The sequence below is a fragment of the Budorcas taxicolor genome, chromosome 2 (assembly GCF_023091745.1).
Source record: "Budorcas taxicolor isolate Tak-1 chromosome 2, Takin1.1, whole genome shotgun sequence".
NCBI classification, from domain to species: Eukaryota; Metazoa; Chordata; class Mammalia; order Artiodactyla; family Bovidae; genus Budorcas; species Budorcas taxicolor.
This window is the reverse complement of record NC_068911.1, coordinates 24,866,739-24,922,531: the sequence shown is the minus strand read 5'-3', so window position 1 is coordinate 24,922,531 and position 55,793 is coordinate 24,866,739. Positions and strand designations below refer to the sequence as shown.

The window sequence follows — 55,793 nt, the reverse complement described above, 5'->3', positions numbered from 1 at the left end:
TTTCTCTAACTGGCTATTTTTCCACTCTTTGTTCTTCCCACCCTTCCCCGCCCCCACCAGCCTCACATACTTGATGAGGATATGGCAACTTCATTGGAATCATTAAGCCATGCTTCCCACATCTCCATCTACCTGCCTCTGGCCTCATCTTCCACATCCACTCTCCTTTCATAGAGACAAAATCCTTCTGTTAAAGGTCTTTCTCTCATCACCTGCCTCACCTACCCATACTGTATTCACCAATCTGAGCCCCCACTTCCTAAGGCCCCAGTTGCATCTGGGGGACAGGCAAGTAGCACACCCATTTTCTGGCTCATGGCCAGTCAGGAGCTCTGTTCCATGTGATTTAGTTCCACGTGATTTCCTAGAAGCCCCCGGGGACCCCTCCTTCAACTGGCAGCCACATGGCTTTAAGGCTGAAGCAGGTGAGCTTGGAATCGTGTCTTGAATACTAATACCTGCTCCTGCCAGGGCAACGGGTTCAGGTGAGTTCCAGGGCCTCAGGCTGTTCCCTGCTTAGTCTGGATGTGGACAGGCTTGGGTTTGGGGAAGGAGAGACTGGGGCATAGGCTACTGAGGCCTGATTAAGTACAATCAGCCTTTGCATTACATAATGGGAAGGTTGTGGAGAGGCCCAGGTGCGTTGTATAGACTTTAGTCCCTAAAATATTATGCTTTCCTTTTATCAAGAGGTCTATTACACCTGAATTAAGTGAATGTCACAAACCAGCAACATGAATATGCTGCTGCTACTGCTGCTAAGTCACGTCAGTCGTGTCCGAATCTGTGCGACCCCATAGCCGGCAGCTCACCAGGCTCCCCCGTCCCTGGGAATCTCCAGGCAAGAACACTGGAGTGGGTTGCCATTTCCTTCTCTGTGTGAATGTTATCTTACATGGCAAAAGGGTCTTTGTGGGTATAATTAAGATCAGCATCTTGAGATGAGGTTATCTGGGCAGGCCCAGTGCAAAATTACAGTGGTGCTTATGAGAGAGAGACAGGAAGAATTAGAGTCAGAGGAAGCAGGAAAAGTGAGGATGGAAACAAATGGTCAGAGTTCTTTGAAGAAGAAACCATGAATGGCAGGTAGGCACTAGAAACTAGAAAAACGGGGTAACACTGTAAGCTGTCATGATATGGCTTTTAAAAAGATCACTTTAACAGCTTTAGGGACTATGGACTGTGTGTATGTATGTGGTGGTGGTGGGGGGGGGGGGGGGGGTGGCCTTGGAGGTACAGAGCAGCAGTAGAGGGACCAATTAGAAGACTTCTGTGGCTGAGACTGGTGGCTGGAGATGGGGAATAGTGGATGGAGTCACATGGAAGGAAGTAGGAGGAGTCACGTGTTTTGGTGGAATTACTTTTACTGTAATAAAAGGAAAGAAGGGACTTGAGGGTTAGCCTAGCATATGGTTGCTTATGAGAATGGGTCATTTTGAGATGTGAAAGACTAGGGAGAGATTTTGGGTCAAATCTCTTTCTACTGTGCTAAAATGAAGCATACAAAGATCATTCCACCTCTTTGAAAGCATCAGCCACCCTTTCTGGGGATCCCAATGTGGTAGTGGTGATGGTGATGTATGCACCATCTGTGGAGTGAGATCGCTGAGAATCATATTTCAAGGGCTTTGTAGCCTTGTGATCCTGCCTGGTTGCTCAACCTCTCTTTGCCTCAGTTTTCTCATCTGTAAAATGGGGATGATGAAACCTAGCTCTCAGTGAGGCTGTGAGAACTAAGCGAATGCCCAGTATGTTGTAAACACTCATTTAATGTTACTATTATGGCTTCCCTTGCAGCCCTATCTGAATTCAAGGCCAAACAGCTCTTCTAAGGCAACACCAAGCAGAAAAAAGGTAACAAGTAACACGGGGCCAAAGACATTCAAGGGCTTTTATTATCCAGCCTCCACCCACCTAACACAATGTTATAGAATTTTATTTGGAGTAGATCAACTCAGAAAATGATGCCAGGATCTGGAAAATGGGCACCCTCTCTTCCTGGCTTTAGAGAGCCTTACAGTTCTTCCTTCACTCTTGGTTTCTCCGCCTGTGTTGGAGGTTCCTTTGGCTCAGCTACCTTCTCCTCCTCAGCCTTTTCTTTCAGTTCAGTTGGCCCTTCGAGCTTGGTCACATTCTCCAGCTCAGGCACATTCTGTTCTGGTAGCTCTTTCTTCATAAAAATTTCCTCCTTTTCTTCCGCTAATACCTCCTTTTCTGTCTCTTCACTTTGCTCAACAGAGAGTAGCTATTTAAGAAAAGAAGAGAGGGAGGGAGAAAGCGTTGGAGGAGGAAAAATAAATAGAGGCAAGAATTATGCAGTAATTGTCATTGCAGTGTCAAGCAGCCTTTCACTGCTCTAAGCCCAGAGGTGCCGCTGCCCCAGGCCTGGCTACTGAGATTCGCTCCAGAACATGTGCTAGGACTACCTGGTATTATTAATAATACTTTGTTTGCAAGCTGAGAAGGTATTAGCTGAGAGCTGTGGAGCAGTCACTGCCCCTCCATGGGGAAGTGCCTGCTTGCGAATGAAGCAAACAGAGGAAAACAGAGATGGGGAGACAGAAAATGACTCTGAGCTCCAGAATCCACCCACCTTTGATGAGCTATAGTTTCTGACATTTGCAACGGAAAGCGTCCTAACTAATACAGATGACCCCTTCCAGCAGACGGCCTTACTGAGGCATGGACAGAATTGGGAGGGAATGGAGATTGTAGAACAATGCCAGGGCACAGGAGCCCATCAGGATGTGTGGTTAAGCACTCAAGAATAGTGGACCTAGGGAAGCAGCCTGGGAGCTGTGTGAGACCTTGTCCTTCTGTGTTTCTCAACTCTGCCTTTCTAATAGCATGCGTCCTTGAACTAAAGTCATCCAACCTCCATTCTCTGCCACAAGATTATAGAACTCTTGGCACCCTCTTTCCTAATCTATTGAGCTCTTGATGGTTCTGTGTGGGACAGAATGGTCTAAGGTACTGCTGTTTCACCTTACCTCATCTTCATCCTCAATCCGAATCTTGATTTGACTTTCCAGGAAGTCAGAAAAGCCCTTCAGGGTATGTTCACCATTGTACAGTACAGCCTAGGAAGAAAATGGAGCAGAGTTGAAATGGTAGCCTCTTCCTGAAGGATACTCAGGGATTGCTCCACAGACAAATCCGGAGTCAAATTCCTAACAACCTGAGTGCAGTGAGCAAGTTCCTTAACTTCTCTGAGCTTTCATTGCCATAAGAATAATGAAATATCCTCCATCATAGGGCTGTGATGTAGTCGTTCAGAGCAAGAACTATGGGGCCACACTGTTGAAGCTCAAACCCTGGCTTCACCACTTGGCAGTGTTGTCTGGAAGCTTAACCACTCTATGACTCAGTTTCCTTAACTGTAATATGAAGATAATAACAGTCCCTCTCTCATGATGTTGTTATATGGATTTAACGAGTTACTATGTGAAAAGGAGGCTTCCCTGGTGGCTCAGAGGTAAATCTGCCTGCAAGGCAGGAGACCTGGGTTCTATTCCTGGGCTGGGAAGGGCCCCTGGAGAAAAAGAAATGGCAATCCACTCCAGTACTCTTGCCTGGGAAATCTCATGGACAGAGAAGCCTGGTGGGCTTACAGGCCATGGGGTCGCAAACAACATGCAAAAGGCACTTAAAACAATGCTTGACTCATAGAAGCACTATATGTATCTAGATATAGATATATATGCTATTGTATTACTAAAGAATAAGAATATTTGTTTTGCAAAGTGTCTGGCATATGTTCTTGCTCAGCTGTCACTAGCTTCCTTTCCTTTTTCAGTCTTTAAGAGATTAGGAAACTGCTTACTGCCCTCTGGCTGTCTAAACTCCTTTTCAGATAACTGAAGATCTGAACCAGGTCCATCCACCCTTTCAATCTAGCCTCATTTTCCATGTGCAGCTTCTACACCAGAAGGATGGTATCTCTTTCAAAGTTCTGTGGTTAGCCTTCTGCCTACCCCCTTGTTTATATTATACTCCCTACTTATAAGTCACACACTTCTGATTTAAATCCCTACCATTCTTCAAAGTGTCATATTTTCATGAAGACTTCCAGCCATATCTGCCTTCCAGAATCTTCCATATTTAATGCCAATTGCATTTGGAGATGAGGCCATACCATGACTTTCAGTTCAGTTCAGTTCACTCAGCTGTGTCCAACTCTTTGTGACTCCATGAACCGCAGCATGCCAGGCCTCCTTGTCCATCACCAACTCCTGGAGCTTACCCAAACTCATGTCCATTGAGTCAGTGATGCCATCCAACCATCTCATCCTCTGTTATCCCCTTCTCCTCCCACCTTCAATTTTTCCCAGCATCAGGGTATTCTCAAATGAGTCAGCTCTTCACATCAGGTGGCCAAAATACTGGAGTTTCAGCTTCAACATCAGTCCTTCCAATGAACACCCAGGACTGATCTCCTTTAGGATGGACTGGTTAGATCTCCTTGCAGTTCAAGGGACTCTCAAGAGTCTTCTCCAACACCACAGTTCAAAAGCATCAATTCTTTGGCACTCAGCTTTCTTCACAGTCCAACTCTCACAACCATACATGACCAATGGAAAAACCATAGCCTTGACTAGACGGACCTTTGTTGGCAAAGTAAAGTCTCTGCTTTTTAATATGCTGTCTAGGTTGGTCATCACTTTCCTTCCAAGGAGTAAGCGTCTTTTAATTTCATGGCTGCAGTCACCATCTGCAGTGATTTTGGAGCCCAGAAAAATAAAGTCAACCACTGTTTCCACTGTTTCCTCATCTATTTGCTGTGAAGTGATGGGACCAGATGCCATAATCTTAGCGTTCTGAATGTTGAGCTTTAAGCCAACTTTTTCACTCTCCTCTTTCACTTTCATCAAGAGGCTCTTTAGTTCTTCTTCACTTTCTCCCATAAGGGTGGAGTCATCTGCTTATCTGAAGTTATTGCTATTTCTCCCGGCAATCTTGATTCCAGCTTGTGCTTCTTCCAACCCAGCGTTTCTCATGATGTACTCTGCATAGAAGTTAAATAAACAGGGTGACAATATACAGCCTTGACGTACTCCTTTTCCTTTTTGGAACCAGTCTGTTGTTCCATGTCCAGTTCTAACTATTGCTTCCTGACCTGCATATAGGTTTCTAAAAAGGCAGGTCAGGTGGTCTGGTATTCCCAACTCTTTCAGAATTTTCCAGTTTATTGTGATCCACGCAGTCAAAGGCTTTGGCATAGTCAATAAAGCAGAAATCAATGTTTTTTCTGGAACTCTCTTGCTTTTTTGATGATCCAGCAAATGTTGGCAATTTGATCTCTGGTTCCTCTGCCTTTTCTAAAACCAGCTGGAACACCTAGAAGTTCATGGTTCACATATTGCTGAAGCCTGGCTTAAAGAATTTTGAGCATTACTTTACTAGCATGTGAGATGAGTGCAATTGTGTGGTAGCTTGAGCATTCTTTGGGATTGGAATGAAAACTTTTCCAGTCCTGTGGCCACTGCTGAGTTTTCCAAATTTGCTGATATACTGAGTGCAGCACTTTCACAGCATCGTCTTTCAGGATTTGAAATAGCTCAACTGGAATTCTAGCTCAACTGGAATTCCATCACCTCCACTAGCTCTGTTCGCAGTGATACTTCCTAAGGCCCACTTGACTTCACATTCCATGACTTTACCCAACACTTAATCATACTCTTCTTGGGACCAGGGACCTTGGTTGTGATTCTTTGACGTTCTTCCCCACATACCAAAGTAGCATGAAGTATGTATTCCATGAACACTGGTGATGTTCAATGGCTCTAAAACCAAAGTGGAAAGTACTTAATTGTCTCCATCATGAAATCTTCCTTCTTCTGGTACCACCCCACCCCCAATACTCACATGGTGACTGAGTCCATGTAGTCTGAGTGAAGCTCAGCTCTAATACCAGAGGGAACCATTTGACCTAGGCCTGACCATCAAAACACCAGCATCCCCTTTACCACAATGATTGGGTTAGGGGGACCCAATCAGACTGAGTTGGGAATTTTCTGAAAGCTAGTGCAAATTTTTCTCTAACTTGAATATGAAAAGATAATAAGAGTTGGAGCTGAGAATGAAGTTGATTTGGTAAAAGGTAGAAGGAGACTGAGAGAAACTGAGTCCTTGACAATAATATAACATTTCCAGTTATGTGAATCCCAAGAGCCCCTCACTTTTTGAGAGTCAGTGGGGAAGAGTCTGAAGAAGGGGTACCGTTCCCGGTATGTCAGCTCAATGTCATTTGCCGTGATGTCAATCTTGGCAATGGTGACTGTGGAGTGGTTTTGATACTTTCTGCCCAACTCTTCCAACACTGGGAACAACACCATGCACTTCTGGGACCAGGGTGCATCTGGAAAAGAAAGGCCATCACTCAAGCTCACACTCATAAAGACCCTGAAAGCCACACTCCCCCATAGACACATCACCGTGTTCCACTGATGGTGTGCTGCCATACAAATTGCATTCCCTGTCTCTTTTAATAGTGTGTTAGGTTATCTTGGGCTTCCCTGATAGCTCAGTTGGTAAAGAAACCACCTGCAATGCAGGAGACCCCGGTTCGATTCCTGGGTCAGGAAGATCCACTGGAGAAGGGGTAGGCTACCCATTCCAGTATTCTTGGGCTTCCCTCCTGGCTCAGCTGGTAAAGAATCCACCTGCAATGTGGGAGACCAGGGTTCAATCCCTGGGTTGGGAAGATCCCCTGGAGAAGGGAATGGCTACCCACTCCAGTATCCTGGCCTGGAGAATTCCATGGACTGTATAGTCCATGGGGTCACAAAGAGTCAGACACAACTGAGCAACTTTCACTTTCACTTACTTCACTTAGGTTATCTTACATTTCAGCTATAGTATCTGATCATCACTAAATAAACTAGAAAAAAAAAATAACCTAGTCCCCCTTCTACTCAGACATTAACATGTTGAGACATTTTCTTCTATTCTCTGATTTCCCTTTAACATTTCCTTCCATCCAGCTGAAGAGGAAAACCAAACCAAGAAAAAAATATTTATGTTCTTCCAAAAAGTATGTGTATTTGTGTATGTGAGAGAGAGCACAAGAATTTTCCAACAGCAGTTAAGTTTACAGCTCAAGGTCACTTAGTGATTTAAGCAAAGGAAGTGGGATTAGCAGACAGGCTGCTTTGACTTGTGACCATTGTATCATACCCCTTTCAGTCCTGTGGAGGAAAGTCCACCTAGGAAGTGAACATGAGGTTGAGCTAAGTACAACTATCGCTGGGAAAGAGACACTGGACTTCCCTCCAGATAGTTCCTTAAGCTCTGTGGACAGTCCAGACACCTGGAACTATGAGGAGAAATCGGGACCAGCTCCAGCATGGAAGTTAAACAACCTTGCCTTGGTCGTTCCATTAAAGATTCTGGCTTTGTCCGGGGAGTGGCTCAAAGTTCCTGGATATTACATTCGGATGATTATCCCTCAGTTTACAGACTGAGTGCCTCTGTGATCATCTACTCTCCTGGCCGTATCCTGGCAGCTTCCCTGGAGATCAACAGGCCCTGGGTTGGAACCCAAGGGGGCCTAATGGCTATAGTCGTGAGGCTAATCTGACAACACTGATTCCAAAAAACATAAGACCGCTTTGGTTTTTTACCAAAACCAAGTGAGCATTCTCAAGACTCCCAGTGTCAGATGAGGAAAGAAAAGCCTCCCCAGCCTCTCACTTAAAAGCAAAAGATCGTGGTTATTCAGCCATGCAGACTATAAACACCTGGCTCCATGGATGAATGTCCATTTCAATGAGAGTTTTAAAGGCCTGCATAATGTAACCCAGTCCTTGTTTCACCCTCTAGGAAATGATGGCAACAGACCTGGGTTTGAACTTTTTGTCTTGCAGCTTACTTGCTATGTGATCTAGGGTAATTCTAAAGTAATTCTTTTCTCTGAGGCTAGGTTCCCTGATCTGTATCATGGGGAAATCCACTGTACCTTCCTAAGAGGCTTGGTTAGAGGAGGAATGAGAGCAAGTGTATAAACAGCAAACTCATCAGTGCTCAATAAATATCAACTCCTCCTGTTAAACAAAAGAGGTATCTGAAGTCACTGCATTGCCACCCTTCTCTGTGTCTCAGGGTGAAAGAGAAGGTCCCTTGGCTTTTGGCTTTCACATGCAAATCAGAAACAGTGGAGGAAGAGCAACAGTCCCTGGGTGAACACTGGAAATAATCATAACAGGGGAAATAATGGCAATAGTACCTGCCTTTGATCATGTGCTTACAAGATGCCAGACACTGTTCCAGGTCTTTTACATACATGACGTGAGTCTTCATTTTGGTTGCACCAACTCAGGTGTGTTAAATATGGGCTATCTGATGTTACTTAACTTATACTGGTACAGCATAATGGTACACATTACCCGTGTAGCCACTGGGTTCAGGCTGACTAGGTTCCAATCCCTTACTTACTTAAGGTCACCCACTAGCTGCATAACTTTAGTAAAGTTTCACTTCCCTGGGACTCTGTTTACTAGAAGGCAATGGCACCCCACTCCAGTACTCTTGCCTGGCAAATCCCATGGATGGAGGAGCCTGGTAGGCTGCAGTCCATGGGGTCGCGAAGAGTCAGACATGACTGAGCGAATTCCTTTTCACTTTTCACTTTCATGCATTGGAGCAGGAAATGGCAACCCACTCCAGTGTTCTTGCCTTGAGAATCCCAGGGACAGGGGAACCTGGTGGGCTTCTTTCCGTCTATGGGGTCGCACAGAGTCGGACATGACTGAAGCGACTTAGCAGCTTAGCACCAGCAAGGTGAGAACAATAAAGTAGAGACTGACGGCACAGGCCTGGTGGATCTAGCATTCAATCAGCGTTAGCCATCAGTTATTACTGTTGTTACAAATAGCCACAGGCTTCAATTATGTGAAAGGTATTCCACACACTTCAAGGATTTGATCTGGGGGGAGGGTTGCTTTGTAGCTGATCTCATCTTGATCCAAACTATGGATGTCTGAAGACCATTCTTGGCATGATGCTTTGATAGGTTTTGGAGATTTTAGTACCCAAGAATTCAGGAACCTACACTTGAAAAAGTAACTTTGGAGCCACTGCCTCCAGCGGCCTCTGCAGAGATACTCACAGAACATCACAAACACGTCCCTTTCCTTGTCAAACACGACGACGTTGAAGTTCTTCCCAACAAGCTGCTTAACCGGTCCCTGGTCCCAATAATTTGGAATTTCTTCACTGGATAGATGTTTCTAGGAAATAAATTTGAGACATTTCAACAGCCTCCAGAAATTGGTTGGCAGTTGGGGTCCCCACCACAGCTGGAAACAATAGAAAATTTTCTCTTGTTTTCACAGCAGCCTTGGGAAAGCATTTGAAATGCTAAGAAAGGTCATGAGCTAAATGTGCAAACTGGATTGTCCAGGGCACTAGAGTCAGAGGGCTGAGAAAGCAGCAGAGTCCCAAACCAGGGTGGATTCCAGAATTCCGAATACATGATTCTTAGAGTTCTTAGATGAGAGTGGATTTCACATCATTAACATCTGAACTAGTCTATGTCCTTTCTTCCAAAAATATAGCTGTCCTCAATTATCCCAAGAACAAACTGGATCATTTATGTCACCTATAAAATATATATTATACTTTGTTTCCTGCCACCTTTTTCATGCTCATCATTCTTTCCTTACTTTCTTCAGCCACACTGGTCTATTCACTCAAAGGGCTAGCCTTCTGCCCACTTCCTCATTCCCACGCTCCCTTCTCTATCAGAATTATCTCTAACTCAGATTTGTCTTTCAGAATGATCTCAAAGGAAGATTTCCCTGACTCTCCCCCAGACTAGGTCACAGCCCTGCTTTTATAAATTCTCATAATACTTGGTACTTTTCCTATATCACTTATTTATCATTTATATTTATTTTATGGTTATGTGATTAATGTGTCCCTCTCTCAGTGGATGGAATGTCACAAAGGACTTTTCTTCCCTTATCATTGAGTACCACTGAGTACTGGTACATCATAAGACCTCAGTCAATATTGTGAACAAATGAAAAACTGAACTCAGTTCTTGCTTGTCTTTGAAGGAGGCGATGAAAAATCTCAGAACATATATATTTTTTGCAACCATTGTTTTCTGAATATCTCTTGAATTCACACCTTTCTGTCTACACTGCTACTACTCTGGCCAGGTAGCTTTCATCTCTCATCTAGGTCACTGTTATTACAGTGTCCTCTCTTTATCTCCTCCTAATCCTCTTCACACCTTTATTCTCCTAAAAGCAGGCTCTACTTTCACCAGGCAAGTATGGCTTCCCATTGCTCTTAGAATACCAAATCCTTAATATGCTTACAAGTCCTTGCTGTGTGGTCTTTGCCCAACTCACCAGCCTTGGCACCTACAATAGCTTCCCTCATCTCTACCCCCACCTCTGGAAAGGACCTGAAGATTCTTTGTGAGGGAGCATAAAAAGAATGGGGACTGGATGTGAGGGATGGGAAATGGAGAAAATGATGCAGAATTAGCAATGGGCCAGATCAGACTCATGACATCTTATAGGTCAGATGAAAGATACTCCTCTTTGTTCCAAGAACACAAGAGGATGTGCTGGTCCTTGAGAGGAAGACAAACACCTCCTGAGATATAGCCAGCATGAGAAAAAGAGGACAGGCAGACCTCCAAGTAGATCTGCAGATGTGGTGATAGAAAATGAGGGGCCCCTGTCTGAAACCTTCCATTTTCTTAGTGATATATTAGAATACTCACCTCAGACTGAAAGTAGGCATGAGGTTGAGGAGAAATAGAGTCCAAGATTAAGAGAATGAACACATTAAGTGAAATTTCTATAAATGTCAGAACATGTCTAAGAGCCCACAGGAGGTTTGGTTTCTGACTCCATGAAGCCAGCCTGCCTCAGGGTGATGTTCTTTTTCTCCAGGATTGGCCTGGAATCAATGGGAAAGTTAAATGGGTTCAACTGGAGTTGTGATTTTGCCTGAGAAATGCTACGGGATGTAGAGGAGGTGGAAGGTGAAAGGGAGGGAGGAGTTAAGGGAATCATCATCAGAGCGATGGACATGGAGTCCAAGTCAACAAAGGAGGGCACTAAAGGGTTTATGAAATGAGATCAGGAGACTGGAGCCACAAAAAGGGTAAGGGAATGTAGCCATGTGGCTACTAGAGAAGGCAACTGAGGGGACAGGAAGGGAGAAATCAGGCTTTCAGAGAGGCTGCCACTTCTAGAGTATGGAAATAAGAGCAGGTGGCTGAGAGGGCATGGATACACCATTGCTGGAGAAGAGATGAGGGTTTGAGATATTGACATCTTTGTAAATGAGGATGGAATAGGGGTGGAGGACGTGTCTGCAGCCTCAGATAGTGAAAGAGAAGTGATCATGACAGCCATGGGAGGCCGGAGCTGGTGGTCTAAAGTCCAAAGGCATGGAATCTAAAGAATTTGGAGTTTTTAAAAGCAGAAGGAGGAGAAATGGTTTAGAAGTGGCATGGAGGACACCAGCCTTATCAACTGGTGTGTGATAATACTGTACATAAAAGAAAAATCAGCTTTCATTTGAGAAGGCTGCAGAGGAAGCAGTGTTTGTGGGGGGGGGGGGGGGTGGACAGAAGTAGAGGGAGCCCTCCGAAATAAGGTGATCATACATTCCTGTTTGCCTGGAGTGTCCCAGTTTATTCCTGCCATTTAGATTACTTCCAAAGAATGCTCCCATTACCCTCGAAAGTATCCGCATTTGGAAAAATAAATAATGTGATCACCTAACACAGCAGAGAGTAACTCAGAAGGGTGGTTGAGGATATAGAAAGAGCTAAATAAAAAGCAGGTGGTTATATAATGGGGCAACATAGTGTTTGTAGCCCTCTTTTTGAAGCCTCTCCTCCTTAGTCCCTAAAGTCTTTGAGGTTAAGTTCTGGTTGCTCCATATATGCCACCCCGTCTTCTCCCCTAAGCAAGCATCTACCCTGTGCCCAAGTAAATCTTTCACTTTAGAGTCTGAAAGAAGAATAAGAACCTACTTTAAGAGGATGCCAGGCTGGGAGTGCTTATTTCAATTGGAGATTCCTATAGAGAAAATGTCTTAATTTTAAGAGTAACGAATTAATGGTGGAATTATAAAGTCAGGAGATATCAAAAGTTGAATAGATTTGAGATGGAGAGATGCGGGTATTTCATCACAAGAACAGTAAGACTGACCTTTCCATTCGGATGACCAAAGCCAGCAGAAGGACAGAAAAAGAATTATTTTGAGGACCTCCCTGGTGGCACAGTGGATAAGAATCTGCCTGCCAATGCAGGGGACATGGGTTCGATCCCTGGTCAAGGAAGATTCCATATGCTTCAGGGCAACTAAGGTTGTGCACCACAACTACTGAATCCAAGCTTGCCTAGAACCTATGTTGGGAAGTAGGAGGAGCCAACACAATGAGAAGTCCGAGCATCACAAGGAAGAGTAGCCACCGCTCACTGCAACTAGAAAAAGCCTAAGCGAAGCAATGAAGACCCAGCACAGCCAAAAGAGAATTATTTTGAGGTTCTGAATAATCGTTACCCAAGGACTGGCTTACCTTAGCCTTTCTATTCAGGAAGCTCTGGCCGAATTTCTGGAGGTTTTCATAGGTTATTTCCTCGAAAGGCATTTTGTACCTTGCATCGGAGCTTAAGTTTAGGATTTGGATACATGGGACATCGACCTCTGTGATCTGGAAGTATTTGAAGACACGTCTATTTCTGGGCACATCTGTATCCACAAGGATGAAAAGGATCTGCCAAATCAAATGAAACCCATGTCTGTCTGGACTGGAGGTATGGACAGGGCGAGGGAGAGAAACTGCGGGAAGCTATGGGAGGACGCTTGTAGTGGTAGTAGTTTGAGTCGCTCAGTCGTGTCTGACTCTTTGTAACCCCATGGACTATAGCCCATCAGGTTCCTCTGTCCATGGAATTCTCCAGGCAAGAATACTGGAGTGGGTAGCCATTCCCTTCTTCGGGGGATCTTCCTGACCCAGAGATTGAATCCGAGTCCCCTGCACTGCAGGCAAATTCTTGACTGTCTGAGCCACCAAGGAAGCCCGGCAAGGCACTTAATGAAATGTAAATAGCAGCATCTATGGAGCCTCTCTGTAAAGGCTCCTGTTCATCAGGTGCAGTCCTGAACTCCACTGCATAGACAGGCATTAGCTGTCATCCTGGTTTCATCATCCTTGTGCAAGACAGCATTCATACAACTGCAGGAAATCAGGAGATCCTGAGCTTTCATCTCAATTCCTTCGGCAAAACAGTAATGTCCCCTCTATGTGCTACAGTTTCTTATCTGTAAAGTGATAATTATAATAGTATCTACCCTGCAGGGTTGCTGTGAGAATGAAAAGGCTGCATATAAAAGGCTTAGTTCAGTGACTGGGAGGTAGAAAATTGCTCAGTACATGTCAACTCATTATTATTCTAAATTATTCTTTCATCTAGGAAACTCATAAGTCATTCAAGCATGCATTCTACACCTATTTGTAGAGTGGCTACTAGGAATTTTACTAAGTACTGGGGATACAAGGTAGACAAAATTCATGCCTTCATGGATCTCACGTTCTAGTGGAGAAGACAGGCAAGAAATGAGTAAAGAAATTAATCAATTAGATAGCAATGAGTGAGTGCCAACTGGATAATGAGACAGGGCACTGTGAGAGAGGACTGCACAGATAGGATGACATAGGGGCTCAATATTTTGTAAGAAGGTCAGGAAGCATATCTGAGGAGGTGACATTTGAGCTTGGACCTGAGTGATGAGTAACTAGTCAGGGATCACTTATTTAAGCAGTGAAAACTGTTACTGAAAAGGCCTGAGTGGAGGGACGGGGAATGCTTAGAGTGTTCTAGAACAGAGGGTGTGGCTACAGCACCATGAGGGAGAGAGTCATGGGAGATGGTGAGAGATAAGGTCAGATCCACAGTGAGGAGCCGAGGGTTGATATGAAAGAGATGAGAAGTTGCTGAGGATAATAAGCCAGAGTGTGACATGGTGATAATTTTAAAAGGCCACTCTGGTTGTAGATAAGAAGAAAGTGTGGAAGAAGGAGACCATTTAGAGGCTCTTGAAGACCCTGGATTTGGACACTCTCAGGTCATTCATGATTCAAAATATTAAGAGTCCTACTGTGTGTCAGACAGTCTTCCAGGTGCTGGGGAGAGAGTGAAAAACAAAGTAGACATATTAAAACCATGTATATTTTCAATAGACATTTGTTAGAGGAGAACAAGATAAGGGGCATGACCTGTTGGAATAGTATTTATCCAACTGTATAACTTTGCCTCGAAAATGGAGCACAATCAATAAATGACATTCAACAAGCTTGCTAAATGGGATAAAGGCAATCAACAACCTCAATCTTTTGATATACACCAAAATAAATTCCATCTAGATTAAAGAGATAAATTAAAAAATTAATCTAGAAGAATTATGGCTAAGCAATTATGCTTCCCTGGTGGCTCAGTGGTAAAGAATCCGCCTGATGATTCAGGAGATGTGCATTTGATCCCTGGGTGAGGAAGATTCCCCTGGAGAAGAAAATGGCAACCTACTCTAGTATTCTTGCTGGGGAGCTCATGGACAGAAAAGCCTGGAGGGCTACAGTCCACGGGGTCACAAGAGAGTCAGACATGACTTAGCAACTTGTTGTTCAGTAACTCAATCATGTACAACTCTTTGCCACCCCATGGACTGCAGCATGCCAGACTTCTCTGTCCTTACCATCACCTGGAGTTTGCTTAAACTCACATCCGTTTAGTCAGTCACACCATTCAACGATTTCATCCTCTGTCATTGCCTTTTCCTCCTGCCATCAATCATTCCCAGCATCAAGGTCTTTTCAATGAATCTATAAATCAGCCTTTTGCATCATGTGGCCAGAGTATTGGAGCTTCAGTTTCAGCATCAGTCCTTCCAATGAATATTTAGGGTTGAGTTCATTTAGGATTGACTGGTTTGATCTCCTTGCTGTTCAAGGGACTCTCAAGAGTCTTCTCCAACAACACCACAGTTCAAAAGTATCAATTCTTCGGTGCTCAGCCTTTTTTATTGTCCAGCTCTCACATCCATACATGACTACAGGAAAAACCATAGCTTTGGACCTTTGTCAGCAAAGTGATGTCTCTGCTTTTTAATACACTGTCTAGGTTTGTCATTGCTTTTCTTCCAAGGAGCAAGTGTCTGTTAGTTTCATGGCTGTAGTCACTATCCACAGTGATTTTGGAGCCCAGAAAATAAAGTCTGTCACTGTTTCCATTGTTTCCCCATCTATTTGCCATGATGGGACCAGATGCCATGATCTTAGTTTTCTGAATGTTGAGTTGTAAGCTAGCTTTTCCACTCTCCTCTTTCAACCTTCATCAAGAGGCTCTTTAATTCCTCTTCACTTTCTTCCATAAGGGTGGTGTCATCTGTGTATATGAGGTTATTGATATTTCTCCTGGCAATCTTGAATCCAGCTTGTGCTTTATCCAGCCTGGCATTTCTCATGATGTACTCTCTCTGCATGTAAGTTAAATAAGCAGGGTGACAATATACAGCCTTGACATACCCCTTTCCTGATTTTGAACTGGTCAGTTGTTCCATGTACAGTTCTAACTGTTGCTCCTTGACCTACATACAAGTATCTCAAGAGGTAGGTCAGGTGGTCTGGTATTCCCATCTCTTTAAGAATTTTCCAGTTTGTTGAGATCTACATATAGCATAATTAGCATAATTAAGCAGGAATAGATGTTTTTCTGGAACTCTCTTGCTCTTTCTATGATCCAGAGGATGTTGGCAGTTTGATCTCTGGTATGTCTGCCTTTTCTAAATCCAGCTTGAACATCTGGAAGTTCTCGGTTCACATATTGTTGAAATCTACCTTGAAGGATTTTGAGCATTACTTTACTAGTATGTGAAATGAGTGCCATTATGCAACAGTTTGAACATTCTTTGGTATTGCCCTTCTTTGGGATTGGAATGAAAACTGACCTTTTCCAGTCCTGTGGCCACTGCTGAGTTTTCCAAATTTGCTGGCATGTTGAGTGCAGCACTTTCAAAGCATCATCTTTTAGGATTTGAAATAGCTCTACTGGCATTCCATCACTTCCTCTAGCTTTGTTCACAGTGATGCTTCCTAAGGCCCACTTGACTTTGCACTCCAGCTTGTCTGGCTCTAGGTGAGTGATCACACCATCATGGTTATCTGGGTCATTAAGATCTTTTTTGCATAGGTCTTGTGTATTCTTGCCACCTCTTCTGTCGTCTGCTTCTGTTAGGTCCATACCATTTCTGTCCTTTATTGTGTCTATCTTTGCATGAAATGTTCCTTTGGTATCTATATTCTTGAAGAGATCGCTAGTCTTTCCCATTCTATTGTTTTCCTCTTTTTTTTTTTTTTTTTTTTTGCATTGTTCACTTAAGAAAGCTTTCTTCTCTTTCCCTGCTATTCTCTGAAACTCTGCATTCAGATGGGTATATTTTCTTTTTCTGCTTTGTCTTTCACTTCTCATAGTGACTGCTGCTGCTGCTAAGTCACTTCAGTTGTGTCCAACTCTGTGCAAACCCATAGACGGCAGCCCACCAGGCTCTGCCGTCCCTGGGATTCTCCAGGCAAGAGCACTGGAGTGGGTTGCCATTGTCTTCTCCAATGCATAGCAACAACAAATTGACCATTATAACAAAAATAGAAGGAAAGCAATCAGATTGTAATCAATTTAATTACATCAACAATCTAGGTTAAAATTGAATAAACCAGGAACGTATTGCTTCCCAGGTTGTGCAAGGGATAAAGAACCCACCTGCCAATGCAGGAGACATAAGACAGGCAGGTTGGACCCGTGGGTTGGAAAGATTCCCTGGAGAAGTAACTGGCAAACCACTCCAGTATTCTTGCCTGGGAAATTCCATGGACAGGGGAGCCTGGAGGGCGCTGCAGTCCATGGGGTCACAATGAGTAGGACACAATGAGCACACACACACACACACACACACACACACACACACACACACACATACAGAGGAATGCATTTACAACAGATGTTTTTGTAATTAGAACAACTTTCCTGGAGAATAATAAGGTGGGATGTAGCATGGTCTTTAAATATGTTGGTGCATAGTGGCTTTATTATGTGTTCATTTGCATCTTCAAAGTTTTTAATTGTTTTGTTTAAATTTCAGAATAATTTTCTTACCTTACTTATTATAAAAATAAAGAGAAAAAGGAAGTAAATAGCCTCCATAATCCAGACAGTGGTAACTACATAAATATGGATATAATACTTAGGAAACACTGATGTGTTTCTAATGATAATAATAAAAGTAAGCACTGTTTAGTGTACATTTGCTCATTGCTTTACATGAAGCACTTCTAATTCTAATTCCCCATTTTTCACTGACAGTGACTGAGACTGAGAGATTATACTCATCTAAGATAAAATCACTTGTTAACAGGAAGAGAATTTGCACCGAAGCCTGTTGATGCTGAATCCTAGAACCCCAGCAACTACAGTCTGTACTGCTTCACATCTTCAGGCTTTTCACAGTCCCTGACCTAGGTCTTGCCTTCCCCTCTCCTCCAGGCCAAATTCTAGCCACAGTGCAGTCACCCACTCTTAGCAGAGCCTGGTCCATCAAAAAAGCAGCCAAAACAATCATGTTACCATAGTAGACTTCTCAAAAAGATGAGGGAAGAAAAAGCAAAGCTTTGGTGAGAAAGAAAGAGACACTGGGCAGGAAGAAGACTGCAAATCAGGAGAGTGGTATGCAAACGAATATGCCAATTCTTCTTAGATTCATTTACAATCAGCAAAGCAGATGGATGGCATCAGGGTCTACAGGACTTTGATTTCTATCCAAAGAACCCTAAAAAGCAGTGGCAACTTCCACAAACCTTGTTTTGGAATATCTTCGATGCCAACTTGTAATGCTGCATTATTACACGAAATGACTCAGAGCTTTTGGAGACAAAGAGCAACATGTGATTCAGGATGTTCAATTCGTAAATCAGATCCCTATTCTGAAATTAAAAAGAAAACAAGTCATTCTGTGCACACAGCTACCGCAGCTACCCTCCTCCTGAGACCCTTTGCTCACTGACCTCAGTGTTGTATTCAATAACAAGATCTGTGAGTTGTTCTTTTATAAGTTTATTGAGGATTTGTTTGTTGACATTGTCATTAATAAGCTCCTGGCGGTTCACAATTCTTCCCTTGGATGAAAGAAGAAAAACATTAGAGGGCAGTAGCATCCATGACATAACCACTTAATAAATGTAAATAGCACGATTTTCCCCTTGGATAAAAGGGAAACACCATGTTAACAGGTGTGACATATAATCTAGATACTTAATAAATATAGACATCTGAGCAGACTAACCTGAGGGTGGAATATGGATATGGGGAAGCCATGAAAATCTCCAGTCTACAGAGCAGGGAGTATAGCTGACTGACAGCCCCATCTGCCTTGCTCTGAAATCTCATCAATGTATTTGTGCTGATGCTGAGCAGTTTTTCACACACTGCTCCTAACCAATGAATTTTTCAAGGGTACTAAGGCAAGCCCATTTCTGGGAGATGCAGGACTTTTCTTATGGAGGACTTTGTTGAACTTTCTTAGGACTGCACTGCAACCAAAGACTTCCATTTCACCTTCCTTCCTTCCAAGGGTCAGATCTGCATGATGGTCTGATAAGTTTCCCCAGCCCCCTCTCTGTTTTCCTTCACAGGCATTTCCCCTAATTTTTGCATGACTAATCCTGCGTGATGACTGCTTCTCAGAAGGACCTGGATTAACACAGGAAATTACATAAATTCTCTGTAGCACAGGATCAAAGTCCGTGGGAGAGGAGAAAAAAGTAGCTATCTCCTTATTTCTCTCTACTCCATCTCCTTCTCTATATCTATACCAATTCCAGCCTCTAGTCCAAATATATTCCCTGGGCTCCTACAATAGTTTCCTAATAGTCTTTCAACTTATCCCTCTGCTTCCCTTCAATCTGTCCCCTAAACTTCAGCCAGAGTGATGTTGTTAAACTACGACTCTTTCTTAAACATAAGCCTTATTGTCCTCTTGATAAGGCCTACACTCTTGTCTGGTCATAGTAATAGTTAACTAATACTAATTAAACTCATGGAGAGCTCAAGTTGTACCAGCCACAGTTCTAAACATGTTGTATATATTAACTCATTTAATCCTCATAACATCTCATTGAGCCATATATTATTATTTTGCCCATTTTACAATTGAGAAAATTGAGGCACAGAGGAGTGAAATGTCTTGCCCACGGTTGCTAAACTAAGCTAAGCTAAGCTAAGACATGGAGCCAAAATTCCAGCTCAGGCAATCTGACTCTAGTGCCCATGTTCTTAACCGTTAACATAGACCAAATCTCTCCTAAATGCAATGCCAAGTTTGCTGTTTTTTTTTTTTTTTTTTTGAATTCTGGAGCTCAAGTTTAATGGTATCAAATGCCTGCCTTTATTTGATTTTGTGACCTGCTTTGTTCTGCAGAGGGTTTCCCTGGTAGCTCAGCTTGTAAAGAATCTGCCTGCAATGCAGGAGACCTGGGTTTGATCCCTGGGTTGGGAAGATCCCCTGGAGAAGGGTGTGGCCTCCCACTCCAGTGTTCTGGCTTGGAGAATTCCATGGACTGTATAGTCCATGGGGTTCAAAGAGTTGGACATGACTGAGTAACCTTCACTTGTTCCTCAGAATTTAACATTTTTTTGAATGGTCCGAATTTATCAGTGGTTTCTTTTCATATTTTCTATGGTTTCTGTCATGCTTCATAAAGGGACTCTTCCCCTCCCTCCAAGGTTAGAAAGCAAATTCTCCTATGGCATCTTCTAGTCTTTCCACAGTTTTATTATATTTTTAAATCAGGGATCAGTGTGAAATTTAATTTGGTGGTAGAAATGACTTATGGATTTAGCTTTCGGTTTTTTCAAATGGCTACCCAATTCTCTCAGTGCTAGTCACTGAATGACATAGTCTGCCTACTAGTCTAAAACATCATCTTTATTAAATACTAAATTTCAGTATGCATTTGGATCTACTTCTGGATTCTATGTTGTCCATTCAAAAACACAAATCAGGTTATTTTATTCTCTAGTTTGGAATTTTTCAGACTTCCATGGGCCTAAGTAAAACACAATGGCTCACAGTCTTCCCTATGAGAAGTCAACCAGCATCTGGATCATTTCATCTACTTCCTGTGTGGCTTTGAGCAAGTAACCTAACCTCTCTGAGCCATGTCTTCAAGTAACATGTTATTCAAGTTATTATAAGGATTTAGCAACATCCCCTGGATCATGGAAAAAGCAAGAGAGTTCCAGAAAAACATCTATTTCTGCTTTATTGACTATGCCAAAGCCTTTGACTGTGTGGATCACAATCAACTGTGGAAAATTCTGAAAGAGATGGGCATACCAGACCACCTGACCTGCCTCTTGAGAAAACTATATGCAGGTCAGGAAGCAACAGTTAGAACTGGACATGGAACAACAGACTGGTTCCAAAAAGGAAAAGGAGTACATCAAGGCTGTATATTGTCATTCTGCTTATTTAACTTCTATGCAGAGTACATCATGAGAAATGCTGGACTGGAAGAAACACAAGCTGGAATCAAGATTGCCGGGAGAAATATCAATAACCTCAGATATGCAGATGACACCACCCTTATGGCAGAAAGTGAAGAGGAACTAAAAAGACTCTTCATGAAAGTGAAAGAGGAGAGTGAAAAAGTTGGCTTAAAGCTCAACATTCAGAAAACGAAGATCATGGGCTCTGGTCCCATCACTTCATGGGAAATAGATGGGGAAACAGTGGAAACAGTGTCAGACTTTATTTTTCTGGGCTCCAAAATCACTACAGATGGTGATTGCAGCCATGAAATTAAAAGACACTTACTCCTTGGGAGAAAAGTTATGACCAACCTAGACAGCATATTCAAAAGCAGAGACATTACTTTGCTGACTAAGGTCCGTCTAGTCAAGGCTATGGTTTTTCCAGTAGTCATGTATGGATGTGAGAGTTGGACTGTGAAGAAGGCTGAGTGCCAAAGAATTGATGCTTTTGAACTGTGGTGTTGGAGAAGATTCTTGAGAGTCCCTTGGACTGCAAGGAGATCCAACCAGTCCATTCTGAAGGAGATCAACCCTGGGATTTCTTTGGAAGGAATGATGCTAAAGCTGAAACTCCAGTACTTTGGCCACCTCATGCGAAGAGTTGACTCATTGGAAAAGACTTTGATGCTGGGAGGGATTGGGGGAGGGGTTGGGGGCAGGAGGAGAAGGGGACGACAGAGGATGAGATGGCTGGATGGCATCACTGACTCGATGGACGTGAGTCTGAGTGAACTCCGGGAGTTGGTGATGGAGAGGGAGGCCTGGTGTGCTGCGATTCGTGGGATCGCAAAGAGTCGAACACGACTGAGCAACTGAACTGAACTGAACTGAACTGAAGGAGGGAATAATGCGTATTCCAGGAACCAAACTACAGAGTCTAAAGTAACACTTCAGTAGAATTCTCTGAGATGATGGATTTGCTCTGTAAATCAATGATATTAAATATAGTTGCCACTATCTACTAATAGCTAGTTTGATTGAAGAACTAAAATTTTATTGTTAAAGTAAATAGTCACATGTGACTGGTGGTTGCTGTATTGAACAGCTCAGATCTAGATCCCAGAGAGGGAGAGGAGGGAAGTTTGTAATAGAGGTTAGACTGTGGAAAGCCTTGTGGCCCTCATCAAGGACTCATATTTATCCTAAAAATTATAGGAAGCTATTAAAGGGCTTTCAATTAGAAGGAGGAAAATAACCATCAGATTTTAATTTTGAAGGTATCTCTTGAGAGGACAAGATAAAATGTGGTAGACCCATTGATGTATATTGCACTAAGCTGTGGGATATGAATGGTCACTTGATCTATGATGGTAGCAGTAGAAAGAAGTAGATAGATTCATGGAATATTTTAAATTTAAAAATCAGTGGGATTGGACTGATGGATTGGTTAGCAGGGATGGAAAAGAGGAAGGTGTTAGGATGATGCCGAGGTGTTCTGATTTTGTTTACAGAGGAGTTGGGAGTGATGGTGACATCTCACGATGAGAGGATCGCATTTCCCTATGATTCATGATGCTGAACGTTTGTATTGTGTTCATGTGCCCTGTGTGTGTCTTCTTTGACAAAAATGCCTAACTGAGAAGATAATAAGAGAAAGGTTTTCGAACTTCACTTTTCTTCAGTGACTGCTGGGTGGAATAAATGTTTCTGCTATTCACAAAAAGAGAGAGAAAATACTAGAAGAGGATTTGGAACGGAGATCATGACTTAGGCTTGACCATGTTGAGACATCTGGTGATGGATTTAAAGGTCTGGAGATTAGAGAAGTCTGGCTGGAGATGGAGATTTGTAAATCATGGGTATATGGATTGATGGGGAAGCTTGGATGAACCAGAAGCAAATGCAGGGCAGAAGACTGAGCCTTAATTAATGGCATTTACTGGTTAAGGAAAGGAGGAGCTCCCAGTGGGAAATGGCTGGAAAGGTCAGAGAGACGTCTAGAGACTGGTTTCCCAGAAACCAGCTAGTCAATGCCACTTAGTTCACAAGTGCAGAACCAGAATTTATACCCAAAGCGCATGCATGGTTCATTGTTTTGAACCAGAGACCCATCACTAGCAATAAAACCCAAGTCTTACCTTTTTGAACACTATAACACTGTCAAGGGTGACATGGTAACGCCCAATGGAATGTCTAATCGATATCGCTCCAAATGTTAGCTCTGGAAAGTCTTTGATCATTTCGTAGAACAACTCTGCTACTTCTTCCTCTAAGTCCTATTTGGGGAGAGATGTTTGATGAGGCTTCGACAGAAAGCAAAATGCCTGGCAATTTTAAGGACAGGGTGAAAATGGTGACTAACTCATCTCTTCATCTTTCCAAGTTCTGTGGTTTTGGTAGGCTACCTAAATCCACCTTCATGGATGTTTCATACCCAGAATACTTCCATGGCTATGCTGCTGCTGCTGCTGCTACTAAGTCACGTCAGTCATGTCCAACTCTGTGTGACCCCATAGACAGTAGCCCACCAGGCTCCTCTGTCCCTGGGATTCTCCAGGCAAGAATACTGGAGTGAGTTTCCATTTCCTTCTCCAATGCATGAAAGTGAAAAGTGAAACTGAAGCCGCTCAGTCGTGTCCAACACTTCGTGACCCCATAGACTGCAGCCTACCAGGCTCCTCCATCCATGGGATTCTCCAGGCAAGAGTACTGGAGTGGGTTGTCATTGCCTTCTCCTCTATGGCTATGACTAAGGTCAAAATAGGCAAATACACAGAGATAAATAGAATTGATAAACTTGACCTTTTCCAAGTATGAGAGTGAAGGATCTACTAACATAGTTGTTGAGACTTTTTATTAATAATTTAGTTCTTAAATGGACTTGCCTATTGGCTCAGATGGTAAAGAATCTGCCTGCAAGGTGGGAGACCTGGTTTCAATCCCTGGGTTGGGAAGATCCCCTGGAGGAGGGTATGGCAACCTACTCCAATATTCTTGCCTGGAGAAACCCCATGGAGGAGCCTGGCAGGCTACAGTCACTGGGGCTGCAAAGAGTTGGACACAACTGAGCAGCTAAGCACACATGCACACGCAGTCCTTAATTGCTTTCAGAAGAGGCCATTGATTTGATCACGTGTAGTAGCAGATATGAACTTCATATTAAGATATGGTTGTAGTTTCAGCCTTCATTCTTTAGCTTGAAAGAAAACTGTGGCCAGAAACCATGTCAAAATGTAATACGGGAGAGAAAAAAGTACAAATTCTCCCCATGTGTAAGTATAACCCCAAAGTTCTGATTTCTGCTCAGAAAAAGGGAGGAGTCATCAAAGTTACAGGAAAAGAGCAAAGATGTATAAGAAACTCATTCTCCAAAAGCAAGGGCAATTTGAAAATCATTTATTAGTCATTGATGTTCTAAGTGGACCTCAAAAAGATCAGTTATACTATCAAAATTAGTTCAAAATATATTAATCTCTTCTCCTTTCTCCCCATTACTGTCTGCCTTTGTAGTTAGCTCCTCCTGCCATTTCAGCTTCCACTTTTTCTTTATTTTTTATCCTTCCAGTTTTCTCAGAAAACCAGTCATTGAAAAGGAAGAATGGGCATGGAATTAACCTAAATGGAAGACCTCTCTTCACCCCACGCACCCTCCCAGACATAGGAAACCTTAGCAACTGAGAAGCCACCTCCCACCTCTTGAATGCAGTACCTGGAAGAAACCGACGATGACCAAGGGCCTGGAATTCACAAACTCTGCTATCTCATTGCTGTCAGAGAACAGAAATGCTTTCTGGCTAATTTGTCTTCTCAACCAAACAACCAAGGCAGTAGATTCAACCACTCCTGGAGAGAGAGGTACAATTAAATGGATCCCACAGAACTTTCCTCTTGAACTGGAGCAAGGCCTATCTTCCCCAAGTTAAATGAGTAGAAACCTCTTGCCTTAGATTCCCACCCCTTGAAAGCCAAGGTCAATTCTTCCTCTCTTCCTCAATCTGAGCCCCAAGGATGTAAATTTTAATAACAACTAAACTTTACCAAACTCTTACCAAGGACCAGGCACTGTGCTGAGCATTTTGCATATATTACGTCTCCATAGTAGCCCTATGGGATACATATTGAGGTTTCAACTTGCTATTGGCCACTCCACTGGTGAACCTGGGAATCAAACCCAGGAGAAAGCATGCCCAGCCGTGTTTTCTTATTCACTGTTCAAAGTGAAAGGAAGATGGATTTATTTTTTAAAACATACTGCTGCTGCTGCTAAGTCACTTCAAAAAATTTAAAAGGTAAATAAAAAGACCAGCTAATTCTGCACCCTTAGGAAAATTCCACTATCTCCCTGTGTCTCCCATTCATTAGCTGAGACATGGATGTCCTCTAAGGTCATCTATCCTGACTTCCATTTCTCAGCTATCATATGGGAAATGCCAAGCATACAGAAAGCTTCTAAAATTGAGACACATCTACCATATCTGGGATATATAATAGTGTGCCAAAATGTACACAAGGCTGCAAATGGACTGTGCTTGCTAGGATCATCGATGTTATATGATGGCAAGTAATTAAAATATTTTCTGTCAAAGACTATTATCAAATAGAATGGATCATTTAAAATGAATTTATGAGCTAGAGCAATGTTAGTTGTGAGTAGCTTTGTATGACATAAAAAAGCCTTTATTCCTTCTCTCACGACTGATTCCTTCACTCATTCATTCATTTGATAAGTATGCATTGGAGTGCCATGTTAGAATGCTGTGTTTGGTCCTGGGGATAAAATGGTGAACAGAAATAAGACCTTGCCTCTGCTATGCAGCTTTCATTCTGTTGAGGAAGATAATTGTCAAATAACTGCACAAACAAGTATGTAATGACACCCAAAGTTAGCATTAAAAAGCAAAATTCTGTGGACCAGTAGAAAAGATACATGACCTACACTGTGAAGTTGAGGAGGAAATCCTGGAGGAAATCACTTATGAGCTGAAAATTGAAGGATACATAGGAGTTAACAGGAAGTAGCTAGAGAAGGAAAGGCAGAGAAAAGGCCTTTGTGCAAAGACCCTGTGGCAGGACAAATTGCAGCCTGGGGCTTGAGGAATGCACAATGAGTCGCTAAACTGTCTGAAAAGGACATTATTGTTAAATTGATTGGAAAGGGCACTGTCTTTACTTACCTTTACTAAGAATATTAGGCCTTTAAAAAATTTCTAATTAAGTATGTTTACGTGGAGAAAGGTACACAAATTAATATACAGTTTGATGAATTTTCATAAAATGAACAAACATGTGTAAATACCACCCAGATAAAGAAATAGAAAATTATCAGCCCCTTAGAAGTCCCCATGTGCCCCCTCCCAGCCTCTACCCTGCTCTCACCTAGAGGTAACTAGAAGTAACAGTTACCCTAGCTTCTAACAGCTTGTTCTTGAACTGCATATAAACAGAGTCATACAGCATGTGTTTGAGGATCTGGCTTCATTACACTTGTGAGATTCCTCCATGTTGTACTTTCAGATTCATTCCCACTCCTGTGTAGCACTCTGTTGTGTGGATATTCTATGACTTATTTATTCATTCCTTATTAATGGGCATTTGGTTTGTTTACAGTTTGGGGCTACTAAGAATTAATTCTTGGGCATGTCTCTAGGGGCACATTATATGCACTTCTGTTGGGAACATGCCCAAGAGAAGAATTTCTGGTCATGGGGACACAATGTCCAGCTTCAGTAGATACAAATTAGGCCATTAAAAAAGTCACGGTGAGTCAGGCCTCTGAAGGTTCATAGGAGGACGATGCGGTGGTCTCAAGGGACAGAGTGGGTGGGGAGGCATCATGCCATCCTCAGACCATGGTTTGACTCACAGCAGTCATCCCCCACCCCCAAACCCAGATACCAGCCCAACGTCGAGATTCTATTTTCACAGTGGTCCAAGCCATCTTTAAGGAAGAAAGAGGCACACATTATGAAAACAAACCCTTTCTCCTAAAGGCTTTGCCTGAAAAAATTATTTTTTTTTTTAATGACCTGAAAGAAATTAGCTTACACATTCTGAAAATGCCAAAAAAAGGTGAATAAAATCCCTCCAAATGAGGTTGCATTTCAGGTCATCAGAACCATTGCTCTGATTTCCCTCTGTGCTACCCTCTCCCTGTGCCCACACTCCAGTCATGCCCTTGTCTTCCAGTACACCAGGCATGGCATCCACCAGTTCCTCTGCCTGGGCTATCCTTTCCTCTCAGCCCTCAAGTGCATCTCATCTTGCTTATTTAATCCTGTTTGGTCTTTTTCTGCTCTCCTTTCAATCATTCTCTATAGTATGACCAGACTCTATTTCTGAAGTTATGAGTTTTTCCTAACTTTCTCAGTAGCTCCTGAGGGATAACAGAATATGCCACCTCAAATTCTACTACTTTGGCGTATTATTTTGAATTAAAGGTACTTGAGAAACACCTGTGCAAAAAAGATGTTCTGACTCTTCTTTATCCCTCTGAAAGCAGGAAATAAATCTCCCATGTGGCAGTACCCTCCCAACACCAGCAGGGTAGATGACATCCTTATTACAACTCATAGGGATTTAAGGTCAAGAAGGCTATACAAACAAACCTGGTTACTTCCTCACTAATTTTCTACCCCAAGTCCCGACCCCTTTTTTCTTGTCAATTCTTCACAACTTTGTTTCTTTGTCTAAAAGGTATAAAATCTGCCTGCTTTGATCACTTCTTTTTAGCCTCATATCTTTGGGACTCCTGTACATATGAAATTAATTTTTCTTTCATTAATCTCTCTTATGTCAATTTAATTATTAGACCCCCCAAAGAACCTAGAAGGGAAGAAAGGAAAAGTTTTCCTCCATACATCTTGTAATGTTTGGTTCACATTAGGTGTTCAGGAAATCATGGCATGAATGAACAAGGTGAATGAATCATTAGATAACTCTGTTTGAGGGAACTTGATCTTGAACCCTCCGCTCTGGGACGGATGGACTCCACCTGGCCCCCTGGGCCCCATGGGACTGAGATAGTGCTGAGCCTGGCAAACAGTTTGTTTCTGAGTGTCGGGCACTGTCCCTGCTATGCAGGTGCCTGTCCTGTTGCTCGGCTCTGAGCCAGAGGACACAGTGACAACTGAGGTGTGAATGCCGTGCCAATAATTAACTGGGGCCACCGCCCTGCTGCATATTTCCAGGCACAAGCTGTGAATGCATCATTAATTGAGGGCCTGGAGGCAGTCTGAGTCTCCCTCCCTCAAAGGAGATGGTCAAAGCCAAGTCTCCCACCATCAGTCCTTGGAGACCAGAGGAGAACCTGAACTTGACTCAACAAGGCTTAAAACCAACCTGCATCTGAGGGAAATTTTCATAGACGTCACAGTGTAGGAGGCCCGTAAAATACCATCACCTGCTTGGCTCAGGGAAGTCCTATCAAGTGGCAGAATTGGCACAAGTCATTCTTTTTAGGAAGTGATAGATCAAGGCTGCCTCAAGTTTTCACAGCTAGTGCTCATCCTAAAATCTGGGCCCTGACTCCATCCCAGTATTCCATTGTCTCTTTCCATGGTTGAGGGTCATACTGAGGAAGAAGGAGATGGTTAAGCCTAGTACAAATAAAAGCTGGCTTCTTTACTCCAAGTGTGCTGCAGTGGGGACCTTCTAATACCACCCCATTCAAACACAAAATATGCATTAAAAACCTAAGCATTCCAGGCCCTGGACTAGGGTCAGAAAAGTAATAGTTTGAGGATAATAATAACCACATTGATGCTTTAAACTGTGGTTTTGGAGAAGACTCTTGAGAGTCCGTTGGACTGCAAGATCAAACCAGTCAATCCTAAAGGAAATCAACCCCGAATATTCATTGGAAGGACTGATGCTCAAGTTGAAGCTCCATCACTTTGGCCACCTGGTGCGAAGAGCCAAGTTATTAGAAAAGACCCTGATGAGGGTAAAGATTGAAAGCAGGAGGAGAAGGAGATGACCAAGGAGGAGATGTTTAGATGGCATCGCTGACTCAATGGACATGAGTTTGAGCAAGCTCTGGGAGTTGGTGATGGACAGGGGAGCCTGGTGTAGTGTAGTCCATGGGGTCACAGAATCAGACATGACTGAGTGATTGAACAACAACAATAATAACCACATCTGCCATTTACTTAGAGGACAGAACAATGTGCAGGAAGGAGCAATCAACTACAGCCCATGGGCCAAATCTGACCAGCCATCTAATTTCAGAAGTTATTTTTATTGGGACAGAGCCACATCTGTTTGTTTGTGTATGGCTCCTTTTTCAGAGCATCAGCAGAGTTAAATTGTTTCAACAGAGATTGGCTTGTAAAGTTTGAAGTATTTACTTTCTGATCCTTTAGAGAAAATATTTGTGAATCTCACTGCTTATTAGCTGCGGAGCCTTGAGAGTTATTCCACTCTCTGCACCTCAGTTTCCCCACCTGTAAAAGCACCTCCTAAACTGTGTCATAATATCTGAGAAGGGCCTAGAACAGTATCTGTAACACAGTAAATGCTTCAGACATGTGCACTTATCTTTCTTCCCAGGAACCCTCAGAGGTAGATTTCTTTGCCATTCACACTTTACAGATGAAGAAATCAGAATTCAATGGGAGGAAGTGGCTGCTCCTCAGGTACATAGTGAGGATTTGAAGTCATAGTGTCCACCAGTTCTGGTAGCCTTTTCAGAGACCCCAGGAGAGGAGGTGAGATTGGATTCTGTCCTGTGCTCTCAGGTGAGAGGTAAGATCTTTGAGGAGGAAGGACAGATACTGTGGGACCGCAGAAACAGGACAGGCGCCGTGACACAGGCAATCAGAGGAGACTTCCTGGAGGAGGTGATGGTGATGCTTCCTGAATGATGAGGAGGTTCCAGGCACTGGCTCCCAACACAAAGAGGGCTCGGACAGTCTGGAACTTGCTATGCTGCAACCCTTTTACCCTTAAGTGGAGTTGGACCTCACCTGTCCTTTAGGATGTGAGGGTATCCCAAGAGCCTGAGTAACTCCATGAGCAGATATGTACTTTGACAAAGTAACTTCAAGCTTTTATATTTTTCACAGCCCTCCCTTGAACAAACACATCACAAAGGGCTCCTCACTTAGGTCAGTGTGTAGCCATTGAGAGTTATAAGAAGCAGCAGTCTTTATCCTTTCTCTCCTTTCCTTTCTCCTCATCTCTTTCTCTTCTTACTCCCTCACACACCACCCTCCTACAAACCAGCTGGGAGGAGGCTCCAAGTTTTTTATGCAATCTGCCCTGAGGCAGGCTCTTCTGCAAGTCTGGACTGTGTATCTCAAACTCTCTTTGTGTCCGTTCTGAGAGCTGCAAGGCAGCCTGCAGCCCCCGCACATGGTGGCCCTCTCCACTCCACCCCTTTGTTTCTTGCAACCACTCTCAAATAGGATTTTTGCAAACATGCTAAATGCTGGGCCCTGCAAAAGACAGGCTCAGTTTTCTGTGATTCAATCATTCAACATACACAATGGAAACATTCTACTAATAAAGGAAGGCATTTCTGTGTTCATCAGTTCTATTCCATCCATCTATCCATTCATCTACTCATTCAGTTCAGTTCAGTTGCTAAGTCATGTCCGACTCTGCAACCCCATGAACCGCAGCACACCAGGCCTCCCATCCAATACCTACTCCTGGAATCTACCTAAACTCATGTCCATTGAGTCAGTGATGCCATCCAAACATCTCATCCTCTGTCATGCCCTTCTTCTCCTGCCCTCAATCTTTCCCAGCATCAGTTCAGTTCAGTTCAGTCACTCAGTTGTGTCCGACTCTTTGCAACCCCATGAACCGCAGCACGCCAGGCCTCCCTGTCCATCACCAACTCCCAGAGTCCACCCAAACCCGTGTCCATTGAGTCAGTGATGCCATCCAACCATCTCATCCTCTGTCGTCCCCTTCTCCTCCTGCCTTCAATCTTTTAATTTCATGGCTGCAGTCACCATCTGCGGTAATTTTGGAGCCCAACAAAATAAAGTCTGTCACTATTTCCATTGTTTCCCCATCTATTTGCCATGAAGTGATGGGACCAGATGCCATGATCTTAGTTTTCTGAAGGTTGAGTTTTAAGCCAAATTTTTCACTCTTCTCTTTCAATTTCATCAAGAGGCTCTTTAGTTCTTCTTCACTTTCTGCCATTATGATGGTATCATCTGCATATTTGAGGTTATTGATATTTCTCCCAGCAATATTGATTCCAGCTTGTGCTTCATCCAGCCTGGCATTTTGCATGATGTACTTTTCTGGGAGAAATATCAATAACCTCAGATATGCAGATGATACCACCCTTATGGCAGAAAGTGAAGAGGAACTAAAAAGCCTCTTGATGAAATTGAAAGAGGAGAGCGAAAAAGTTGGCTTAAAGCTTAACATTCAGAAAACGAAGATCATGGCATCTGGGTCCCATTACTTCATGGGGAATAGATGGAGAAACAGTGGAAACAGTGTCAGACTTTATTTTTGGGGGCTCCCAAATCCCTGAAGATGGTGACTGCAGCCATGAAATTAAAAGATGCTTACTCCTTGGAAGGAAAGTTATGACCAACCTAGATAGCATATTCAAAAGCAAAGACATTACTTTGCCAACAAAGGTCCGTCTAGTCAAAGCTATGGTTTTCCCAGTGGTCATGTATGGATGTGAGAGTTGGACTATGAAGAAAGCTGAGCACCAAGGAATTGATGCTTTTGAAGTGTGGTGTTGGAGAAGACTCTTGGGAGTCCCTTGGACTGCAAGGCGATCCAACCAGTCCATCCTAAAGGAAATCAGTCCTGGGTGTTCATTGGAAGGACTGATGTTGAAGCTGAAACTCCAATACTTTGGCCACCTCATGTGAAGAGTTGACTCACTGGAAAAGACCCTGATGCTGGGAGGGATTGGGACAGGAGGAGAAGGATATGACAGAGGATGAGATGGCTGGATGGCATCACCGACTTGATGGACATAGTTTGAGTAAACTCCGGGAGTTGGGGATTGACAGGGAGGCCTGGCATGCTGTGATTCATAGGGTTGCAAAGGGTCAGACACGACTGAGCGACTGAACTGAACTGAATTCTGCATATACGTTAAATAAGCAGGGTGACTATATGCAGCCTTAACGTACTCTTCTCCCATTTTGGAACCAGTTTGTTGTTCCGTGTCCAGTTCTAACTGTTGCTTCCTGACCTGCACTCAGGTTTCTCAGGAGGCAGGTAACGTGGTCTGTTACTCCCATCTCTTTCAGAATTTTCCAATTTGTTGTGATCCACACAGTCAAAGTAGATATTTTTCTGGAACTCTCTTGCTTTTTCAATGATCTAACAGATGTTGGCAATTTAATCTCTGGTTCCTCTGCCTTTTCTAAATCCAGCTTGAACATCTGGAAGTTCTCGGTTCATGTATTGTTGAAACCTGGTTTGGAGAATTCTGAGCATTACTTTGCAAGTGTGTGAGATGAGTGCAATTATGCGGTAGTTTGAGCATTCTTTGGCATTGCCTTTGTTTGGGATTGGAATAAAAACTGACCTTTTCCAGTCCTGTGGCCACTGCAGAGTTTTCCAAATTTGCTGGCATATTGAGTGCAGCACTTTCACAGCATCATCTTTCAGGATTTGAAATAGCTCAACTGGAATTCCATCACCTCCGCTAGCTTTGTTCGTAGTGATGCTTCCTAAAGCCCATTTGACTTCACATTCCAGGATGTCTGGTTCTAGGTGAGTGATCACTCCATAGTGGTTATCTGGGTCATGAAGATCTTTTTTGTATACTTCTTCTGTGTATTCTTGCCACTTCTTAATAACTTCTGCTTCTGTTAGATCCATATAATTTCTGTCCTTTATTGTGCCCATCTTTGCATAAAATGTTCCCTTGGTTTCTCTAATTTTCTTGAAGAGATTTCTAGTCTTCCCATTCTGTTTTTTTCCCTCTGTTTCTTTACTTTTTTCACTTAGGAAGGCTTTCTTGTTTCTCCTTACTATTCTTTGGAACTGTGCATTCAAATGAATATATCTTTCCTTTTTCCCCTTTACCTTTAGCTTCTCCGTATATTTAACACTTTTCAAAAATTATGACCTACTATGTGTCACACTGAGGCACAAAATTTTTCAAAATTTCTTCTTAAAAATTATGACCTACTATGTGTCACACTGAGGCACAAAATTTTTCAAAATTCCCCAACATTAAGATAGGGCTTGAGGGATTTCCCAGATGGTCCAGGGGCTAAGACTCTGTGTTCCTAATATGGGAAGCCTGGGTTCAATCCCTGGTCAGGGAACTAGATTCCACATGCCACAGCTAAGACCCAGTGCAGCCAAATAAATAAAAATAAATGAATATTTTTAAGAGATTGGGCTTGACACATGTTAGGTTCTCAATAGAAAGGTATGGAATAAGTGGGTCAATGGATTAATGAAATGGGTGGTAACAGAAGCTTTAGCTTCTAGTTTAGTAGCCACCCTGTCCCATACTCATCTTGTTCTATCACCTTCCAGTCTCCCTTTTGATCAGTCAGTGCTTCCTTTGCCTGAGACCCCATCAAGATCATTCTAAAGTGGAAGAGTGCAGTGGGAGTGGGCAGTTAGGTAAGCTGGGAACTCACTCTCTGGTCTTTTTAGTTTAGAAACCATGTACCTCACTGTGCCATCTCGTGTGTCTCCAGGGCCCACCAGCTCAGATATGGTGGAGGTAACTACATGGCCACCAAAATCCATTTTTGTCCTTATGGTCATAGAGCAGGGCCATATTTCCCAGCCTTTCAGTTCGGTGGAGCCACATAACAGAATTCAGGTCAATTGGATGAGACTAGAAGTGATATTCACCACCACCAGGTCTGGGCTATGGACTCCACTGGTGGCACTCCTCTGCCTCCCAGCACTGACCTCTGGCCAGACACAGAGGGAACTGCCAGAGAATCAGAGGTCCTAGGGGAGGACAGTGCCACAGGCTGAGAGGGACTTGGATCCTTGAAAGATTGTGTGGACCAGAAGCCCCACACCAACCTTGGCTACAACTGGGTTCGGTGCAAGCCAGACATAAACTTGTAATTCTGTTAAGCCACTGAAATGCAGGTTTTTTGTGTTTCCATAGTTAGCATTCCTTTGATTGACACACAAATACCATTACCTTGGCAGCTGATGGGCTGTGATCTGTTGCCCTCAAAAAACAGCTTCAACTCTGGGGCCTTCTTGACATCAAACTCCTTCTGAAGTTCCTTCTCAACTGTGATGTCCACTTTGCCAAACCCAATCCCATTCTTGCCTTTGCCCATGATCTCCACGGCTTTGCCCAGCTCCTCAGCTAAGCTCCTGGACTGCTTTGAGGATGGGTTATCTGAAAGAGCAAATAGAAGACAGAACTCACTAGAACCTCTCCTCCATCCCATCTCACAAGGAGGAGGCTTTGTTAAGTTTAAGCCTTTGTTAAGGCTTTTTTTTTTTTTTTTTAATTTAAGGCCTGCTTAACTCCTGGGTTTTTCTCATGCTCCACTGCTAATGAGTATATTCAGAAATGTGACAAATATCACAGTTCATGAAGCTGATCAGTTTGGGAAATATGCATCAGGTTTGTTTTGGGTTCAGCAACACTGGAAACAATACAACTTTGGGCAATTTAATTTCTCAAAGGTCCACGTGCCTCATCAATAAAGTGGGAAAACAGTGGCTGCTTTGTGAAGCTGAGTCAAAAGATTTAACAATCAATTATATAGTGCTTATTACTTTTGAAGAGGTTTATGTGGATTAACCCACCGAATCCTCCTAGTACCCCTATGGGGTGTGTGTGTGTGTGTGTGTTAGTTGCTCTCAGTCATGTCTGACTCTTTGCAACCCCATGGACTGTAGCCCCCTCTGTCCATGTAATTCTCCGGGCAAGAATACTGGGGTAGGTTGCTATTTCCTTCTCCAGGGGATCTTCCCAACCCAGGGATCAAACCTGGGTCTCTCCCATTCCAGGCAGATTCTTTACCATCTGAGCCACCAGAGAAGCCTCTATGGAGTAGGTATGGCTATCATTATCTCACTGTGATAGAGGGGAAAACTGTTGCATAATTGAAATGATTCATTTGCCCAAAGTTACACGGCAATAGGAGGTGTAGCAGGGTGGGACTCACTCATTCTGGCTTGGGTGCTTGCTCTCTAACCTCCACTGAGCCTGTCCTTAGCATCAGGCCTGGCACTTGGTCAGTATATAATGCCTTCTTATTAATACTGTTATTATGGTAAAAATGTCTATCAGAAATCATAGTAGAGGGAGAGAGTGAGGAGGGAGGTGAGAGGAGAGAAAAAGGGAGAGAAGTGTGTGGGTGGGGCATGGAGAGAGAGGGAGAATGAGCACCATCTGGTGGAAATTCCTGGAGCTAACAGGACAGATTCTGCACCTGCATTTGCCCTGTGTCTGCATGTCATATGGCAGGGGACATGCTTGTGAAAAGGAGGCCAGATGTGAGAAGGGTAAGGGGGTGGGGAGAGGTTATAATGACCCCCTACCAACCCAGCTCATCTCCTTGGTCCAGAGTGTTGAAGAGACCTGACACTGTTGATCAAGATTCCTTGGCCTCTCACATTGCCGGGCAGTGGGCTGGAAGTAGACGTGAGGGGCCCTTTTCTGGAAAGAGCCCCGGGGGACTAGCATGTGATCCCAGCAGCAGTAGAAGACTTCCTGGCCTAAATGGGAGGGGCTAAAAGGCAATCACATTTGTCTCTCTTCCTCCTGATAATGTTGTGAGACTGTAGGCCCCTCGCTGGTTCTCACAGCCCAGTGTCTGCAGCAGGTGGGTTGAGCCAGGGTAGGGGGTCATTGATTCCCTTTTAAGCCAGAATGCTTTATCTTTCTCAAACTCCCTTGTCCATCTGGAGCACTTGAAACCAGTGCAAGTCATTTCCACTGCCATGGGCAAGTTCTAAGTACAAGAGAGAGGGCTTTTGTAAAGCAAAACCCAGAAAGCCAGGCCTGGGACAACTGGCACATGCCCCATTGCCAGTCAGCACACTGCTCTGGTGATGGAACCCAGATATGAATGATCACATTCATTAAACTCTCAATCAATGGACACGAAGTGTGACTTTTCACCTCCCTTGTAGATCAGTGCCTCTCCACTGCCTGCTCTGTCACCAGCATTGCCTTCGATACCCCATCTTCACCACCAGCAGGGGTGGCCTGTTGCCAGCAGCTCTGGCCTGCAGGCCTCTCCTCTGGCTTCCTCACAGATTTGGCCATGCCTGGCTCAGGGCTGCTGATTGACATAGCATCCAAATCTGAGTTTCTAAGCTTGGGACAAGGGAAACACTTGGAATGATTGTCCAAACAGTGGAGTTTTTGAGGTTCCACACATAGCCCAGTGCTTTTGGTGTCTAACGTGGAAGTGAGAGAAAGAGTCTGTGACAACTGGGACCTGAAAGTTGGATGGATAGGACCTACTAGTTACAATAATGAGATTCATTCATTCACTCATCTGACAAATCTTTTTTAGAATCTCCCATGTGCCAGGAAGTATTTTAGGTATTGAGGACTTAACAATGGACAGACTGGTAAAAATCACTGCTCTCATTGGAAAAGGCAGATAAAGAAACAGGCTATATTCTATGCTAGATGCTAAGTGCTATGGAGAAAAAAGAAGCAGACATGGAAATTGGGAGTGTCTGGGAATGGAGTTTAAGTAGGGAGGTAAGCGGAGGTCTCACTGAGAAGAGGATGGAACATTTTAATGAAGACTGAAGATGATGAGGGAACAAGCTGTGTGCTCACTCACAGGAGGGAGAGAGTTCCAGGCAAAGGAGCCATATGAGCAAAGGCCTTGAATAAGAGCACATGCAACATGTCTGAGGGATGACAAGAAGTCCGTTGGGTCTGGAGCAGAATGAGCTGGGATGAGGTCAGTTGACACAAGCCTTGTAGACCACTGAATAGACTTCGGTCTTTCTTCTGAAGCTTGTGGAAATGTACTAGAGGGTTTGAAGCAGTGTTAGATGTGATGATTTACATTTTTACTGGATTGTTTTGAATGTTACATGGAGATTAGACCACAGAGGAAAAAGGAGGCCAGCTGGAGGCCACCGTACTAATTCAGGTAAGAATTGTTAATGGCTTGAATCAGGGGAGTGGCAATGGAGGGGGTAAGAAGTGGTCAGAGCCTCGAGGGGTCTTGAAGGAGGAATTGACAAGGTTTATTGATGGATTGGAAGTGGAATGTAAATGAAAGAAAACAAGCATGACTCTGACATTTTGACCTGAGCAACCAGAAGGATGATGATAGTGATGTTGATGGTAATGATTGTGATGATGATGGTAGTACTGATAACAAGATAACAGCATTTATTGGACACTTACTATGCCAAGTACTTTGCTAAGTGTTACGTGCATCATCTTGATTAGTCCTCAGAATAAGCCTAGGAGTCATCTACTATTGTAGATAGTCATCTACTATTACAAGTGAGGAATGTTAGGCAAGGAAACAGAAACCCAGAAGTCTCACAGCTAGTAAGCATTAGGCCAAGACTCAGCTCCAAGGCTGCTGCTGCTGCTGCTAACTCGCTTCAGTTGTGTCTGGCTCTGTGTGACTCCATAGACAGCAGCCCACCAGACTCCCCCATCCCTGGGATTCTCCAGGCAAGAACACTGGAGTGGGTTGCCATTTCCTTATCCAACACATGAAAGTGAAAAGTGAAAGTGAAGTCACTCAGTCGTGTCCCACTCCTAGCGACCCCATGGACTGCAGCCTACCAGGCTCCTCCATCCATGGGATTTTCCAGGCAAGAGTACTGGAGTGGGGTGCCATTGCCTTCTCTGGCTTCAAGGCTGGCTGACTCCAGACTCCATACTCTAACTGACCTTGTAGGCAAGCCAGACTGAAAAAATGCTCTTTTTCCCTGGAGGGGTTAGTTTCCAATCTTCCCTGCTCTGGGTGATTCATATCAGAGCAGATAGACTCTGTAGAACCAAATCTACTTTTTATGTCCAGTCCTATTTACTAGTTTCTATCTTTTTAAAGTTTGCAAATCAGTGTATACCTCTGGAGCCTTGAATACCAAGCGTGTAAAGGTGTAATGAATACATACACCCTCAGGTTTTGGTGACTATGTCTCATGGGGCATGGAGTCAATTCAGCTGTACATTGGTGCCTGGGCAAAGTGGTGCCCAGTGGACTGTGGATGGGCAGGGGGCCCTTGGCTGGGAGCTCCTTTAGTTTTAGCCCTCCTCAGGTTCTAACTAGGGTCCATTGTCTGGCACATACTAGATACTCAATGAACATCATTTCCTCAGGTTGTTTCATAAATCAGAGACAGTTATGGTGACTTACAGCACCTGTGGTCCAGGAAAGGTGTTTTTTAAACATCTCTGAACCTTAGCTTCCTCACCTATAGAATGGGGATAGTGATAGTTTCCATACCTTAGAATAAGCGTACATAGTAAGCCAAGGTATGCAAAGCTCTGATACAGAAGTGCCCAATAAACATTAAGCATTATGATAATATGGGGGAAATTCATGGTCTTGCTCTGACCAGATGTTCTCTGGGGAGGAAGGATCCTATGTAGTTATCAGGATCTTCAGCAAATCTTCTGGTTCCTGGGGAAAGGAAGACAAGGGTGACAAGCCATCCAAAACAAGTCTGAGGCCTTTTCTGTGGCTCTCTCATGGGTTTTGAGGTTAAGCAAATGGCACCCAAGGTCCCATTAGAGTCGACAGTGTGCCTAGGGTGTAAACGCGTTAATGGTTAATAGACCTAGAATCAATGTTTGCCTGGGTCTTTAGTAGGTAACCCCATGCTCCCTTTTTGGAGCAGCCAATGTGGGTCAGGGGAGGGGCTGATGGATGGGGGAAGTGTGAGTGTAGCGACTGGAGATTAGCTCCCAGCACAGGGAGCTGGAGTCTGCCTTTCTTTAGACTGTGGTTCTCAACAGGGCACATTTGGCCCTATCTGGAGACATGACTGGTTGTCACTTCTGGAATGCTACTGGTATCTAGTTGGTAAAAGCAAGGGATGCTACTAAATATCCCACAGTGCACAAGACACCCTCCTCCCCCATCTCACACACACACACACACACACACACACACACACACGTGCACACACACATACATAGAGAGACTGCACTAAGAATTAGCCAGCAGAAATGTCAACAGTTCTAAGGATGAGAAACCCCACTTTAGACTAAGTTCAGGATCAAGTATGGAAAAGGCTTAGGAGTATAATACTCTCACTATTCCATAGGATGCTTTATAGTGCTCATAGGTGATAAGGACTTCAGGATGGTCTTCAACTCTCAGTTCCTCAGGGTCCAGCCATCAAGTTTCTTTGACCATTGAAAAGGCCTACAAAACTCTAAAAATCTGCTCCTTACCCTTCTGATCTTATTTCCCACTACTTTTCTCTTCGGCAACTCAGCTTAGCCACCCTGCACATTCCCACCTCAGGGCCTTTGCACTTGCTGTTCCTTCTGCCTGAAATTTTCTCAGGTTGCTGTTTTACTGCCTTCAGGTCTTTGTTCAATATTCATCTTCAGGAAAGCCTTCTCTGGCTACCCTGTGCATAACCACAGCCCCACATGCACCACTCCTTGTACTTCCTAAGGGCCCTGCTCCGTTTTTCTCCATAGTACTTCTACCCTTAAGATATGCTACATTTTTCACTTCTACATCATTTTATCTTGAGTCTCCTCTCTCTGAGCTTCCCGTGGCTCAGCTGGTAAAGAATCCACTTGCAATGCAGCAGACCTCGGTTTGATTCCTAGGTTGGGAAGATCCGCTGGTGAAGGGATTCGTTACCCACTCCAGTATTCTTGGACTTCCCTGGTGGCTCAGCTGGCAAAGAATCCACCTGCAACACGGGAGACCTGGGTTCAATTCCTGGGTTGGAAAGATCCTCTGGAGAAGGGAAAGGCTACCCACTCCAGTGTTTGAGCCTGGAGAATTCCATGAACTGTATAGTCCATGGAGTCCCAGAGTTGGACACGACTGAGCAACTTTCACTTTCATTTTCACTCGCCTCTCCAGGATAAAAGATCTGTAAAGCAAGGGTGTCTGTTTGTTTTGCTTACCACTCAGTGCCTAGAATAGATCTGCCATACAATAAATATTCAATAAGTGTTTAATGAATGAATGTTTCAATTATCAGCACAGTTTAAGAAGAATTAAGTGTTAGACCTGGTCTGAAATCCTCATCACTTACCAGTTGTATAATTTTGGGCAAATCCTAAACATTCCTGAGACCTTATTTGCCTCATAGTATAAGACAGGGACAATGAGAACAAGCCCAGTGCCTGGAATACAGGTCTGAGTAAGTGGTCTTCCTCATTTTCATCATGACAATTGTCCACATCATCACCATCATCACCATCCTCATCTACTATACCATTTACATCATCTAATCTGCTCCCAAGGCAGACTCTTGCCACCTCTGCCTTACGCATGATTACTAATTAATGAACCTAGGAACTGCTCCTATTAAGTCTCATTTGGGCCTCCTCCACTTAATGTAGCTTTTCTTTTTTTCTCATCTCATTTATGGAGAACACTGTGGGCCAAAGGAAAGCTCATTTATTTATCAACATCTCCAAATGCCTACTTGTGCTCCAGGCAAAATCCTAGATGTTAGCAATCAAGAGATGAATCAGTTTTGACCCCTGAAAGCAGTTTCAAAGCAGTGTGGCAAATGTTATAAAAAGCAGGGTGCAGAGGGCTGAGTGAGCATGCCAGAGCATAGGTGAGAGGGAGGTGAACACAGCCTTTTGACAAGGCAACTTCATGAACTTAAACTTCACAATCCAGCTGAAGAAGTTCAGGAAGGACACTACAGGTAGAGGGAACCACAAGTGTATAGGCCAGGAGCCTAGTGCCAGTGTGACCTACCTGGTAGCCACACTCAGGGTGCAGAGCACAGACTTCAAGTGGAATGGAAAATTAGGCCTGGGTTAAATCAAGCCAAGGACATTGTAGCTATGTTAAGGAGTTTGGAAACTTTTGGATTTTCAATCAGATGTGCATTTTAGCCTCTAAGAATGCTGCTGTCAGTGCAGACATGCTTGATGGTGTGGTGGCCTTCAATAATTGCTTCTGTTCTTCCTGTTCATATTTTTTCTTTTGAAAAGCTCCATCTATTAGTGTCCTCTTTGATTTCTTTCATCAGTGTTTTATAATTTTCTATATATAGGTCTTTAGTCTCTTTAGGTAGGTATATTCCTAAGTATTTTATTCTTTTTGTTGCAATGGTGAATGGAATTGTTTCCTTAATTTCTTTTTCTACTTTCTCATTATTAGTGTATAGGAATGCAAGGGATTTCTGTGTGTTGATTTTATATCCTGCAATTTTACTATATTCATTGATTAGCTCTAGTAATTTTCTGGTGGAGTCTTTAGGGTTTTCTATGTAGAGGATCATGTCACCTGCAAACAGTGAGAGTTTTACTTCTTCTTTTCCAATTTGGATTCCTTTTATTTCTTTTTCTGCTCTGATTGCTGTGGCCAAAACTTCCAGAACTATGTTGAATAGTAGCGATGAAAGTGGGCACCCTTGTCTTGTTCCTGACTTTAGGGGAAATGCTTTCAACTTTTCACCATTGAGGATAATGTTTGCTGTGGGATTGTCATATATAGCTTTTATTATGTTGAGGTATGTTCCTTCTAGTCCTGCTTTCTGGAGAGTGTTAATCATAAATGGATGTTGAATTTTGTCAAAGGCCTTCTCTGCATCTATTGCGATAATCATATGGCTTTTATTTTTCAATTTGTTAATGTGGTGAATTACATTGATTGATTTGCGGATATTGAAGAATCCTTGCATCCCTGGGATAAAGCCCACTTGGTCATGGGGTATGATCTTTTTAATGTGTTGTTGGATTCTGATTGCTATAAGGACGCTAATAGATGGAGAAATATACCATGTTCATGGATTGGAAGAATCAATATAGTGAAAATGAGTATACTACCCAAAGCAATCTACAAATTCAATGCAATCCCTATCAAGCAACCACCTGTATTTTTCACAGAGCTAGAACAAATAATTTCACAATTTGTATGGAAATACAAAAAACCTCAAATAGCTAAAGCAATCTTGAGAAAGAAGAATGGAACTGGAGGAATCAACTTGCCTGACTTCAGGCTCTACTACAAAGCCAGTCATCAAGACAGTATGGTACTGGCACAAAGACAGAAATATAGATCAATGGAACAAAATAGAAAGCCCAGAGATAAATCCACACACCTATGGACACCTTATCTTCGACAAAGGAGGCAAAAATATACAATGGATTAAAGACAATCTCTTTAACAAGTGGTGCTGGGAAAACTTGTCAACCACTTGTAAAAGAATGAAACTAGATCACTTTCTAACACCACACACAAAAATAAACTCAAAATGGATTAAAGATCTAAACATAAGACCAGAAACTATAAAACTCCTAGAGGAGAACATAGGCAAAACACTCTCTGACATAAATCACAGCAGGATCCTCTATGATCCACCACCCAGAATACTGGAAATAAAAGCAAAAATAAAAAAATGGGATCTAATTAAAATTAAAAGCTTCTGCACAAAAAAGGAAACTATAAGCAAGGTGAAAAGACAGCCTTCTGAATGGGAGAAAATAATAGCAAATGAAGCAACTGACAAACAACTAATCTCAAAAATATACAAGAAACTTATGCAGCTCAATTCCAGAAAAATAAACGACCCAATCAAACAATGGGCCAAAGAACTAAATAGACATTTCTCCAAAGAAGACATACGGATGGCTAACAAACACATGAAAAGATGCTCAACATCACCCATTATCAGAGAAATGCAAATCAAAACCAAAATGAGGTACCATTTCACACCAGTCAGAATGGCAGCGATCCAAAAGTCTACAAGCAATAAATGCTGAAAAGGGTGTGGAGAAAAGGGGACCCTCTTACACTGTTGGTGGGAATGCAAACTAGTACAGCCACTATGGAAAACAGTGTGGAGATTCCTTTAAAAAATTGCAAATAGAACTGCCTTATGACCCAGCAATCCCACTGCTGGGCATACACACTGAGGAAACCAGAACTGAAAGAGACACGTGTACCCCAATGTTCATTGCAGCACTGTTTATAATAGCCAGGACATGGAAACAACCTAGATGTCCATCAGCAGATGAATGGATAAGAAAGCTGTGATACATATACACAATGGAGTATTACTCAGCCATTAAGAAGAATACATTTGAATCAGTTCTAATGAGGTGGATGAAACTGGAGCCGATTATACAGAGTGAAGTAAGCTGGAAAGAAAAACACCAATACAGTATACTAACACATATATATGGAATTTAGAAAGATGGTAATGATAACCCTGTATGCAAGACAGCAAAAGAGACACAGATGTTTAGAACGGACTTTTGGACTCTGTGGGAGAGGGAGAGGGTGGGATGATTTGGGAGAATGGCATTGAAACATGTATACTATCATGTAAGAAACGAATCGCCAGTCTGTGTTCGATACAGGATACAGGATGCTTGGGGCTGGTGCATGGTGATGATCCAGAGAGATGATATGGGGTGGGAGGTGGGAGGGGGTTTCAGGATGGGGAACTCATGTACACTCGTGGCTGATTCATGTCAATGTATGGCAAAACCAATACAGTATTTAAAGCAAAATAAAGTAAAAATAAAAATTTTTTTAAAATTAAAAAAAAAAAAAAGAAAAGCTCCAAAGGCTTGTCTTTTAATGCAGGGTGCTAAAGCAGTTTTGAAGATTTCATGGCTTTGTTGGATAGATGGTCACCATAGAAAGTGAGCTTAGAGAATATAAATCACCTGTTGCAATGAGCCTGTAACTTAAGTCTCTTGATATTTTCTTGTAACTGTGGCTTTTTTTCGGAGAAGGCAATGACATCCCACTCCAGTACTCTTGCCTGGAAACTCCCATGGGCGGAGAAGCCTGGTAGGCTATAGCCCATGCGGTCGCTAAGAGTCGGACACGACTGAGTGACTTCACTTTCACTTTTCACTTTCATGCATTGCAGAAGGAAATGGCAACCCACTCCAGTGTTCTTGCCTGGAGAATCCCAGGGACGGGGGAGCCTGGTGGGCTGCCGTCTATGGGGTCGCACAGAGTTGGACACGACTGAAGTGACTTAGCAGCAGTAGCAGCAGTGGCTTTCTTTTTGTTGGCAGTCTTAGAATATTCTTCTATCTCATAATTTAGTCTTTCCCTCTTTTCAAAGAAGCTCCCCAGTGACATTTTTTACTCATTTTGGCTAGAGTTAACTTGTGAGTTTGCCAAAACTGTGACTGAGACAAGTGCACAGTGTGGAAAAGAGGCAGAGACAGAAGTGGTAAATAAAACATGGGCAGGCCATGCATGGACTGAAATAAGTGCTGGATTCTAACTTAAAGCCTGCCCCATCAAGGTGCAACTGTACAATTGAAGAAATTCACCTCCCTTGCCACTATAAAGTCTGCCCCCAGATGCAGCTTAATTGTCTCTTGCCACTAACTGATAGGGTTTTGATGAGTCTGCAAGCAATTGATTTATTATGATCTCTGCCTCAGCTCCACATCAGATCATCAGGCATTAGATTCTCAGAAGGAACACTCAACCTAGACCCCTTGCATGTGCAATTCACAGTAGGGTTTGTGCTCCTATGAGAATCTAACGCCATCAGTGACATGACAGAAGGCAGAGCTCAGGCAGTAATGCAAATAATGAGGAGTGGCTGTAAATACAGATGAAGCTTCATTTGCTCACCCACCACTCACCTGCTGCTGTGTGGCCCAGTTCTTACCCCTGATCTAGAAGATACCACAGTGGTTCAGGGAGAGAATGATGAGGCCATAACCACGGCAGTGGCAGGGGAATGGGGAGGACTGGAGATTGCAGAGGGCTTCAGGAGGTAGTTTCAATAGGACTCAGTGAGAGATTAGAGATGAGACTAGAAAGGAGTCAAAAATGATCTAGGATATCTAACTTTGACATTATAAAGATAGCCATGCTGTCAATCAAGACAGGATGTGAGAAAAAGCAAATCAGGTAAAGATGCTGAGGTCTATTTTGGACACATGTGGCATTGATACGTGTGAGATATCCAAGAGAAAAGATGCCTCTGAGTGTCAGTTCTTGAATCTGGATTCCTTGGAGAAATGAGAAACTGGGCAGCAGCTAAGGATTTGATAATTACCAGGAGAGCATTTCCCTGGACAATATTGGAAAGACCTTTTTGTAAAGAGCCATTTACTCCTAGAAAAAGAAAAAAAAAAAAACACAAACCCTTTTATAAAGCTCATCCTAAGTGATTCGTTTTTCCAAAGGTCACTTTAAAGGGTCTGCCAGCTTTTGAGTATTCATTTTCATTTAAACTGCGTATTTGAAGAAATCAGATTTTCAAATGAAATGAGTTTGACTGTCTTTTAGATAGCATCTCTGCCAGTGTTCACTGAATTGAAATACCTGCTGGTGGGAAGACTTTAAAGTATTCAAATTGGTTTTTATCAGGTATAACTAAAGAATATAAAATGGATTGGCTCCCTTCATAGCCCCAGGTTCAATGTCAATCCCTAAGTTATAAAATGTCAGCATCCCAAAGAACCATGAACTTGCCCTTCTGCCCTGATTAAAGCAGAGTAGTCGTGGACAGAGTCTTGCATTCTCACACAGATTGGATAGATTACCCACACAGATTGGATAGATTACCCAGGTTTGTCCACCTGCCGGGTCGTTTTGGAAGCATAAATGAGTGTTGTGGTGTGTGTTGTGTCATGCAAAGTGTGTGGCTCTAAATCCTTCAATATCTCCACTGAGGGTCCAGGATTCAGGGATTAAGGCTGCAGCAAAAAGAGAAGACAGCTTAGATGGCCGACCTGTGCAAACCATTAACTCACAAGCCACAGCAGCTGTAGAGTTCTCAATTCTTCCCTGAGAAAAAAACCATGAACCAAATGTTCAAGTAGTGACCCAAGTTTTGATGTGGATGAGGGAGGTAGGGAACCAGCTGGAAGAGTAGTTCAGTAAGGTGGAAATTATGTCCTGCTCACAGGCTCCTATAAAGAAAATGACCCAAACTGGATCTCACCAAGGTCTTGCTCAATGGGCTTGAAGCAAAATCAGGTGTGCATTCTGACACTTTGAAGGAAACAAACCATTAACAGCCTGAACTGGATGGAGGTCAGAGGCTTGGAATTATTTTGATAGAACTTTACACAATAGGCACACTTCATGTTCAGTTCAGTTCAGTTGCTCAGTCATGTCCGAGTCTTTGTGACCCCATGAACCGCAGCACACCAGGCCTCCCTGTCCATCACCAACTCCCAGAGTTTACCCAAACTCATGTCCATTGAGTCAGGGATGCCATCCAACCATCTCATCTTCTGTTGTCCCCTTCTCCTCCTGCCTTCAATCTTTCCCAACATCAGGGTCTTTTCAAATGAGTCAGCCCTTCACATCAGGTGGCCAAAATACTAGAGTTTCAGCTTCAACATCAGTCCTTCCAATGAACACCCAGGACTGATTTCCTTTAGGATGGACTGGTTGGATCTCCTTGCAGTCCAAAGGACTCTCAAGAGCCTTCTCCAGCACCACAGTTCAAAAGCATCAATTCTTTTGCACTCAGTTTTCTTTATAGTCCAACTCTCACATCCATACATGACCACTGGAAAAACCATAGCCTTGACTAGATGGACTTTTGTTGACAAAGTAATGTCTCTGATTTTTAATATGCTGTCTAGGTTGATCATAATTTCCTTCCAAGGAATAAGCGTCTTTTAATTTCATGGCTGCAATCACCATCTGCAGTGATTTTGGAGCCCCAAAAATAAAGTCAGCCACTGTTTCCACTGTTTCCCCATCTATTTCCCATGAAGTGATGAGACCTGATGCCATAATCTTAGTTTTCTGAATGTTGAGCTTTAAGTCAACTTTTCACTCTCCTCTTTCACTTTCATCAAGAGGCTCTTTAGTTCTTCTTCACTTTCTGCCATAAGGGTGAAAGTTGGAAGGAAGCAAAATGACCCAATTAGATTTTCTCTCCTGAGAACTACTAAGGTTAAGGGCAAGGTTAAGGTTAAGGTTAAGTTTGTTGTATGTTGCTATGAAGTGGCTGCACAAGTCAGCTGAGGAAGCAATGGGATCCATGGTAACCAAGCTACTGATACTGTCACTGTCACAAAATGCCTGCTAATGCAAAGGCCACCCCGCTGAAGTGGTGCAACTCAGAGAGAATGTATCAAATGAGAAGAGACAAGAATTGAGGAAGGAGCTGGGAGGCCTGAATTTCAGGCAGAAGACAAACTCAAATGCTAGAGGCGTGAGGCAGGGGTGTGACTATGTGGGGCTGGCTGACTAGGAATGTGGCAAACTAACAAGTGTGCTGTTTTCTGATCACAAGGGGTAAACGGTCACTTAGCTCTAGCCAACTGTCACATTATAGGAATGTAAGCCAGGGCTTCCAGATCTTTCAGTTTTTCAAGAGCAGATGTAAATTAAATTTAAATTATGAAATGTCCCCAAATAGGGAGACAAATAGCGGCAGTACACTAGGTGATTATGAGGAGTATGTGAGAACATTTAGTGGGGCTATAAGGACAGTTCCCGGCACACAGTAAGTGCTCCCTATGTGAAAGTTGTTATGAACATCCCTTCCATCCTGTCTCAAAGCACAGACATGGGTCTGTGTCAATGTCTCAGGAAAAAGCAGTCTGTTTCCTCCATCAAAATGCCTGCTGATGCAAAATCTGAAGAATAAAAGTGGGCATGCAAAATTCAGATGAAAAACCTGATAATCTAAAAATCTTCCTTGAGACAGTGCCCATAACTGTGTCCCAGCAACTTACAATATTATTTAGCAACTTAACAACTTATTTTGTCTTCACAATAATCCAGTGTGGCACTTGTGTTTATACCCATTTTACAGAGGAGAAAACTAAGGTTCAGAATGGTAAAGACACCTGAAGGTAAATCCTGGCTTCTTGCCTTCAGTGGAACAGAGGAGCCAGATACAAATCAAGACCAAAGGGGTGACATAGTATGTTGCAAATGACTTAGTTTCCCTGGACCTCAGTACTCTCATCTGGGAATTAAGGATGATGCCATTTTTTAAATTATTATTGAAATGTGTTCTCATGTATTTATTCTAAGTTGCTTCCGTTGTGTCCGACTCTTTGTGGACCCCATGGATTGTAGCCTGCCAGGCTCCTCTGCCCATGGGATTTTTCAGGGAAGAATACTGGAGTGGGTTACCATTTCCTTATCCAGGGGATCTTCCCAACCCAGGGATCGAACCCACATCTCTTACATCTCCTGCACAGGTAGGCAGGTTCTTTTCCACTAGTGCCACCTGTTTAACAATACTTAAAATTCCTCTGGCTGCCAGAAGAAAGGGGGCAGGTCTCAGCCCACCCATCACCCATTGCCCAGAAGTGGGGGACACTCACGGAAGAGCACCATCAGGAAGCGCGTCTCGTTCAGCGTCTGAGTCAGGCCAGCAGGTGTTAGCACCATCAAGTTTTCCTCCACAAGGATATGCAAGGGCTGGGACGTGTCGATGCTCTCCTTCTTGCCATTCATCGCTGGTGAGCCCTGGACAGTGCCAACACAAGAGGCTACCAGCAGCAGAGAAATACAGAGCAACTCCATGGCTGTCCTTCAAGGGCAGGAGAAAGAACAAGAATGCTTATCAACACGGGTGGTAGGGACCCACGTCATCACTCCCTCCCCATCTCCTTTCCTAAAAGGTCAGTCCTGATGTGGAGGATATAGCCTCAGCATGCCCCACTGGCTTCGTAGCAGTGCCCAGAGCTCAGCAAGCAAGCTGGTAAAGGAAAGGCAAACTTTGCCAGTGAAATTAACCTTGGGGCCCATTGAAACTGCATGGGATTAGCTCAGAGCAGCAGGGTCCCACTCGGAGCAACAGAAAGCCAAATCACAAACCAACACTCAAGTCCACTGGCTCTCCAGACACTAGTTAAGAATACTTTTAGATATGAAACTCAGTCCACAATCCCAAGGTGAGCCTCTGGGTCTCAGAGATGACTAATCCAATCCCTATCACAGCCTCTGCTTCATGCTCCCCCAACTCCTGCTTGAATACCTCTTTTGATAGGAAGCTTACTGCTGGCAGTGTAACCCATTTGATTTTTGAGCAAATTTTCTCAAGTATAAATATTTCTTTCAAAAGTAATGACCATAATGCACACATGTAAAAATTCCAAGCAACACAATAAAAATATGTTAAGTAGAAAACAAAAATTTCTCCCATAACCCTACCTCTGAGAAAGTGACTCAGTTTGGAATGAATCTTTACCAATGTTGAAAATGCCAGTATGAATGTATATTCAAATGTATATATGTAAACATATTAATAAATGGAATTCGATAGGCAATACTGTTCATTGTCTAACTGTCTTAATCAATGGTGTAAAATATATTCCTGATACCTTTCTGATAAGAGTACATATTAGGTCTATAACATGATTTCTTTTCCTCTTTTTTTTCCCCTCATTTTTTTTTCTTTTCCTTTTTATCTTTTCTTTTACAATTCTTATCTGTTCAGATGGTTTGGGTCAGCAGTTGTCTCTCTTTGAGTGCCACTCTCCCCAGTAATGTTTTCCCTAATAACTTAAAGCATAGGATCACTGTCACAGATCTTTGCCTATTGTCCTTAAGCACAGAGCCATTTTCCTCTGTAGCATACAGACTACTCAAGTGTGTTGAACATGGCAAATAGCTGGTCCAGATTAAATTTATAAGGACCTCAATTTCTTTGAGTGCTGTATTCCTAGCATTTGGTATTTATGATAGGCAAATAAACATGAATGAATGAGTGGATATTTGATACGTACCTGTTAAATATGTTTGGCACACTATCTGAGGATTTTTTAAAAGTAGATCTTCTAATGTAATTTTTTGGTCCAATACCAAAATAATTGGCATTAGATAATTGGTCACAAGTGTTAAATTTTATAAATACCTATAGCTAAAGCATCTGCCTACAATGGCTACCATGTGGGAGACCTGGGTTCAATCCCTGGGTCAGAAAGATCTCCTAGAGAAGGAAATGGCAACCCACTCCAGTATTCTTGCCTGGAAAACCCCATGGATGGTGGAACCTGGTAATCTACAGTCCATGGGGTAGCAAAGAGTCGGACACGACTGAGCGACTTCACTTTACTATAGCTAAACATACTTGTTAAATTATGTATCAAGTGTTAAATTTTATAAATACCTGTAGTTAAATATACTTGTCATGTATGGCTGTTCTATGCATTCCATGCCATCATCTCATCTATGACAGTTCTATAAGATAGTAATATTATAATCCTCATTTAGTGAGTATAAAATGAGGCACATAAAAGTTAAGTGATATGTCCAAGGCCATACAGTTAACATGTGACAGAGACAGGATTTCAAACAAGGCAATCTAGCTACAGAATCCACGTCCTTAACCAGAATTATGTACTGTCTCTCTAGTGCCCCCTGTAAAACTGGTGCAGTGAACAGTGTCTTGAGACAGTAACTGAGGCTCCCTGACTCCAACCACCATCTCTGGTATCCACCATCTAATCACGTTCTGTCTCAGAAGGGGAGGACTGAGGCTGGCAACAGAACAAAATCCAATTTTTGGTTTGGGGTTACAAAACAGGCCTTTAAAACTCAGGAGGGGCTTGCAAGTCAGGGTTCTAATTGCAAGAACTAGGTTTCTCAGGAAAATAAAAAAGGGTTTTTGACTACTCAAAAGTTTATGTTATAAACTCTAGGTAAGAAAGAACACGTTGACAGAAGGAACATTTACCTTCCCCAAAGGAGGTAAAAGTGTGCCTTCTTATCAGGAGAGCAGGGAGGAATGGCAAGAGCTTTGATGCTTCTAGGATCCTGAGAAAGGGTTCTGACCATCTGTCCCTTCTCTTTTTGCTCACCACTGCAGGCCCCATCCCCAGTCGTACTCTGGTCACAGTAGTAAATCAATCACCATGTATTAAGCTAGCATTTGAGCTTTACACACATCATCTCATTAACCCTCACAGCATGTCTGTGCTGCTGCTGCTGCTGCTAAGTTGCTTTAGTCATGTCTGTCTCTGTGCGACCCCATAGATGGCAGCCCACCAGGCTCCCCCATCCCTGGGATTCTCCAGGCAAGAACACTGGAGTGAGTTGCCATTTCCTTCTCCAATGCATGAAAGTGAAAAGTGGAAGTGAAGTTGCTCAGTCATGCCTGACTCTCAGCGACCCCACGGACTGTAGCCCACCAGGCTCCTCCGTCCATGGGATTTGCCAGGCAAGAGTACTAGAGTGGGGTGTCATTGCCTTGTGAGGTAGGTACAATTATGATGCCCAGCTTACAAAAGTGGAGACCCCCCCTAGAAGAAGGAGCAAGACTTAAGCTCAGGTATATCTAAGCCTCATGTATATGGGTCTAAACCAGGACTCGCAATCTACAGCCCTCTGCCTTTCTTGTAAATACCGTGTTAAAGGATTCACAGCTATACCCATTCCATCACTATTGCCTACGGTTGCCTTTACCACCAGGAAGGTGATGGCACCCCGCTCCAGTACTCTTGCCTGGCAAATCCCATGGATGGAGGAGCCTGGTGGGCTGCAGTCCATGGGGTCACGAAGAGTCAGACATAACTGAGCGGCTTCAATTTCACTTTTCACTTTCATGCATTGGAGAAGGAAATGGCAACCCACTCCAGTGTTCTTGCCTAGAGAATCCCAGGGACGGGAAGCCTGGTGGGCTGCCATCTATGGGGTCTGCATAGAGTCGGACACGACTGAAGTGACTTAGTAGTAGCAGCCTTTACCACAATTACTCAGTTAAGTAGTTGTAATAGGGACTCTATGCGGCCAGCAAAGCCAAAAATATTTATTATCTGGCACTCTTCAGGAAAAGTTTGCTAACCTTGGGTCTAAATCACCATACCACACTGCCCTCATGGCCACACCTCAGATTTTGTACTTGGGAAGTGGTCACAGATTCTCAGATTTGCAAAGTCCACTATCAGAGCACAACATCTCCCCCTGCAGAATGGGTGAGTGGCCTTTCATCCCAGAGTAGTTGTGAAGATTCATAAAGAACTTGTGCTTGATTAGCACAATGTAGGAGACCCAGTTTCAATCCCTGAGTTGAGAAAATTCCTTGGAGGAGGAAATGGCATCCCCACTCCAGTATTCTTGCCTGGAGAATCCCATGGACAGAGGAACCTGGCACGCTACGGTCCACAGGGTTGCAACAAGTTGGACATGACTGAACGACTAACATGAACAAAGAACATGGATTCACATTAAAATTCTCTAGGGAGTTTTTTAGGTGATACTGATGCTCCTGTGCGGAAAAGGCAATGGCACCCCATTCCAGCACTCTTGCCTGGAAAATCCCATGGACGGAGAAGCCTGGTGGGCCACAGTCCATGGGGTCGCTAAGAGTCGGACACGACTGAGCGACTTCACCTTCATTTTTCACTTTCATCCATTGGAGAAGGAAATGGCAACTCACTCCAGTGTTCTTGCCTGGAGAATCTCAGGGACAGGGGAGCCTCATGGGCTGCCGTCTATGGGGTTGCACAGAGTCAGACACGACTGAAGCAACTTAGCAGCAGATGCTCCTCTGACCCTTTATTAATTCAAAATTACTCAAGGTCAGGTCCAGATATCGGTATGTTTTAAAACCTCTCCAGGTGATTATTTTAACTTTCTATTTAGAAAATTTTGAACATAAAAACAGAATGGTATGGTACAACATACCCCCAAGGTAACTCACCACTCAACCTCAGTTGTCACTCCCGATCATCTCTTTTATACCCTTGTCAACTCCCTGCCCTGGATTATTTTGAAGCCAGTCCCATACACCATATTATTTCATCCATAGATATTTCATCATGAATCTCTAAAAGATCAAAATCTGATAATTAAACATAAGTACACCACCATTATCACACAACAACATTCACTCTAATCCCTCATATCATCAAATACCTAGACAATAAACTACTCTGATTATTTCATAAGTTTTAGGTTTGTTTGAATCAGAATCCAACTGAGATTCATGTATTGTCATTGACTGTTGGATCTCTTAAGCCCTCCAGGTGATTCTATCCTGCAGCCCGTAGGTTGAGAACTACATGGTCAAATAAAATCAATAAAGGAGAGTTGAGATAAGGATGAAGGCAGAGTGGAGAGCCTGGTTTTCTGGAAAGCTGTGATGCATATTATTCAAATCTACTTTTCAACCAAAGGGCTCATTACTACCACCCAGCCTGAAGGGTGCTTAATGATCCCCAGAATCCCAGGACCCACAGATAACATGCCACTTGTTAGTCCTGGGGGTCTGGTACAGGGTGATGACTATTCAGTCAGTTCAGTAACTCAGTCGTGTCCGACTCTTTGCGACCCCATGAATCACAGCACGCCAGGCCTCCCTGTCCATCACCATCTCCTGGAGTTCACTCAGACTCACGTCCATCGAGTCTGTGATGCCATCCAGCCATCTCATCCTGGGTTGTCCCCTTCTCCTCCTGCCCCCAATCTCTCCCAGCATCAGAGTCTTTTCCAATGAGTCAACTCTTCGCATGAGGTGGCCAAAGTACTGGAGCTTCAGCTTTAGCATCATTCCTTCCAAAGAAATCCCAGGGTTGATCTCTTTCAGAATGGATTGGTTGGATCCCCTTGCAGTCCAAGGGACCCTCAAGAGTCTTCTCCAACACCACACTTCAAAAGCATCAATTCTTCGGCACTCAGCCTTCTTCACAGTCCAATTCTCACATCCATACATGACCACAGGAAAAACCATAGCCTTGACTAGATGGACCTTAGTCGGCAAAGTAAGGTCTCTGCTTTTTAATATACTATCTAGGTTGGTCATAACTTTTCTTCCAAGGAGTAAGCGTCTTTTAATTTCATGACTGCAGTCACCATCTGCAGTGATTTTGGAGCCCCAAAAAATAAAGTCTGACACTGTTTCTACTGTTTCCCCATCTATCTCCCATGAAGTGATGGTACCAGATGCCATGATCTTTGTTTTCTGAATGTTGAGCTTTAAGCCAACTTTTTCACTCTCCTCTTTCACTTTCATCAAGAGTGATTCCTATTAGATGGAGCTTTTGTTTTCAGTATTAATTCACCTTTGTCGACTTGGTAAAAAACACACAACATAAGAGCTGTGAGTTGCACTGAGTGTCTTGTTGAAGACTATAGCCTGGGGAGACAGCCTCTCAGATGCCTCTGAGAAACTGCTCAGAAGATGTAAGGGAGGAGGTCAGTGTATATATAATTCTGGTGAAGGGGTACATGTAATCAAACACACATCTCAGTAGAAGGTTGCTATTGATCACAAGGAACCAATGTCCTAGTTATTGGTTTTAGTGCTTTTCTAAACATGAGAAAATGCAAGAAATTGGGTTCATAAAAATTTCTCCTAAAAATATCTAATTATTTTGAAGAACTATTCTGCCAGTTTTCCCAGAGCACAGAGTACTTCATTCTTCATCTTTGCTCTGAACTCCTTTCAGGGTGTATTGAAGGTCAGAGACTGCAATGACTAATGACTTAATTCTTATAGAACCAGGTGGTGAGCTCTATTCTTTCATTGGCACCTGTTTGCTTGTTTGTTCATTGATTAATTTACTTGCAAGAGAAACGCTCATCTAAATTTCTTTGTCTAGATGGAGACATTAAAATGCTAGAGAGTTAACTTTTATTTTACAATCAGCAGAATAACCCCTTATCTATAATGCAAACATAAGACAGTGAGAGCCACCCAGAGTCTTTCTGTGACTGACCATTGGTAACCCCTTTCAAACACCTTGGCACCAAAAATCTCTTGTTTGGCAGGGTGGGAGGGATTTGCCAAAGTACCAATGGGTCTTTTGGAAAGAAATCTCAAGATTCGAGGTTGCTAGGCTCTCTCTGAGAGATCCGGATGGCTCTTGTCAGAGGGAAGGGAAGCCTGGGCCAGAGGTCTCACCTCACTCACTCGGGAGAACTGTGCCGTGATAGGAAATGTTTATTAATAAAAACAAGAATAGCTGCCACGGAGGGGCTTCCTACCCACCGGCCAGTGCACTGAGCACTGTGTGTGCTTTGTCTCCACCAGCATTCCCAGAGAGGCCCCTCGTCCCCGTACTCTCGACCCTCGTCCAGTTGGAGCAGGGGCCTCCTATCTGATCCCTCTCCTTATTCTCTTTACTTCCCCTCAGTTATCAATTTTCTTTCGAAACATAATGTAGATCACATTGCTCTCTTATTGAAAGGTCCACGGCTTGCTGTCCCAGACAATCCCACTGCGCATCTGTCCTCTCAGGCCCCTCAGGCCAACTCCGGCCTCCGTAGCTCTTTTCCTCTCTGACACCGGCCCTCCATTCTCCACCCCCATTCACAGGGCACCAGCCACATTGCTTTCCTTTTCTCTCCTCAAACACACCCTGCTTCTGGGAATCCCTCATCCTGCTCTTCATTCAGCCTTTTCTGAAGGGTCCAGGTGCAAACACCAGCAACTCAGAAGGGTCTCTGCAGGCCACTCTGTCTCCCCAAGCCCCAACTTTGAGCACTCTTGGTCACATCACAACAGTTTGCTTCAAATTTTGTATTTTTACTTCCCACTGCATCTTCTTTATATTTGTAACTTTTTAATATAAGTGCCCTTGTTCACGGCTGTGGCTGTTTCCCCTCCTCCTAGAATGGTGTCTGGCCTAGATATGGAGCTCAAGGAATTTGAATTAATGAATGAATAAATAAGCTAATTTAATTCTCATGCAAACCCTACAAGTCTGTTTCAGTGGTTCTCAGCCATGACTGTGCATTTCAATCTCCCAGAGCGCTTAAAAGGAATACTGATGCTTGAACTCAAGCATACTGGATTCAATTCCATTGATCTGGGGTGGGGTGAGTCTGGGCATCTTTTCTTTTTAAACCCTCTTGGTCATTTTAATGTGTAACCATTTATGCTGAAATTCACACTTAAATTTGTAACCACCTTGGCAGAAGGAAGGCTGTCAGGGCAGGGCCTTTTAGTCAGAATTGCCATTTTCACTCAAGTTCATACCTGCAAGAAGCCTGGTTTCTCTCAGGCCTACTGGGGCTGAGCCAGGGCTGGGGCAACGAACTCTTCTGGCCCTTGAGGAGGGCACCTGTGGGCTGAAGAGCAGGTTCCTGACTTCTCTTTGTGACCAGAGCAGGACCCAAAAGTAGCTGAGTCTTCTAAAGAAATCCAGAGACAGAAATGGAGTCCCTTCCTGGACACACTGAGGCCACAGCAGCCGTAGCCACAGTGTTCTGAGTTCTGGGGTTCTGGAGGACCAGGGGTGGCCAG

General features: G+C 43.3%; 1 protein-coding gene across 1 annotated transcript; it reads right to left on the bottom strand.

Annotated features, from left to right (window-relative positions):
* Positions 1–2,014: 2,014 nt before the first annotated feature.
* PDILT (protein disulfide isomerase like, testis expressed) lies at positions 2,015–48,127 on the bottom strand. The gene is made up of 11 exons (XM_052636223.1): positions 47,926–48,127; positions 33,670–33,876; positions 24,265–24,398; positions 22,694–22,831; positions 18,089–18,199; positions 17,882–18,007; positions 12,554–12,751; positions 9,107–9,227; positions 6,180–6,358; positions 2,991–3,080; positions 2,015–2,245 (listed from the first exon to the last, which is right to left on the bottom strand). The coding sequence occupies exons 1-11, from the start codon at positions 48,125–48,127 to the stop codon at positions 2,015–2,017; spliced, it is 1,737 nt and encodes a 578-aa protein (XP_052492183.1).
* Positions 48,128–55,793: the final 7,666 nt, after the last annotated feature.

What these genes read in the sequence shown, in the direction of transcription:
- PDILT (XM_052636223.1), bottom strand. Translation starts at nt 48,127, where the DNA reads ATGGAGTTGCTCTGTATTTCTCTGCTGCTGGTAGCCTCTTGTGTTGGC. An exon ending in ACAGCCCATCAGCTGCCAAG is followed by an intron (nt 24,399 to 33,669) that starts GTAATGGTATTT and finishes CTCTCTCTCCAG; the next exon opens with GAGTGGTTGAATCTACTGCC. An exon ending in GGATTGAGGATGAAGATGAG is followed by an intron (nt 2,246 to 2,990) that starts GTAAGGTGAAAC and finishes TTTCTTAAATAG; the next exon opens with CTACTCTCTGTTGAGCAAAG.